This window comes from Stomoxys calcitrans, chromosome 1 (genome assembly GCF_963082655.1).
Source record: "Stomoxys calcitrans chromosome 1, idStoCalc2.1, whole genome shotgun sequence".
Taxonomy (NCBI): Eukaryota; Metazoa; Arthropoda; class Insecta; order Diptera; family Muscidae; genus Stomoxys; species Stomoxys calcitrans.
Genome location: NC_081552.1, coordinates 251,150,438 through 251,222,526, shown reverse-complemented (window position 1 = coordinate 251,222,526; position 72,089 = coordinate 251,150,438). Strand labels below are relative to the sequence as shown.

Below are 72,089 nucleotides of genomic sequence, written 5' to 3'. Positions count from 1 at the left end.
CCCGGACCTGATGGACTTTTTACGGCGCTACTACAGAAGGGGGCCGACTATCTGACGCCCCATCTGGTCACTATTTTCACAGCGTGCCTAGCACCTGCATATACTCCGAAAGCCTGGCAGGAGGCAAGGGTAGTATTTATTTATACCCAAGCCCGACACCAAAGGCCTACAGACCTATAAGTCTAAAGTCCTTTCTACTTAAAACCATGGAACATATCGTGGGTAGCTTGATAAAGAGTAGGACAACCAGAGAATTGCTCCATTACAAACAGCATGCCTATGTCAAGGGAATGTCGGTGGAGACTGCCCTGCACAAGGTTGTGCATAAATAGAAAAATCCTTCGATACCAAAGCGTACACATTGGCGTTATGCATTGACATCGAGGGGACTTTTCCAATTCATAGACCTGTATCAGGTGGACCGGGTCCTTAAAGAATTGACAAACCATATGCTAAGGAACAAGTGGATAAATTGTGTGTCCCATGACATAAATATAAGGGGAAAGGGGCACAAGGCACGCCACAGGGGGGAATTTTATTGTCACTCCTATGGGTAACCACCAAAAACGACCAATAACGGATGCTAATTTAGGAAAGTGAAACCGTCTGCTACGCAATCAATATTATAATAATTCTAAGAGGTAAGGATCCGAAATAGCTATGCAGAAAGAACGAGAGGGTCTTACAAATGGCATACGACTGGCCTAGGCCTGGGAGCCTCAATGTTAACCCAGAGAAGATTGGAATCTGCCTGTTCACGGGGAAGACGAAGGTGGGCCAATTTAACGCACCACTTTTCCTCAACAAGATGATTTCGATCACTGACAAGGTCAAATACTTAGGTGTGATCTTGGACAGGAATCTCAATTGGAAGTGTTACATGCAGGAGCGTTCTGAGAAGGCTCATAGGACGCATAGTTTAGGAGATACAGCCATTGCAAGGTTTCCAAGTGAAATTTAAATTATTAATGGACTTTCGATGAAATTCTGAATTTTTTGATGGAGTCATGATGTAAGGCCCATTTCCCTCTATGACGCACAGTTAAGAAGATACAGCCATTTCAAGTTTTCCAAGTGAAATTTAAAATTTTTAACGGATTTTCGATGGGGTCACGAATTAAGGCGCATTTCTCCCTAGGGCGCATAGTTTATGAGATACAGCCATTTAAATTTTTCCAAGTAAAATTTAAATTTTTATTAAATTTTCGTTGAAATTCTGAATTTTTGGATTGGGTCACGAATTTCCCTCTAGGACGTATAGTTTAGGAGATACAGCCATCTTAAATTATCCAAGTGAAATATCAATTTTTATTGGACTTTCGATGAAATTCCGTATTTTTTGATGGTTTCATGAATTAAGGTCCATTTCCCTCTAGGACGCATAGTTAAGGAGATACAGCCATTTTAAGTTTTCCAACTGAAATTTCGATTTCCAATGGATTTTCGATGAAATTCCGAATTTTTCGATGGGGTCACGAATTAAGGCCCATTTCCCTTTAGGACGCATAGTCCAGGAGATACAGCCATTTTAAGTTTTCCAGTGAATTTTCAATTTTTAATGGATTTTCGATAAAATTCCGAATTTTTCGATGGGGTCACGAATTAAGACCCATTTCCCTCTTGGACGCATAGTTAAGGAGATACAGCCATTTTAAGTTTTCCGAGAGTAATTTCTATTTTTAATGGATTTTAGATGAAATTCTGAATTTTTCGATGGGGTCACGAATTAAGGCCCATTTCCCTCTAGGATGCATAGTTTAGAAGATACAGCCATTTTAAGTTTTCCAAGTGAAATTTCAATTTTTATTGGATTTTCGATGAAATTCTGAATTTTTCGATGGGGTCACGAACTAAGGCCCATTTTCCTCTAGGACGCATAGTTTTGGAGATACAGCCATTTTAAGTTTCCCAAGTGAAATTTCAATTTTTAATGGATTTTCAATGAATTTCGGAATTATTCGATGGAGTCACGAATTAACGTGTGAGAACGGATAGAGATATCTCTTTGAAATTTGGAACGGTTAAAGTTAAAACAGCATTATCGGATAATAAATATGGCTTTTATCGGCCTTAGACCCTAAATCGGTGGATCGGTCTATATGGAGGCTATATCAAGATATAGTCCGACCTGCTCATGCACAACACCAGTTTATGGAGAAAAAAGGAATCTGTGCAAAGTTTCAGGTCAATATCTCCATTTTTAAAAATTGTAGCGTGATTTCAACAGACGGACGGAGGGACGTGGCTAGATCGTCTTAGATTTTTTCATACTTAATGGGGTCGGAAATGGATATTTCGATGTGTTGCAAACGGAATGACAAAATTAATATAACCCCATCCATCGGTGGTGGGTATAATTACAAAATTTTCAATCACGATTGTGAATGAAAACAAATTAAAATTTAATTAAAATAAGTAAAAGCATCTAAGTTCGGCCGGGCCGAATCTTATATACCCCCCACCATGGATCGCATTTGTCGAGTTCTTTCCCGGGATCTCATTTTGGATAAACCAAGAATAAAAGAAAAGAATTGCTTTGCTAATTGAATTTTGAAAACCACAGTGGAAGTGTGTGTGTAAAATTTCAACCAAATCGAATAAGAATTGGGCCCTTTAGGGGCTCAAGAAGTAAAATAGGGAGATCGGTTTATAGGCAAGCTGTATCAGGCTAAAAACCGATTCAGACCATATTTGACACGTATGTTGGATATCATAACAAAACACGCCGGGCAAAATTTCATTCCAATCGGATAAGAATTGCACACTCTAGAGGCTCAAGAAGTCAAGACCCAAGATCGGTTTATGTGGCAGCTATATCAGGTTATAGACCGATTTGATCCAGACTTGGCACAGTTGTTGGATATCATAACAAAACACCTCGTGCAAAATTTCATTCCAATCGGATAAGAATTGCGCACTCTAGAGGCTCAAGAAGTCAAGACCCAAGATCGGTTTATATGGTTGATATATCAGGTTTTAGACCGATTTGATCCAGACTTGGCGCAGTTGTTGAATATCATAACAAAACACGTCGTGCAAAATTTCATTCCAATCGGATACGAATTGCGCACACTAGAGGGTCAAGAAATCAAGACCCAAGATCGGTTTATATCGCAGCTATATCAAAACATGGACCGATATGGCCCATTTACAATACCAACCGACCTACACTAATGAGAAGTATTTGTGCAAAATTTCAAGCGGCTAGCTTTACTCCTACGGAAGTTAGCGTGCTTTCGACAGACAGACGGACGGACATGGCTAGATCGACATAAAATGTCACGACGATCAAGAATGTATTGGGTTGCCCAAAAAGTAATTGCGGATTTTTTAAAAGAAAGTAAATGCATTTTTAATAAAACTTAGAATGAACTTTATTTAAATATTCTTATTTTGCACTTTTTTTCTAAAGCAAGCTAAAAGTAACAGCTGATAACTGACAGAAGAAAGAATGCAATTACAGAGTCACAAGCTGTGAAAAAATTTGCCAACGCCGACTATATGAAAAATCCGCAATTACTTTTTGGGCAACCCAATATTTGGGAGTAGACCATGAATCTGACATCAACAGTCGGGACCAACTGTCTAGGGGACGTCCCACCACCATAACAACTTCCAAGTAGGATACATACATACTTTATGGGGTTCTGGATGCATATTTCGATCCCATCCTATGGTGGAGGGTATAAAAACAAAAATTGAAATAAGGCCCCAGCGGAATGAAAAAAAACTCCCCAAACTAAAATGAAATAAGACCCCATAATTTTGGGATATGATTTCATATGAAATAAGGCCCCAAAATAAAATAAATAAATAAAGCCCCAATAAATGGTAACCTTAAGCTAATCTTTTGCTCCCTGTATGAAAAAAGGGCGGTATGAAATAAGGCCCAAATGGAATAAAGCCCAAGACAGTAAGTGAAATAGATATAACAATAGTTGGGGCTTTATTTCATTTTTTGGGGCTTTATTTCATTTTGAAAATTGGGTCTTTATTTCATAGGAAACAAACCCCACAATTTGGAAATGTAACAAAGTCCTAAATCTAATTTTTTGATATTTGTTTCATTTTGCTAAAGTTGAGGAGTTTCTTCATGCAGGCATTTAAAGATTAATAGACTAGAATGGCGGCGTTAATTCATTTTAAAGTTGGGGCTTTATGTCATACGAAACAATGCCGTCCGTCCGTCTGTCCGCCCGTCTGTCCGTCCGCCTCTCCATCCGTCCGTCTGTAAGTCCGTCTGTCCGTCCGTCTGTCTGTCCGTCCGTCTGTCCGTCCGTCTGTCCGTCCGTCCGTCTGTCTGTCCGTCCGTCTGTCCGTCCGTCTGTCCGTCCGTCTGTCCGTCCGTCTGTCCGTCCGTCTGTCCGTCCGTCTGTCCGTCCGTCTGTCCGTCCGTCTGTCCGTCCGTCTGTCCGTCCGTCCGTCTGTCCGTCCGCCTGTCCGTCCGTCCCTCTGTTCGTCCCTCTGTTCGTCTTTCTGTCCGTCCGTCCGTTACTTTTTGGGCAACCCAATATATACTTTATGGGGTCTCAGACCAATATTTCGAGTAGTTAAAAACAGAATGACGAAATTAGTATACCCCCCATCCTATGGTGGAGGGTATAAAAATTGGGAATTGTATCCAAGAAGAACCTCAACTTCACAGCAGCTTCCAGGGACTTAGGATATCAAATCGGGAGATCAGTTTATATGGGAGCTATATCAGGTTAACTACCGATTTGGACCGCACTTGGCACGGCTATTAGAACTACATAAAGAACATACCTCCCACTTTGTACTTATAGGGTAGGTATAGGGTAGTATACAGTCGGCACCGCACGACTTTTGCCCTTCCTTATTGGTTTTCTAATTAAAAAGGATTTTAATTTCAATTCATTTTTTAGTTGAAATTTATTTACATGCGATTTCATTTCTGTGTGGCAACAGTTTTCTGGCGTAGTAGCTGATTCTGATTTCTGCGATTTTGTCATGAATATTCCGTTAAGAGACAGGGGCAAGCTTCTCACATATCAGTGAGTGCTGCCTGATTCAACTTTTAAGCTCAATGAGAAGAGGCCTCCTTTTTATAGCCGAGTTCGAACGCCGTTTGGTAGTACGAGAGAGAAGTTTTTCCATGTACCACAGAAATTTCGCCAGAAATAAAGGGTGATTTTTTTGAGGTTAGGATTTTCATGCATTAGTATTTGACAGATCACGTGGGATTTCAGACATGGTATCAAAGAGAAAGATGCTCAGTATGCTTTGACATTTCATCATGAATAGACTTACTAACGAGCAACGCTTGCAAATCATTGAATTTTATTACCAAAATCAGTGTTCGGTTCGAAATGTGTTCAAATTTTGACAAATTTTGTTCAGCGATGAGGCTCATTTCTGGTTGAATGGCTACGTAGGAGGAGATAACCACCACCTCTCGCCAGGTATCGATCCCAGGCTTTCAGCGTCATAGGCGGATATGTAAACCTCTGCACCACGGTGGGGAGTATATCGTCGTGAATTACACCATCATTATGGAAAGAGCTGACTTACCAGGAGCACATCTGTGGTGAAAATCATGGTCCTTTAAACGTCTAAGGATTCTGTAGAAATCATTTAAACTTTTCTTAGTTTTAAAGCCCATCTACGCTTTCATATCTTCAATGATCCAAATTCAAATCCAAAATCCACCCTTGTAAACTTTTCAAAAAAAAAAAAAAATTTTTTTCATTACAATAATGCATGCCGGTATGTAGTTTTCTTAAGGATTCTTTGGCTTTGGAATAAATTGTTTGGTAATTAACTTTAAAGGACATATCGTAATTTTAAACAAGAGTAGCAAACCAAAAAAAACAAAGGCTTCAAGGGGAACGAATATAAAGCAAATCACTATGAAAATAAAAACGACAACAGAGTCCGGTTGGGCCACTTAAGAATTGAATATTTGTAATAGTTCAATGTTCTTCTTGCAATGCCCCCCCCGGGCCGTTCGTCCTTCCCTCCTCCTGCTCAATGGATGTAATACAAATGGCTATAGGACTCCCTACACTCAAAGGGAAATGAAAACTGTTTCCGCCTGAAGAATGGCTTCCGAGGAAAACGTTAATGGGCAAAATGAAACAAAGCGGGGAAAAAAGCCAAGCCACAAATCCAAAAGCGAATGCATGACGAAACGGAATGTTAGCGGCTGTGGCTGGTATGAATGACCGAGCCATCGAATGAATGAGCGAAACATAGAAAACATTTGAAATTTGCATCACAACCTACCAGGGACAAATTGAAATTCGACCATGTACAGCTACGTCAGCTAAACGATGCCCAGAAAATATGCTACGAAGGGAAGGGAGAAGACATTGGTCACCCACCAACCGCCACCAAGCACCACCGACCAACGTCATTGTCCCAACACAAGGCAACAAATGAAAGCTTGCCCAGAAAGGAGAACCAAAAAAAAAAAACTCAAAACCATCGCAGAAACGGAGCACATCCGCGTTAGCAAAGCAAAGAGTTAGAACTCCACCACAGGGATGAGAGAAATCAAGACGAATCAAGAGAAAAAAAATCCTAAAATAATATGTAAAGGAAACTTACCAAGCAAATAAAGAAAAGAAAAAAAAAACAAACGACAGGAAGTGGACAACGCTTCACCTAAATGCCAAGGAAGGAAAACTTATTCTCATTTGTCCCATTCAATACCAAGACCATACATTGCTCCCTGCAAGCTGCATTTGGCCACTGGTGGTGGTGGTGGGGGTGTTGGTGTTGGCCTCAAGGAAAACCTCATCAAGACATCAACGATAATGGCGTGGTTTAGTCTGAGGTTTCATTGAAATTTCGCAGTATCCTTAGGATTTGTTCTTAAAATGGCTAACAAATCACCGGAAATCAAAAGCACTTTAAAGGTAGCTAGAAAAATCCTTGAAAAGGATATAAACACAGGATTATGGAAAATGCAACTACCGCGTAGATAAGAATTTAATTCGATTTTTAGAAATTCATTGTTATGAGGTTATCTTTTAACGTAACTCTTAATTCTATCAGGAGATGATTTCAATGAAATTTTCTAAAGAAAAAATCTCAGAACAAAATATTCCCTTAAAAATGTTTTCAAAGGTGTTTTATTACCGTCAGCATTATTCTGATTCTAAGAGCAAATTTTGCAGTTGTGTAGCGCAAAGGTTAGCATGTCCGCCTGTTACACGAAACACCTGGGTTCGAATCCTGGCGAGACCATCAGAAAAAATTTTCAACGGTGGTTTTCCCCTCCTAATACTGACAACATTTGTAAGGTATTGGGTTGCCCAAAAAGTAATTGCGTATTTTTTTAAAAGAAAGTAAATGCATTTTCAATAAATCTTTAAAGGCCTTTAAACTTTAATCAAACATACTTTTTTTACACTTTTTTTCTAAAGCAAGCTAACAGCAACATCTGATAACTGACAGAAGAAAGAATGCAATTACAGAGTCATAAGCTGTGAAAAAATTTCTCAACGCCGACTATATGAAAAATCCGCAATTACTTTTTGGGCAACCAAATGATATGCCATATGAAACTTCTCTCCAAAGAGGTGTCGCACTGCGACACGCCGTTCGGACTCGACTATAAAAAGAAGGCCCCTTATCGTTGAGCTTAAAAACTTGAATCGGACTGCACTCATTGATATGTAAGAAGTTTGCCCCTGTTCCTTGGTGGAAGGTTCATGAGCAAAATTTGCAATTTTTGTAAATTTTACTCAAAGTCTTCAGAATTGACCAGCAAGGAAAGGCAAAAGTCGAGCTGTGCCGACTGTATAATACCCCACACCTACCCTATAAGTACAAAGTGGGAGCAATATGATATTCTCAACCAATGTTGATGGACCTTGCCGGATGTTTTCAGATGTGTTATTAAACAATCCGTATCACATTTCGAACAAATATATTCAAAAATGACAACATTACTGCAAATTACCCAAAATCTGACGGACTTATATATGGGAGCTATGTTGAGATTCCATTGCAGGATATTGTCCCAAATTTCAGCAAAATCGGACAATAAATAGGCCTTTTATGGACTCAAAACCTTAAATCAAGAGATCGTCTATAAGGCTTTACTTTCCTTTAATTGGCTATGACAGAATATTTGTTCCGCTAGCCGAGCGTAGAATAGCGTTCCAAGCGCCTCGATCTTCTGCGTTCATTCTCAAAATCTCTGACACCAAGTTTCGAGGAGTCTCCCACCACTTCATCTTTTAATCGGGCTTTTGGTCTTCCCGGTTTGCGTGTACCAACGTGTTTGCCTTCAAAAGACTTCTTTGCTGGAGCTTCCTCATCCATTCTGACAACATGACCTAGCCAACGCAGCCGTTGTATTCTGAGGCGTGTAACGTCACACAGCTCATACAGCTTGTGGTTCATAAGTCGCCTATATTCTCCATTAACGCAAACTGGTTCATATATTCTACGAAGAATCTTTCTCTCAAATACTCCAAGCACTGCCTCATTTGCTTTCGCAAGTACCCATGCCTCAGAATCATATAACAGCACGGGTAGTATCAGTGTCTTGTATAGTGTAATCTTCGTCTGTCAAGAGGTGGCCTTGTTTCTAAACTGTTTACTTAGTCCAAAGTAGAACCTGTTTGCCAGTATTATTCTTCGCTATATTTCAGTTAACGGCGGTGCCGATGTAGATAAAGTTACTGACCATCTCAAAGTTGTGGTTCCCAACTTTTCTCCATTTTCTTTATCTGCTCGGTTGTGCAAGTCTTTTTGGGAGTTGGAACCATCCATTTCGTCTTATCTCCATTTACTACGTCTATTTGGCACCTATATCCAAATCTGAACCATTCTGGGCCAAATTGAAGAAGGATGTCGAAGATCCTAATGCAGCTCTCTGTCCCAAATTTCAGCAAAATTGGATAATAAATGTGGTTTTTATGGGCCTAAGACCCTAAATCGGTGGATCGGTCTAATAAAAATTGAAGAAAAATTTCCAAGGGTCTCACAGTGCCAAATTTCGGCAAAATCGAACAATAAATGAGCCTTTTATGGGCCCAAGACCTTAAATCGAGAGATCGGTCTGTATGGCAGCTATATCCAAATCTTAACCGATCTGAGTCAAATTGAAGAAAAATGTCGAAGAGCTCAACCCAACTCACTGTCCCAAATTTCGGCAAAATCGAACAATAAATGCGCCTTTTATGGGCTCAAAACCTTAAATCGAGAGATCGGTCTTTATGGCAGCTATATCCAAATCTTAACCGATCTGTGCCGTATTCCAGGAAGATGTCAAGGGTGAGCTAATTTAGCTCACTGTCCCAAATTTCGGCGACATCGGACAAAAAATGAGCCTTTTATGGGGCCAAGACCTTAAATCGAGAAATCGGTCTATATGGCAGCTATATCCAAATCTGGACCGATCTGGGCTAAATTGAAGAGGAATATCGAAGGGCCCAACAGAACTCACTGTCCCAAATTTCAGAAAAATCGGATAATAAATGCGCCTTTTGCAAATGCAAATTTTGTCCATGAATATTCCACTAAGGAATAGGGGCAAACTTCTCTCATATCAATGAGAGCAGTCCGATTCAAGTTTAAGCTCAATGATAAGGGGCCTCCTTTTTATAGCCGAGTTCGAACGGCGTGCCGCAGTGCGACACCTCTTTGGAGAGAAGTTTTACATGGCATAGTACCTCACAAATGTTGCCAACATTAGGAGGAGAAAACCACCGCTGGAAATTTTTTCTGGTGGCGAACATGCTAACCTCTGCGCTACAGTGGCCGGTGGACGCTTTTTATGGGCGCAAAACATTAAATCGAGAGATCGGTCTATATAGCAGCTATATCCAAATCTGGATCGATCTGAGCCAAGTAAAAGAAAAATGTTGGAAGGCCTTACACTACTCACAGTCCCAAATTTCGGCGAAATCGAACAATAAATGCGTCTTTTATGGCCCCAAAACCTAAAACCTAGATATCGGTCTATATGGTAGCTATATCCAAATCTGAACCGATCTGAACCAAATTGAAGAAATATGTCAAAGGGCCTAACACAACTCACTGTCCCAAATTTCAGCAAAATCGGATAATGAATGTGGCTTTTATGGGCCCAAAACCATAAATCAAGAAATCGGTCTATATGGCAGCTATATCCAAATCTGGACCGATCTGGACCAAATTGAAGAAATATGTCAAAGGGCCTAACACAATTCACTGTCCCGAATTTCAGCAAAATCGGATAATTAATGTGGCTTTTATGGGCCTTACATCATAAATCGGAGGATCGATCTATATGACAGCTATTTCCAAATCTGGACCGATCTGAGCCAAATTGACGGAGGATGTCGAGGGGCCTAACACAACTCACTGCCCCAAATTTCAACAATATCGGATAATAAATGTGGCTTTTGTGGGCCTAAGACCCTAAATCGGAGGATGGCATATGGTCTATACGGCAGATATATCCAAATCTAGACCGATCTGGGCGAATTTAACGAAGGAAGTAGAAGGGCCTAAGACAACTCACTGTCCCAAATTTCAGCGAAATCGGATAATAAATGTGGCTTTTATGGGCCTTAGACCCTAAATCGGAGGATCGGTCTATATAGCAGCTATATCCAAATCTTGACCGATCTGAGCCAAATTGACGAAGGATGTCGAAGGGCCTAACACAACTCACTGCCCAAAATTTCAACAAAATCGGATAATAAATGTGGCTTTTATGGGCCTAAGACCCTAAATCGGCGGATCGGTCTATATGGGGGCTATATCAAGATATAGTCCGATATAGCCCATCTTCGAACTTAACCTGCTTATGGACAAAAAAAAAAAGAATCTGTGCAAAGTTTCTGCTCAATATCTCCATTTTTAAAGACTGTAGCGTGATTTCAACAGACAGACGGACGGACATGGCTGGATCGTCTTAGATTTTTACGCTGATCAAGGGTCGGATATGGATATTTCCATGTGTTGCAAACGGAATGACAAAATGAATATACCCCCGTCCTTCGTTGGTGGGTATTATAAGTAAATGGCGGTAAGCTTCTGCTTTTGAAAGCATATGCGGTTTTATGTCAAAGTCATTGAAATGCACCTTTCTCCGCTGAAAGGTCATAAGAAAATTATTTTTTTATACCCACCACCATAGGATTGGAATATACTAATCTAGTCATTCCGTACGTAACACCTCGAAATATTGATCTAGGACCCCATAAAGTATATATTCTTGATCGTCTCGACATTCTGATTCGAACTAGCCATGTCCGTCCGTCTGTCGAAATCATGATAGCATAGAGCTAGTCGCTTGAAATTTTACACAGATACTTTATATTGATATGGGTCATTGGGGATTGCAAATGGGCCATATCGGTTCAGATTTAGATATAACTCCCATATAAACAAGTCTCTTGATTTGACTTCTTGAGCCCATGGAAGGGACAGTTTTAGTCCGATTTTGCACATAGTGTTATATTATGATTTCCAACAACTGTGCCAAGTAGGGTCCAAATCGGTCAAGAACCAGATATAGCTCCCATATAAACCGATCTCCCGATTAGACTTCTTCAGCCCATGGAAGCCACATTTTCCATCCGATTTGGATAAAATTTCGCACATTGTGTTCTGTTGTGATTTCCAACATCTGTGTTAAGTAGGTCCAAACCGGTCAAGAACCAGATATAGCTCCCATATAAACCGATCTCCCGATTAGACTTCTTGAGCCCATGGAAGCCCAAATTTTCATCCGATTTCACTGAAATTTTGTACATGGTGTTATGTTATGACTCTCAACAACTGTGCCAAGTATGGTTCAAATCGGTCAAGAACATGATATAGCTCCCATATAAACCGATCTCCCGATTTGACTCTTGAGCCCTTACAAAGCGCCATTTTTATCCGATTTAGCTGAAATTCTGCATATAGTGTTTAGTTATACCTCAACAACTGCGGCAAGTATGGTTCAATTCGGTCTATAACTAGATAAAGCTCCCCTATTTTAGCAGAATCCATAGTGGTGGGTTCCCAAAATTCGGCCCGGCCGAACTTAGTACGCTTTTACTTGTTTTTCATCAAAGCAAATTAGGTTAGGTTTTCAAATAATAGCAGACAATATATCTACTAAAATCATTATATATAGAAAATCATCATTTAAATATAGAAAATCCTTTAAAGATCGTTTAAAATTAAAAAAAAAAAATTAAGTATCTCCATTAAAGGTAAAAATTGTTTGATATCAAATCAGCAGACAATGTTTGCTGATATCAGCAAACTTTTTTTTCTGGGTGTAGGAAACGCCTTCACTATCGTTTAGACTATAGAAACATTTAGTTGTTTTACTCCCTCCACCATAGGATGGGGGTATACTAATTTCGTAATTCTGTTTGTAACACCTCGAAATATGCGTCTGAGACCACATGTCATTCTAAGTCGATCTAGCCATGTCCATCCGTCCGTCCGTCTGTATGTCGAAAGCATGCTAACTTGCGAAGGAGTAAAGCTAACCGCTTGAAATTTTGCGCAAATACTTTTAATTAGTGTAGGTCGGTTGGGATTATAAATGGGCCAAATCGGTCCATGTTTTAATATAAGTGCCATATAAACCGATCTTGGGTCTTGACTTTTTGAGCCTCCAGAGGCCCAAATCATCCGATTTGGCTGAAATTTTACACGTGGTGTTTTGGTATCACTTCCAACAACTACGTTAATTATGGTTCAAATCGGTTTATGTTTTGATATAGCTGCCATATAAACCGATCTTGGGTCTTGACTTCTTGAGCCTCTAGAGGGCGCAATTCTCATCCGATTTGACTGAAATTTTGCACGTAGTGTTTTGGTATCACTTCCAACAACTGTGTTACGTATGACTGAAATCGGTTCATAACTTGATATAGCTGACATATAAACCGATCTGGGGTCTTGACTTCTGGAGCCTCCAGAGGGCGCAATTGTCATCCGATTTGGCTGAAATTTTGTACGTGGTGTTTTGGTTTTACTTTCAACAACTGTGTTACGTATGACTCAAATCGGTTCATAACCTGATATAGCTGCCATATAAACCGATCTGGGGTCTTGACTTCTGGAGCCTCTAGAGGGCGCAATTTTTATCCGATTTGGCTGAAATTTTGCACGTTATGTTTTGGTATCACTTCCAACAACTGCGCTAAGTATAGTTCAAATCGGTCCATGTTTTGATATAGCTGCCATATACACCGATCTTGGGTCTTGACTTCTTGAGCCCCTGGAAGCCTCAATTTTCATCCGATTTGACTGAAATTTTGCACGTGGTGTTTTGCTACCACTTCCAACAACTGCGCTAAGTATGGTTCAAATTGGTCTATGTTTTGATATAGCTGCCATATAAACCGATCTTGGGTCTTGACTTCTTGAGCCTCTAGAGGACGAAATTTTAGTCCGATTTGACTGAAATTTTGCACGTGGTGTTTAGGTGTCACTTCCAACAACTACGTTAAGCATGGTTCAAATCGGTTTATGTTTTGATATAGCTGCCATATAAACCGATCTTGGGTCTTGATTTCTTGAGCCTCTAGAGGGAGCAATTCTCATCCGATTTGGCTGAAATTTTGCACGTGGTATTTTGGTGTCACTTTCAACAACTGTGCTCACTATAGTTCAAATCGGTCCATGTTTTGATATAGCTGCCATATAAACCAATCTTAGGTCTTGACTTCTTGAGCCTCTAGAGGGCGTAATTCTCGTCCTATGTGGCTGAAATTTTGCATGAGATGTTTTGTTATCACTTCCAACAACTGTACTAAGTATGGTTCAAATCGGTTCAAGTTTTGATATAGCTGCCATATACACAGATCTTGAGTCTTGACTTCTTGAGCCTCTAGAGGGCGCAATTGTCATCCGATTTAGCAGAAATTGTGTACAACGGCTTCTCTCATGACCCTCAACATACTAGTCTAATATGGTCCGAATCGATCAATAGCTTGATACAGCTCCCACATAAACCTATCTCCCGATTTTGCTTCTTGAACCCCTACAAGTCGTTATTCTTATCCGAATGAGCTGAAATATTACACGAAGGCTTCTACAGTGTTCGGCATTCATTTGTGGTCCGAATCGGACAATAACTTGATATAGCTCCAATAGCATAACAGTTCTTATTCATTATTCTTTGTTTGCCTAAAAAGAGATACCGCGCTTAGAACTCGACAAATGCGATCTATAGTGGAGGGTACATAAGAATCGGCCCGGCCGAACTTAGCTCGCTCTTACATGTTTAAATTTAATATCATCAGACAATGTTTGCTGATATCAACAAACTTTTTTTTCTGGGTGTATTTTAAAGAAAATCTGGAATATTTTTCGAAAATTTAAAGAAAGGGAAAATTCAACGAAATTTTGCCTCAAAATATTTACATGCAACTTAATGGCCTTTCAGCCAACGACATTTAAAAATCCTCACACTTGTCAGCCAAATCATTTCACTTGCATTAGCATCAGTCTTGCCAGATAGTAACTGCCAACTAAATTCCTAATGAGCCCAAATGGAAGTTGGAGCATCATCAACAAAAAGTCAAAACATTTTGTCATATAAAAAGGAAAAACACATCACTATTTAAAAGCAATACAAAAGAGCGCTAACATCACATTCGCAAATATAATATTTGTACCCCTTTTTGTTCTACTCCCCCAGGAAAGGACTGACTGAATGGTTATGTCTTCGTTTCCACTTATTTGCCATATTGCACAGATTGTCCTTTACAGGCAAGCGACGCGTGTGTGTGTGTGTGTGTGTGTGAGTGACCATAAAACCATTTGTCTGTCTAATGTCAGGGCAGACATCCTTTATTTTTCATTTTCATAACTTCAATCAAAATAAAAATTTCCTAATTTAGTTACACTTATAAAGAAAAATGAGAAAAAAACATGGAAACTGCCACAAGAATTGACAGAAAAGGAGCAGGAGAAAATGAACAAAAAATAGAAAAAATGATGAAAATTCAAAAACACTTTGAAAAAAAAAACTATTCAATCACTAGCAAACGAATATAATGGGGTTTGTATATTTGGTTTGTGGGGGAGATTGTTTAGATTGTATCACAATTGCTCTGTATTCTCATATGGAGATTGAATAACAACGAAATGATTTATTTTTATGCATCAGTTTTAGTTTTTTTTCGTCATAATTTCTCATCGTAATTGAAAAGGATAGTAAAATGTAATGATGAGAATGTATGATGTAAGCTCAAATAGATGTTTATTCAGTAGGAATTGAAAATCGTTGTAGTTTTTAGGGAAATGTTGGACTTAGTTTGGAGTGGCACTCTTTTTTCCTTTTTTTAGTCTATTATGATACTGCAGTAGTGACAAATCAAGCCTCTGGTGGGAATCGAACCCACGACCCACAATGGACTAGAATCGAAAAAGACTAATAAAAAATATGCCCTTTTTAGTACAGACAGAGGGAACTCTTTGAGATTTGATTTGGTGAGAGCTGAGGTGTTATCGAGAACATATGCAAAATTTCAAGGCCCTAGGTTATATGTGCTGCCCTTAGCTGCGCCCTAAAATTGGTAATCCACCTCTTTTTAGTAGCTATATCTAAAAATAAACCGATCTGAACCATATACGACACGGATAACGAAAAGCCTAACATAAGTCACTGTGTCAAATTTCAGTGAAATCGGATTATAAATGCGCCTTTTATGGGGCCAAGACTTTAAATCGAGATATCGGTCTATATGGCAGCTATATCCAAATCTGGACCGATTTGGGTCAAGTAACAGAAAAATGCCGAAGAGCCTAACACAACTCATTGTTCCAAATATCGGCGAAATCTTACAAAAAATGCGCCTTTAATGGGCCCAAAACCCTAAATCGAGAGATTGGTCTATATGGCAGATATATCCAAATCTGGACCGATCTGAGCCAAATTGAAGAAGGCGGTCAAATGGCCTAACACAACTCACTGTCCGAAATTTTGGCAAAATCTGACAATGAATGCGCCTGTTATGGGCCCAAAACCTTAAATCGAGAGATCGGTCTATATGGCAGCTATATTCAAATCTGAACCGATCTGAGCCATATTGCAGAAGTATTTCGAGGGGCTTAACACAACTCACTGTCCCAAATTTCGGCAAAATAGGACAGTAAATGCGCCTTTTATGGCCCCAAAACCTTAAATCGATAGATCGTTGTATATGGCAGCTATACCCAAATCTGGACCGATCTGAGCCAAATTAAAGAAGGATGTCGAGGTGTTTAACGCAACTCACTGTCTCAAATTTCGTCGAAATCGGACAATAAATGCACCTTTTATGGCCCCAAAACTTAAAATCGAGAGATCGGTCTATATGGCATCTATATTCAAATCTGAACCGATCTGAGCCATATTGCAGAAGGATGTCGAGAGGCTTAACACAACTCACTGTCCCAAATTTCGGCGACATTGGACTATAAATGCGCCTTTTATGGGCCCAAAACCTTAATTCGAGAGATCGGTCTATATGGCAGCTATATTCAAATCTGGACCGATCTGGGCCAAACTGAAGAAGAATATCGAAGGTCCTAACACAATTCACTGTCCCAAATTTTGGCAAAATCGGACAAAAAATGTGCCTCTTATTGGCCCAAGACTTAAAATCGAGAGATCGGTCTATATGGCAGCTATATCCAAATGTAGATCGATCTGGGCCAAATTGAACAAGAATGTCGAAGGGCCTAATATAACTCACTGTCCCAAATTTCAGCAAAATCTGACAATAAATGCGTCTTTTATGGGCCCAAAACCTTAAATCGAACTACACAAAAAAAATAACCATTCATTTAGTTAGAGTGACATCTGACAGATATGTCTAACAACGACACAATCAGCATGGACATGAACCTGTTGGAGATGTATTGCACAGAATGTTTTATTTTGATACCAATAGATGTCGCTATAGTAATTAGCTTCGTTATTTCGTAACACCACTATTGTGTATACTTATCGGTTTATAATTAGTCTGTATTCTTATAAACCTGGTACATGGCGCATTTGATGTCCTATTATCACAATATATTGCACTTGTCTCTTTCTAAAAGTGGAAATTTCTTATCTTAAGCTAATAACCATATCTCCTTCCTAACGAGAATATTATTTTGTTGTCATTAACCCCTTGTGGGTTATTTTCAGATTTCATGTGCGCCTATGACTTTTTGTGTATGGTTCAAAGCCCGCAAAGTAAATGTAAAATATTTTTCAGGCTTATTATGTCTTCAGAAGTTTCATTAAATGCTGGAATCTTGGGAACCCAATTAGAAGTCATAAGAGAACATCACATGCAAAATTTCAGCCAAATCGGACACAAATTACGGCTCATAAAGACTCAAGAAGACAAGCCGGGAGATCGGTTTATATGGGAGCTATATCAAGTTATAGACCGATGCAGACCGTACTAGGCACAATTATTAGAAGTCATAACAGAATACCGCATGCGAAATTTCAGCCAAATCGGACAGAAATTACGGCTTGTAACGACTCTAGAAACCTAATCGGGAGATCGGTTTATATGGGAGCTATATCAGGTTATAGACCGATTTGAATCGTAGTAGACACAGTTATTAGAAGTCATAAGAGAACATCACATGCAAGATTTCAGCCAAATCGTACAAAAATTGCGGTTTGTAAGGGCTCAAGAAGTCAAATTGGGAGATCGGTTTATATGGGAGCTATATCAGGTTATAGACACAGTTATTGGAAGTCGTAACGGAACGCCACATGCAAAATGTCAGCCATTTCGGACAAAAATTGCGGCTTGTAGGGGCTCAAGTAGTCGAATCGGCAAATCGGTTTATATAGAAGCTATTTCAGGTTATAGGACGATTTGGACCGTACTAGGTACAGTTGATGGAACTCGTAACAGAACACGGCATGCAAAATTTCAGCCAAATCGGACACAAATTACGGCTCGTAAAGACTCAAGAAGACAAGTCGGGAGATCGGTTTATATGGGAGTCGGGAACAAGTCGGGAGATCAGGTTATAGACCGATTCGGACCGTACTTGACACAGTTATTGGAAGTCGTAACGGAGCACCACATGCAAAATGTCAACCATTTAGGACAAAAATTGCGGCTTGTAAGGGCTCAAGAAATCAATTCGGGAGATCGGTTTATATGGGAGCTATATCAGGTTATAGGCCAATTTGAACCGTACTTGACAGAGCTATTGGAAGTCATAACGGAACACCACATTCAAAATTTCAGCCAAATCGGACAAAAATTGCAGCTTGCAAGGGCTCAAGAAATCAAATCGGGAGATTGGTTTATATGGGAGTTATATCAGGTTATGGACCGATTGGGGCCGTACTTGCTGAATGGCTGAATTGGCGAGAATTTTATACATTAACTACACTGCCGGGCTTTGCACATTTTTATTTGCTTTACTTTTTGGACTCCCTGCTTATGGGCGATTTTTCATACCCACCACTCCTGTCTGTTGAAATCACGCTACAGTCTTTAAAAATGGAGATATTGAGCTGAAACTTTGCACAGATTCTTTTTTTTTTGTCCATAAGCAAGTTAAGTTTGAAGATGAGCTATATCGGACTATATCTTGCTATAGACCCCATATAGACCGATCCGCCGATTTAGTGTCTTAGGCCCTAAAAGCCACATTTATTATCCGATTTTGCAAAAATTTGGGACAGTGAATTGTGTTAGACCCTTTGACATCCTTCTTCAATTTGGCTCAGATCAGTCCAGATTTGGATATAGCTGCCATATAGACCGATCTCTCGATTTAAGGTCTTGGGCCCATAAAAGGCGCATTTATTGTCCTATTTCGCCGAAATTTGGGACAGTGAGTTGTGTTAGGCTCTTCGACATTTTTCTGCAACTTGGCCCAAATTGGTCCAGATTTGGATATAGCTGCCATATAGACCGATCTCTCGATTTGAGGTTTTGGGTCCATAAAAGGCGCATTTATTGTCCGATTTCGCCAAAATTTTGAACAGTGAGTTGTGTTAAACTCTTTGACACTCGTCTTCAATTTGGCCCTGATCGGTCCAGATTTTGATATAACTGCCATATAGACCGATCTCTCGATTTAAGGTTTTGGGGCCATAAAAGCCACATTTATTATCCGATTTTGCTGAAATTTGACACAGTGAGTTGTGTTAGGCCTTTCGACATTCTTCTTCAATTTGGCACAGATTGGTCCAGCTTTTGATATATCCGCCGTATAGACCGATCTCTCGATTTAAGGTTTTGGGGCCATAAAAGGTGCATTTATTGTCTGATTTCGCCAAAATTTGGAACAGTGAGTTGTGTTGGACTCTTTGACATTCGTCTTCAATTTGGCTCAGATCAGTCCAGATTTTGATATTTCTGCCATATAGACCGATCTCTCGATTTAAGGTCTTGGGGCCATAAAAGGCGCATTTATAATCCGATTTCATTGAAATTTGACACAGTGACACAGATATTTCGGTATAGCTGTTATGGGGCACAAGGTATGCATTTGACAGGATTTTGACAAAAGGTAGTTTACATATATACCTGAGATGGTGGGTATCCAAAGTTCGGCCCGGCCGAACTTAACGCCTTTTTGAAATTTGAAATATAGGTGATGGGAAATTAACGATATTATCGATATTTATTATTAAAACTATCAAATGTTGCCATTATCGATAGTTTGTTAGCTCTATGGCTTGCATTTCAGTATAAGAACTTGTCCATGTAGTCTAAGTTCGATACATAAATAATATGTAAAAATAAATTATGAATGGAGTTATGAAAAAATTCCTTAATTTTTTTTTTTCTGTGTGTAAATCGATCTCCCGATTTGATTTCTTCAGATTTCTGGAAACCGCTATTATTATCCGATTTGGCTGAAATTTGACACGTTGTGTTCTGTAACGACTTCCAACACCAGTGGTAAGTGTGTTCTATACCGGTCTATAACCTGATATATTGGGTTGCCCAAAAAGTAATTGCGGATTTTTTAAAAGAAAGTAAATGCATTTTTAATGGAACTTAGAATGAACTTTAATGAAATATGCAATTACAGAGTCACAAGCTGTGAAAAAATTTGTCAACGCCGACTATATGAAAAATCCGCAATTACTTTTTGGGCAACCCAATATCTGCTATATTCAGGGATGTAAACTTAGTGCTTTTCGCTCAAGATTTGGTGCTTTTTAGATCCCAAGCCGAAAATCCGAAAAAGGTCACAGGTAGTGCCAAACGGAAAATTTTTTTTAAAAATTTTATTTTTTTATCAATATGACAAATTTGCTGTTTACTCTTTTTACGCAAAATTGTACTCTTTTTTACCCTTTTTACAATTTTTGTTACGCTGGCTATATTAACAGATCTCCCGATTAGTCTTTTACGACCCATGTCCATAGTGGCATGGTACGGATTAATATGCGCACCCTCTTTGAAACCTAACCAACGGCTCTAAGAATTTTAAATTTTTTTTTGCTAAATTGGCAAGAATTTTGTACTTTAAGTACACATGTGCCCTTCAACTAAGTTCGTTGGTGTACATACTTGGTACAATAGATGGTGTTGGATTTCCAAGATACGGCCCGGCTTAACTTAGTTGTTTTACTTTTTGGACTCCCTGCATATGGGCGATTTTTTTATTCTTTTACATCAAGAAAAATTTTCTTTTTAAACTCATGCCACTGTGCCATGTTCTATTTATTTTTGGTCTACCTTCAAACATTATTACAATTACAAGCTAAAAAAAAAACAGAAACAGAAACAGAACGAAAAAGAGAAACTTGTACAAACATTGACTATGAATAGCAGCCATGACAATGCAGCAAACAGCCGAATTTGAAGCATTGCTCAACACCACTTTTGTACATTCTAAGGGTCAACTGATAAGAGGCGACCAGCGACGAGTCATAAATGAATTTAATTCAGAGTTCGTTTTCCATAGGTGTACGACGACGACGACGACAACGACAACGAAATGTCTCATGCGATGTTCAACAGGTTTGTGGGGCTTATCGTTTTTGAGAAAGCAATGCAATCGACTCCCTGCCTGCCTTACGCTCTTATCACTAATTTTTTTCAAATTTCGGCATTAAAAACAAGCAGAGCACAGCGCTTGCCTTCATTACAAATAAGACTCTCTCTCTGTCGTGTTTATAGTTTGTCAGTCTATTAGCGATACTTTGGGAGTGTAGAACACCATTCGAATAATCCCTCGGCAATCGTGGCATCGTTATCTTGGTTTCATCAACGGAGAAAAAAAAACGCTAGCATAACGTGTGAAAATTGACTTTCCCTCTGTCCGTCCGCACATCAAACGAAACAGCATTGAAGGGCTTACGTTGTAGGCACAAAGAAAACAGCTGCTGGATTTTCAAGATCATTGATGCCCACTGGACTCGAACTCGGTGCGGAATTAGCCAGCAAGCAACTGACGTCAAAATCGACAACAATCAAATTGGAAAATAGCCTGTTTATAGCGCGCAGATAAAACTAACTAGACGTCATCTAGTTCGTTACCTATCGGAAGTGACCTTCAGGGGGACTCTTGTACTTAACCAAGTTATTGAACTATCACATTTCTTGTAAACTACTTCTTTTGTAAGTATTTTCATAGAAATTTCCAAATTCAATTTCAAGACAAGTTGCTCTTTACAGTCCACACACAGCCTGCATTATCTCGCAAAGTCATGATGTCACGCACCGTACGGTAAGTTCAAAAGTCTCAATTATATCTGCCTTAGAATCGGCATAGTTGCATGGAGTGCTTGAAATATCGAAGGAAATCGAAAATTCTTTGCCTATCAACTCGCATATGGTGTGGCTGGTCAGTTAACGCTTGGCGATGAGCTGTCACCAAACACATTTTGTTGCACAGTAACATTTGCCACAATTGTGACGCATCTCACTATTGATGAGAGGCCAAAGGTTTGTCCATTTGTCCCTTAGAAAACGTCATCTAAATGAAAGTTACTCATGTGATAAGAGTATCGAATTCAAGATTAGATAGTTAATGCTTGTCTAAAATGACCATGACTATCAAAGTGGAATTTGTGCTTTCCAAGAGGTAATAAAGTCAGTGGCATATGAGTATAGCAACAAATAATTTTTAAAGCACATTTAAAGTAAAAAGGCATTTAGTTTGCCCGGGCCGAACTTTGGATGCCCACCACTTCAGCGAAATCGGTTAATAAATAAAGCTTTTATGGGCTTCAGACCCTTAATCGGGAGATCGGTCTATATGGCAGCTATATCTAAATATAGTCCGATCAGAACCATATTTAGGTCGGATGTTGAGAGGTCTTAACCTACTCACCGTTTCAAATTTCAGCGAAATCGGGTAATAAATAAAGCTATCTATGGGCTTCAGACCCTTTATCGGCAGATCGGTCTACATGGCAGCTATATCTAAATATAGTCCGATCTGAACCTTATTAAAGTCAGATGTCGGGAGGCTTAAAATAACCCACTGTTGCAAATTTTAGCGAAATCGGGTATTAAATAAAGCTTTTATGGGCTTCAGTCTCTCAATCGGGAGATCGGTCTACATGACAGATATATCTAAATTTGGACCGATCTAATCCATATTAAGGTCAGGTGTCGGGGGGTTTAGAATAACCCATTGTTGCAAATTTCAGCGAAATCGGATACAAAATGAAGCTTTTATGGCCTTCAGACCCTTAATCGGTAGATCGGTCTATATGGCAGCTATATCCAAATATAGTTCGATCTGAACCATATTTAGGTCAGGTGTCGGGAGGCTTACAATAACCCATTGTTTGAAAATTCAGCGAAATCTGATAAAAACTAAAGCTTTTATGGCCTTCAGACCCTTTATCGGGAGATCGGTATATATGGCAGCTATATCTAAATTTAGACCGATCTAACCCATATTTACGTCAGATGTCGGGAGGCTTAAAACAAACCACTGTTTTAAATTTCAGCGAAATCGGATAACTAAAGTTTTTATGGCCTTCAGACCCTTAATCGGTAGATCGGTCTATATGGCAGCTATATCCAAATATAGTTCGATCTGAACCATATTTAGGTCAGGTGTCGGGAGGCTTACAATAACCCATTGTTTGAAAATTCAGCGAAATCTGATAAAAACTAAAGCTTTTATGGTCTTCAGACCCTTTATCGGGAAATCGGTCTATATGACAGCTATATCTTAATTTAAACCGATCTAACCCATATTTACGTCAGATGTCGGGAGGCTTAAAACAAACCACTGTTTTAAATTTCAGCGAAATCGGATAACTAAAGTTTTTATGGCCTTCAGACCCTTAATCGGGAGATCGGTCTATATGGCAGCTATATCCAAATATAGTCCGATCTGAACCATATTTAGGTCAGATGACGGGAGGCTTAAAATAACCCATTGTTTGAAAATTCAGCGAAATCGGATAAAAACTAAAGCTTTTATGGTCTTCGGACCCTTTATCGGGAAATCGGTCTATATGGCAGCTATATCTAAATTTAGACCGATCTATGTCGGGAGGCTTAAAACAAACCACTGTTTTAAATTTCTAAAAACTAAAGTTTTTATGGCCTTCAGACACTTTATCGGGAGATCGGTCTATATGGCAGCTATATCTTAATATAGTCCGATCTGAACCATATTTGGGTCAGTTGTCGGGAAGCCTTAAACTACTCACTGTTTGAGATTTCAGCAAAATCGGATGAAAAATAAAGTTTTTATGGCCTTCAGACCCTTTATCGGGAAATCGGTCTGTATGACAGCTATGTCTTAATTTAAACCGATCTAACCCATATTTACGTCAAATGTCGGGAGGCTTAAAATAACCCACTGTTGCAAATTACAGCGAAATCGGGTGATAAATAAAGCTTTTGTGGCCTTCAGACCCTTAATATGGCAGCTATATCTAAATATAGTCCGATCTAACCCATATTTACGTCAGATGTCGGGAGGCTTACAATTACCCATTGTTGCAAATTTCAGCGAAATCGGATGAAAACTAAAGCTTTTATGACCTTCAGACCCTTTATCGGGAGATCGGTCTATATGGCAGCAATATCTAAGTTTGGACGGATCTAATCCATATTTAGGTCAGATGTCGGGAGGCTTAAAATAACCCACTGCCGTAAATTTCAGCGAAATCGGGTAATAAATAAAGCTTTAAAGGTCTTCAGACCCTCTATATCTAAATTTGGACCGATCTAATCCAAATTTCAGCGAAATCGGGAGATAAATAAAGCTTTTATGGCCTTCAGACCCTTTATCGGAAGATCGGTCTATATGACAGCTATATCTAAATATAGTCCAATCTGAACCATATTTGGGGTTGTCGGGAAGCCTTTAACTACTCACTGTTTCAAATTTCAGCAAAATCGAATGAAAAATAAAGTTTTTATGGGCATTAGACCATATATTGGAAAATCAGTCTATATAGCAGCTATATCCAAATATGGTCCGATTTGGCCCGTTCAAGAACTTAACTAGCGTGCATCAAAAAAACGTATGCCAAAAACGTGTGCCAAACTTCAGCTCAATATCTCAATTTTTGAAAGCTGTAGAGTGATTACAACAGACGGACGGACAGACATACGGACATCGTTAAATCGTCTTAGAATTTTACGACGATCCGAAATATATATACATTGTAGGGTCGGAAATTGCCATTTCGATGTGTTGCCAATGGCAATGACAAAATGAATATACCCCCTATCCTACGGTGGTGGATATAAAAACGTGCCAAGTTTGGCCGAGCCGAATCTTGGAAACCCACCATCATGAAATCTACTACAAATTTACTTAAATGAACTTAGTTGAAGTTCACATGTATACTAAAGTACCAAATTTCTATCAAATTAGTAGTAAAAGGCTAATCAAGAGATCGGTTTATATGGAAGCTATATCAGGTTATAGACCGATTTGGACCATAGGCTAGGTGAGGTTTAGACTCACTTAGACGTTTTCGTCCATTGTGATACCACAGGAACAATAGAAGGAAGATGCCTTCTACCGTTGAACCATCCAGATCGCTTTAAAAAGCCCCACAACTTGCGAATGCTTACATCCGCTAAATCAGACAGGTTCTCAACGAAATGAGAACCTTAAGTGGAACTCCTTCTAACTGGGGTGGACTCGGTCCTTAGAGACTGGATAAACCCTATGCTAAGGAACAGGTGGATAAATTGTGTGTCCCATGGCATATATATAAGGGAGAAAGTAGCACAAGGCACGCCACAGGGGGGCATTTTATCGCCACTCCTATGGGTGAACCCGTCTGCTTAAGGGGTAAGGATCAGAACGAGCTATGCAGAAGAGCCGAAAGGGTCTTGCATATGACACATGTCTGGGCAAGACCCAGAGGTCTCAATGTTAACCCAGAGAAGACTGAAATATGCCTGTTCAGGAGGAAGGCGAAGATGGGCCAATTTAACGCACCACGTTTCCCTCAAAAAGACGATTTCGATATCTGACAAGGTCAAATACTTAGACGATTCTGATATCTGACAAGGTCAAATACTTAGGTGTGATCTTGGACAGGAAATTGAATAGGAAGTGTCACATTCCGGAGCGTACTGAGAAGGCTCACAGATGTTGGGCACTATATAGACGGGCCGTAGGCTCGAAATGGGGCCTGAATTCGAGGATAGTCCACTGGCTCTACAGGAGCGTGATTAGACCAATACTTACTTACGCCTCATTAGTTTGGTGTACTGCTATGGAGAAAAAGTGCAACATAAAGACCATACGAGAGGTTCAGAGAACATGTTGTCTTGGAATTGGCGTAGCGATGAGGACCACGCCTCGCTAGGGCACTGGAGACTATTCTAGATATCCGACCCATTGACATACAGATTAAGTGTGAGGCAGCCACTGCGGCTATGAGACTTAAGGCGAATGGATTGAGGACGGGTGCAGCTCACACCATCGCGGTATAATCGAGGCGACGATAGGGAAGAGGTTTCCGATCGGATACCTGAGATGAACCTTGAAGTCGAGTGCGAGGTATTGCTGCCATCGGCACAGTCTTGGATTGACGCAACCCTAGTATGGCCATCTGGAAAATCATGTTATACGGATGGATCAAAGCTAGAGTACAGAGTTGACCTGGGGGTCTGCATTGAGAACCCAGGGATTGAGATCTATTTTAGACTGCCTGACCATAATACGGTCCTGCAGGCAGAGATTCGGGTGATCACGGAATGCGTGAAGTGGTGTGTTGCTAACGCGAGGACGTCGAACATCTTTACCGATACTAAAATTACAAGTCATTGTTCAATTGTGTTCAACAAAATATTGGTCTTTTTGGCAGCTATATCTAAAAATAAACCGATCTGAACCATATACGACACGGATGTCAAAAAGCCTAACATAAGTCACTGTGTCAAATTTCAGTGAAATCGGATTATAAAGGCGGCTTTTTGGGGCCAAGACTTTAAATCGAGATATCGGTCTAAATGGCAGCTATATCCAAATCTGGACCGATTTAGGTCAAGTTTCAGAAAAATGTCGAAGAGCTTAACACAACTCACAGTCCCAAATTTCGGTGGTATCGGACAATGAATGCGCCTTTTATGGGTCCAAAACCTTATATCGAGAGATCGGTCTATATGGCAGCTATATACAAATCTGAACCGATCTGAGCCAAATTGAAGAAGGATGTCAAAGGGCCTAACATTACTCACAGTCCCAAATTTCAGCAAAATCGGATAATATATGCGCCTTTTATGGGCCCAAAACTTTAAATCGAGAGATCGCTCTATATGGCAGCTATATCCGAATCTGGACCGATCTGAGCCAAATTGACGAAGGATATCGAAGGGCCTAACACAACTTACTGTCCCAAATTTAGGCAAAATCGGTCAATAAATGCGCCTTTTTTGGGCCCAAAACCCTAAATCGGCGAATCGGTCTATATGGCAGCTATATCCAAATCTGAACAGATTAGGGTCAAATTGACGAAAGATATCGAAAGGCCTAACACAACACACTGCCCCAAATTTCAGCAAAACCGGATAATAAATGTGATTTTTTTGGGCCTAAGACCCTAAATCGGGGGATCGGTCTATATAGCTATATGCAAATGTGGACCGATCTGAGCCAAATTGACGAAGGATATCGAAGGGCCTAACACAACTCACTGTCCCAAATTTCAGCAAAATCGGATAATATATGTGGTTTTTATGGGCCTAAGACCCTTTCAGCAAAATCGGATGATAAATGTGGCTTTTATGGGCCTAAGACCCTAAATCGGGGGATCGGTCTATATAGCAGCTATATCCAACTCTGGACCGATCTGAGCCAAATTGAAGAAAGATATCGAAGGGCCTAACACAACTCACTGTCCCAAATTTCAGCAAAATCGGACAATAAATGCGCCTTCTATGGGCCCAAAACCTTAAATCGGCGCATCGGTCTATATAGCAGCTATATCCAAATCTGGACCGATCTGAGCCAAATTGGCGAAGGATGTCGAAGGATCTAACACAACTCACTGTCTCAAATTTCAGCAAAATCCGATAATAAATGTGGCTTTTATGGGCCTAAGACCCTAAATCGGCGGATCGGTCTATATGGGGGCTATATGGAGATAAAGTCCAAAATAGCCCATCTTCGAACTTAACGTGGTTATGAACAAAAAAAGAATCTGTGCAAAGTTTCAGCTCAATATCTCTATTTTAAAAGACTGTAGCGTGATTTCAACAGACAGACGGACAGAGGGACGGACATGTCTAGATCGTCTTAGATTTTTACGCTGATCAAGAATGTATAAACTTTATACGGTCGGAATATTCGGATATTTCGATGTGTTGCAAACGGAATGACATAATGAATATACCCCCATCCTTCGGTGGTGGGTATAAAAAGCCATTCAATCAACTTGTCACATGCATTCCCTGGTGGAACGTATTGGGTTGCCCAAAAAGTAATTGCGGATTTTTCATATAGTCGGCGTTGACAAATTTTTTCACAGCTTGTGACTCTGTAATTGCATTCTTTCTTCTGTCAGCTATCAGCTGTTACTTTTAGCTTGCTTTAGAAAAATAGTGTAAAAAAAGTATATTTGATTAAAGTTCATTCTAAGTCTTATTAAAAATGCATTTACTTTGTTTTAAAAAATCCGCAATTACTTTTTGGGCAACCCATATATAACATTCACCCTGGCCGAACTTAACGCGCTTTAACTTCTTTCTTTTATTTGTATCTCTTCAGGACATGATCCTCCTTCCTTCCATCTTCCTTGCATATGCTGTTTTTTTAATTCCTCCCTTTCCCTCTTTTCTAGATATTTCAAAATGTTCTACATTGTGGCGGGCATTCTCCTAAGCAATGAAGATATTTGCCACACCGTCGATGCCATGCACATTTCTCCACGTGTTGAGGTCATGGAAAAACTTCAAAAACAAACGGCGAGGAAAGTTCAACAACCTGCCATTGAAGATAAAGCAATGCCGGCCAAGAAAGTTAAGACATGGCTACCTCGTCTAAGCTTCTCAACGATGATGGATCGCATAAAAAATCGCATGCGCCCCCAGTGGCCAGCCATCAATTTGTGGGCATTTCCCAACTATGTCATCGAATATTCGACAAATCTGCTGTGTCGCAAATTCATAATAAACAGTGACTGTGATGTTATTTATAAATGAAAAAAAAAAACAGATTTACAACTACTTAAAATTAGGAATAATGACGTCATAGTTTTATGAAAATGCTTAGAGAAACTTAGATGGGGCGCTTATGAGCCTTGAGCTATACATTTTTTTTAAGAAACATTAAACAATTCTGAGAAAGGATTATCGAATATATTTTTAATTAAATTTAAGAAAAATAATTGAAAATTCACAAAAATATTCAAACTGTATTTTCTTTCATATTTTATATTAAATTACAAAAATAAAAATAACTGAAAAAATAAAATAAACATAAAAACTGGATTTTCTTAAACTTTTCTTTGGCAATGAATAACACTGTGGCACCATTTTAGGGTCATGATACTCGGTAATGAGGATAACATAGAATCAGTCTCTGAGGATGGTATAGAATGTATACAGCCTAAACTGTAGAACCACAAGAGCTGTAAAATTTCCAGCTGCTGAAGCATGTCTGCGCAGTCTGGCTAGATGAAGATAAGGTAAGAGCCACGAGGCAGTACTTGAAGTGTTCGAGCGAAATTTTTTTTTTTATGTTGTCAGAATGGATGAAGAAGCTCCAGCAAAGAAGTCTTTTGAAGGCAAACACGGTGGAACACGCAAACCGAAAAGACCAAAAGCCCGATGGAAAGATCAAGTGGCGGGAGACACCTTGAATATTGGTGTCAGAGATTTTGAGAATGAGCGCAGAAGATCGAGGCGCTTGGAACGCTATTCTACGTTCGGCTAGTAGAACAAATGTTCTGTCATAGCCAATTGAAGTAAGTAAGAGTAGAAGATCGAGGCGCTTGGAAAACTTTTTGGAGTAAGGTTTATGGGCGACCCGGTAGTCGAGTTGGTAGCGTGCTTGGATGACCAGTGCAGGGATCATGGATTCGATTCCCGCCAGAAGCCTTGATCTGTCGCTACTGTAGTATCACAATGGACTTGAAATGGTCTAAGTGAGCCTGTTAAGGACTGTGGCAGTCTTACCTAACCTAACCTAAGTTTGATGGGGAAAAAGTTCTGTAATAGCCAACTGACTGATTGCAGACTGTTAACACGAGTATAACTTACCTATTATTGTAAAATAGGATGCATATTTAAGGAGTTACAATCAGAGGAAGACAAAACCTTGTACATCAACTGATAATCACATTGAACGAACATTACATTGAGGAACAGGGGCAAAACCGATAATCACTTGGGCTCTATATATTCCGAACTTAATAAAGATATCTCCGTCCATTGAAATATGACAGACTTCTTATATATTGGTAATATTGTGTTCTATTTCATACCACTATACAACGGCCATATTCTTGCTGCTCGCAAAATGTATTGGGTTGCCCAGAAAGTAATTGCGGATTTTTTAAAAGAAAGTAAATGCATTTTAAATAAAACTTAGAATGAACTTTAATCAAATATACTTTTTTTACACTTTTAAAAGTAACAGCTGATAACTGACGGAAGAAAGAATGCAATTACAGAGTCACAAACTGTGAAAAAATATGTCAACGCCGACTATATGAAAAATCCGCATTTACTTTTTGGGCAACCCAATATATTTGGTCTGTTCTTCATAATCTTAGGTTGCGACACATTCTTAAACTTGACAGTATTATGTAGAAAGACTTCCAAAATGTTTTTTGCTTTGTATTCGATCAGTGTACAATGCTTAAAATGCCCCTGAACTAAATTTAAATACATTTCATTTCTATGCTATTTCAAACAGCATCCATGAAGTATTTATAATGCCACACAAGGCAACAAGGCAAGAATTAGTTTTATTGTTGATGCTTCAGCATTTTTTCCAACAATGGATAACATAGGAAATTTAATAAAATGTGTAACAATTAATTATATTTTTTTTGTATGCGTAGCACGTTTTGTAAAACAAAAGAAATAACAAGCGTGATAAGTTCGGCCGGGCCGAATCTTATATACCCTCCACCATGGATCGCATTTGTCGAGTTCTGTGCGCGATATCTCTTTTGAGGAAAACAAAGAATAATGAATAAGAACTGTTATGCTATTGCAGCTATATCAAGTTATAGTCCGTTTCGGATCATAAATGAATGCTGAACATTGTAGAAGTCATTGTGTAATATTTCAGTTCATTCAGATAAGAATTGCGCCTTGTAGGGGCTCAAGAAGCAAAATCGGGAGATAGGTTTATATGGGAGCTGTATCGAGCTATTGATCGATTCAGACCATATTAGACACGTATGTTGAAGGTCATGCGAGAAGCCGTTGTATAAAATTTCTGCCAAATCGGATGAAAATTGCGCCCTCTAGAGGCTTAAGAAGTCAAGATCCCAAATCGGTTTATATGGCAGCTATATCAGGTTATGTACCGATTTGCGCCATACTTAGCACAGTTGTTGGAAGTCATAACAAAACACCTATTGTAAAATTTCAGCCAAATCGGATGAGAATTGCGCGCTCTATTGGCTCAAGAAGTCAAGATCCAAGATCAGTTTATATGACAGCTATACCAGATAATGAACCGATTTAAATCATATTTAACACAGTTGTTAGATATCATAACAAAACACGTCATGCTAAATTTCATTCCAATCGGATAAGAATTGAGCACTCTAGAGGCTCAAGAAGTCAAGACCCAAGATCCGTCTATATGACAGCTATATCAGGTTATGGACCGATTTAAATCATACTTAACACAGCTGTTGGATATCATAACAAAACACGTCGTGCTAAATTTCATTCCAATCGGATAAGAATTGCGCCCTCTAGAGGCTCAAGAAGTCAAGACCCCAGTTCGGTTTATATGACAGCTATATCAGGTTATGAACCGATTTGAACCATACTTGGCACAGCTGTTGGATATCATAACAAAACACGTCGTGCTAAATTTCATTCAAATCGGATAAGAATTGCACCCTCTAGTGGCTCAAGAAGTCAAGACCCAAGATCCGTTTATATGACAGCTGTATCAGGTTATGGAACGATTTGAACCATACTTGGCACAGTTGTTAGATATCATAACATAACACGTCGTGCCAAAATTCATTTAAATCGGATAAGAATTGCGCCCTCTAGAGGCTCCAGAAGTCAAGACCCCAGATCGGTTTATATGACAGCTATATCAGGTTATGGACCGATTTGGACCATACCTAGCGCAGTTGTTGGAAGTGATACCAAAACACCACGTGCAAAATTTCAGTCAAATCGGACAAGAATTGCCTCCTATAGAGGCTCAAGAAGTCAAGACCCCAGATCGGTTTATATGACAGCTATATTAAAACATGGACCGATTTGAACCATACTTAGCGCAGTTGTTAGAAGTGATACGAAAATACCACGTGCAAAATTACAACCAAATCGGATAAGAATTTCGCCCTCTATAGGCACCACAGTAGTGGTGTAGGGTATAACCATCGAAAATATCGAATGTTGCGATTATCGATAGTTTGCCAGCTCTAGTCTATAATCGACAAGCCTTTATCTGAGATACTGGGCTGTAGTGATATTTGTTGTTTAGCAAGGACTGGACAATCACTTAGTTTCCACGACATCAAGGATATTTAGACCAGAGTTCAACCAGGGGGGCGGACCCTCCCCCTTACCCTAATTTTCAGAAACGCCAGATCTCGGAGATGGGTGGTGCGATTAAAGCGAAATTTTGTGTGCTCTCACATAAAAATTTGGTATCAAATTTCGGATGGGGTACCTAGGGGGACCGCCCCACCCTAAAACCTACCAATCACGACAATATGGGACTCAAATGAAAGGTATTTAGGATAAGAAAACTTATCTGATATCCAATTGTCGAACCAAGTGTTGGGGGGACCACCCCAAGCCCCAAAACACCCCTAAATCGGACATATTTACCGCCCATGGTAATATGGGACTCAAATGAAAGGTATTTACGAGTAGAATACGAATCTGATATTCAAAGGTGGGACCACGTTTCTGGGGGCCCACCCCTTCCCCAAAACACCCCCCAAACTGGACTTATTTACTGACCATGGGAATATGGGGCTTAAATAAAAGGTGTTTGAGTGTAGAATTCGAATCTGATATCCACGTATGGGATCAAGTGTTTAAGGGGCCGACTCTCCCCAATTACATCCCCCAAAGGCCCAAAGGGGACAAATTTACGACCATAGCAATATGGGGCTCAAATTAAAGGTCATTGGGAGTAAAGCACAAATCTGATATCAATATTCGGGAAAAGTGTCTATGGGGCCACCCCACCCCCACAACACCCAACCCCTAAAAACCCCCCGAAAACACCCCTAAATCGGACATATTTGCCGATCATGGTAATATGGGACTCAAATGAAAGGTTTTTGCGAGTAGAATACGAATCTGATATCCAAATATGTTTCTGGGGGGAGGACCCCATCCCCAACACCCCCCAAACAGGACTTATTTACTGACCATGGGAATATGGAGTTTAAATAAAAGGTATTTGAGTGTAGAATTAGAATCAGGTAACCAAATATGGGACCAAGTGTTTGGGGGGGAGCCTCTCCCCAAACCTTCCCCAAAAGGGGACAAATTTACGACCATAGCAATATGGGGCTCAAATTAAAGGTCATTGGGAGTAAAGCACGAATCTGGTGTCAGTATTCGGGAAAAGTGTCTATGGGGCCACCCCACAATACCACCCAAATAGTAAGTATTTGCTGACTTTTGCAATATGAGGCTCAAATAAGAGGGTTTTTAGAGTGGAACACGAATCCGATATATATTTTCAAGTCCAACTCACTAAGAGGCCGCCAATCCCAAAAAACACCCCCCCCCCCCCCAAGCCGACTATGGGGCTCAAATGAATGGTATTTGGGAGTAGACCACGTATCTGATGCTCACCAAGACAATTTGGGTCTTCAGGACAGTGGAACTAAATATTTGTAGTTTTTAGGGCCAATTCCCCAAACCGAACATATTTGCTGACTTTTGCAATAAGGAGTTTAAATGAGATTAGAAAACGAATTTCATATCCAATTTTGAGGTCAATGGCAATATGGGGTTCAAATAAATGATATATAGATATATGAGAATAGAACACGTTGCTGATATATTTTCAGGGCTTAGTGTAGGGGGGACCAACCCCAATCCCCAAAACACCCCTCTAAATCGGGCATATTTACCGACCATGTCAATGTGGAGCTTAAATGAAAGGTTTTGGGGGGTAGAGCAAGTATAGATAACCACTTTCGGGACCAATTTTCTAGGGGTCTTCCCCTTTCCCAAAATACCCCCCAAATACAGCAATTTTTTACTGACCGTCGCAATATGGGGCTCAAAGAAAGGTGTTTGGGAGTGGAATACGAATTTGATATCCAAATGTAGGACCATGTATTTAGGGCATCACCCTTTACCCAAAACACCCCCCAAAGGGTAAACATTTTTCGACCATGCCAATATGTGGCTCTAAGGAAAGGTAGTTGAGATTAGAAAACCAATTTGATAACCTATTTTGGGGGCCATGTGTTTGGGGGACGCCTCATCGTGAAAGGAAAGCTCTTTAATTGTCGAAAATAAATATTCCAAGGAAAATTTTCTTCCATATAAAGTAAAAGAAGGCACAGCGGAGCGGGCCCGGGTCCGCTGGTAAACAGTAAAATTCCCCAAAATTAGCATTTCATACATAGTTATTATTGCAATATTTTATGTAGCATTTACACATTTATATTTTTTAAGCCTTTTTTTCTACTTTAACATTAATAAGGTCATGGAGAGAATCAAATTTGGAAAAAACATTACACATTAAAAATACAACAATAATATGATGGTCCCTTTTTAATTAATTTTTTTTTTTTTTTTAGTTGAATCTTTGGCTGCTTTATAGTTGTCCTCTTTAGTCCATTTCACCCAATTCATCCGGTGTATGTACCACAATGGAATGTTGTGAGTTATCCGAATTATCGGGGCTTATAGCATTCTGAGGAGTACGATCGCCACGAACATTTAAACTGGTCTGCAACATATTGGCAATACTTTCGACGTCTAAAGTTTCATCAGTGGCGGAAATTTTACGCAATGCAGAGCAAACAATGCTTAGATCACCCTTGAGTTCACTGACAACAGCTGTAATTTTCTGAGCATTCGAAAGAACCTCAACACTTTGAGTGTAGGGATTATAACGTACACCAAAGGGACGTTGAATACTCTCGGCAAAGGATCTGGAAAGATGAAAGGAGTTAACAAAGGAAACAATAGCTGATACAAGGTTTTAAGTTTGTCCGTTTATGGGTTCAAAACGAGCTAATATTTGAACGAGTAAAGCTCTACTCAGAAGAATACTTGGGCAATAGAATTTAGATAGTCCAAGCATAGAAGACATTGAGGAAAATGTCCACAGGATTACGACTGCACTGGTGGGGTCCTTCGAAGATAGTTGTCCTCTTCGGGAAAGGTAATCAGCCCAAGAAAAACTCTGAATGACCGGGAAGATTAGCAATATTCGGAAAGAGATCCGCAGGCGGTTTAACAGAGCACATCGTAAAAAAGGGGAAATTTATTGGGATGTGTATTACACAAGGCTCAAGGAATACACTAAGATTACCAGAGCGGCAAAAAGTGCCTCCTGGAAGCTTTGCTGCGAACAGGTCGATAGCGTGAATGACGACGCCCACATAAACAAGTAAGAGTGTGCTAAGTTCGGCCGGGCCGAATCTTATATACCCTCCACCATGGATCGCATTTGTCGAGTTCTATGCGCGGTATCTCTTTTTAGGCAAACAAAGAATATTGAATAAGAACTATTGGAGCTATATCAAGTTATAGTCCCATTCGGACCATAAATGTATGCTGAACATTGTAGAAGTCATTGGGTAATATTTCAGTTCATTCTGATAAGAATTGCGCCTTGTAGGGGCTCATGAAGCAACATCGGGAGGTAGGTTTATATGGGAGCTGTATCAAGCTATTGATCGATTCAGACCATATGTTATAGATGTTAAAGATCATGAGAGAAGCAGTTGTACGATCATGAGAGAAGCAGTTCAAGATCCCAGATCGAATTATATGGCAGCTATATCAAAACATGGACCGACTTGAACCATACTTAGCGCAGTTGTTGAAAGTGACACCAATATACCACGTGCAAAATTTCAGTCAAATCGGGCGAAAATTGTGCCCTCTAGAGGCTCCAGAAGTCAAGACCCAAGATCGGATTATATGGCAGCTATATCAAAACATGGACCGATTTGAACCATACATAGCGTAGTTGTTGAAAGTGATATCAATACACCACGTGTAAAATTTCAGTCAAATCGGGCGAAAATTGCGCCCTGTAGAGGCTCAAGAAGTCAAGATCCAAAATCGGATTTTATGGCAGCTATATCAAAACATGGACCGATTTGAACCATACTTAGCGCAGTTGTTGGAAGTGATAACAAAACACCACGTCCAAAATTTTAGTCAAATCGGTCGAGAATTGCGCCCTCTAGAGGCTCAAGAAGTCAAGACCCAAGATCGGATTATATGGCAGCTATATCAGGTTATGTACCGATTTGAACCATACTTAGCGCAGTTGTTGGAAGTGATACCAAAACACCACGTGCAAAATTTCAGTAAAATCGGATGAGAATTGCGCCTTATAGAGGCTCAAGAAGTCAAGACCCAAGATCGATTTATATGGCAGCTATATGAAAACATAGACCGATTTGGCCCATAGAACAATACCAACCGACCTACACTAATAAAAAGTATTTGTGCAAAATTTCAAGCGGCTAGCTTTACTCTTTCGAAAGTTAGCGTGCTTTCGACTGACAGACGGACAGACGAACGGACGGACAGACGGACGGACATGGCTAGATCGACTTAGAATGACATGTGGTCTCAGACGCATATTTCGAGGTGTTACAAACAGAATGATGAAATTAGTACACCCCCATCCTATGGTGGAGGGTACAAAAAGTCTCTCTCAAAAACCCATGTCCAAACTGAAACTTTAGTAAACGACATGGGAGTGAGAGCGGAGACAACGGAGGATATGTTGCTGGACTCACGGAGACACCGGAATCTTGGAATAATAACGTTGATCGAAGGTTTATAATTACGGAATTTATGGTGAAAGAATCCTTGAGGAGCTTCAAGCCATTCAAGTCTCCCGGACCGGGTGGAATATTTCCGGCATTACTACAGAAAGAGGCAGACTATCTGGCACCTCATCTGGCCAATATTTTCACTGCGTGCCTAGAACTGGCATATACTCCGAAAGCCTGGCAGGAGGGTGGTGTCTATACTCAAGCCCGGCAAGGCAAGTCACAGGAAACCTGAAAGGAAGGGAAGAAGTTTCCAGGTAGGATACCTGAGATGAACCTTGAAGACGAGTGCGAAAAACTGCTGCCATCGCCACAGTCTTGGATTGACGGGACCCTAGTATTGCCCTCTGGAAGATCATGTTACACGGATGGATCAAAGCTAGAGGACAGAATGGACATGGGGTCTACATTGAGAACCCAGGACCTGCAGGCGGATATCCAGAGGCCACAGTAGCACAGAGGTTGGCATGTCCGTCTATCACGCTGAACGTCTGGGTTCGAATCCTGGCGAGACCATCAGAAAAAATGTTGAACGGTGGTTTTCCCCTCCTAATGCTGGCAATATTTGTGAGGCACTATGCCATGTAAAGCTTCTCTCCAAAGAGGTGTTGCACTGCGCCACGTCGTTCGGACTCTGCTATAAAAAGGAGGCCCCTTATCATTGAGCTTAAAACTTGAATCGGACTGCACTCATTGATATGTGAGAAGTTAGACCCTGTTCCTTAGTGGAATGTTTATGGGAAAAATTTGCATTTGGTCATGATTGTTTATAAATCCATAATCTTCGTTGATTTTTCAATTTTTCTCATTTACCTCATTTTCTCTTTGGCTTCTTCAAAGGACTCTGTGTAGTAATAGGCATTCTGATAGGATGTTATAATGCACTCCTCCTTACATGTTACCTCAGGATCGAACTTTTTGATTTTCTCCTTGCAGGTAAGGGCATGCTGTAACTCTGCCACTGAACTCAAAAGGCCAGCACCATAAACTTTAAAAGAATTGTCCGATTGATGACACAAACCAAACTCCACCGTAAAGAAATATAACTGTTAGGAAAAAATTAACATAAAAATTTAATGAATTCTTTAAGTGGAAAATTTACCGTAGCCAATTTTTCTATGTCTGCATCGGAGGCGCCCAATGAGGCCAAACCTATTTCTTGGGAAAATTGAGCGAAACTAGGATTGGCCAAAAGTGGCATATGGCCCAAAAGCTCATGGCAACAATCCCTAAGAAAATAAAGCATAAACAAGAAATATTAAAACCAAGTAAGAGCGTGCTAAGTTCGGCTGGGCCGAATCTTATATACCCTCCACCATGGATCGCATTTGTCGAGTTCTATGCGCGGTATCTCTTTTTAGGCAAACAAAGAATATTGAATCAGAACTGGTGAGCTATTGGAGCTATACCAAGATATAGTCCGATTCGGATCATAAATTAATGCCGAATATTGTAAAAGTCATTGTGTAATATTTCAGTTCATTTGGATAATAATTGCGCCTTGTAGGGGCTCAAGAAGCAAAATCGAGAGATCGGTTTATATGGGAGCTGTATCAAGCTATTGATCGATTCAGACCATATTAGACACGTATGTTGAAGGTCATGAGGAAAGCCGTTGTACAAAATTTCTGCCAAATCGGATGAGAATTGCGCCCTCTAGAGCCTCACGAAGTCAAGATCCCAGATCGATTTATATGGCAGCTATATCAGATTATAGACAGATTTGCACCATACTTTGCACAGTTATTGAAAGTTATAACAAAACACGTCGTGTCAAATTTCAGAGAAATCGGATAGGATTTGCGCCCTCTAAGGGCTAAAGAAGTCAAGACCCCAGATCAGTTTATATGACAGATATATCTGGTTATAGACCGATTTAAACCATACTGAGCACAGTTGTTGGAAGTCATGACAAAACGATTTTAACCTTAATTTACACAGTTGTTGAAAGTAAGAAAAAAACACGTCATGCAAAATTTCAGCCAAATCGGATGAGAATTGCGCGCTCTATGGGCTCAAGAAGTCAAGATCAAAGATCGGTTTATATGACAGCTATACCAGATTGTGAACCGATTTGTATCATACTTAACACAGATGTTGGAAGTAACACTGAAACACCACGTGCAAAATTTCAGTCGAATCGGATAGGAATTTCTCTTTCTAGAGGCTCCAGAAGTCAAGACCCAAGATCGGTTTAACGACCTACACCTCTAAGAAGTATTTGTGCAAAATTTCAAGCGGTTAGCTTTACTCCTTCGCAATTCTTGTCCGATTTGACTGAAGTTTAGCACGTGGTGTTTTGGTATCACTTCCAACAACTGCGCTAAGTATGGTCCAAATCGGTACATAACCTGATATAGCTGTCATATAAACCGATCTTGGGTCTTGACTTCTTGAGCCTCTAGAGCGCGCAATTCTTATCCAATTTGAATGACTTTTTGCACGACGTGTTACGTTATGATATCCAACAATTGTGCCAAATATGGTTCAAATCGGTTCATAACCTGATATAGCTGTCATATAAACCGATCTTGGGTCTTGACTTCTTGAGCCTCTAGAGTCCACAATTCGTATCCGATTGGAATGAATTTTTGCACGAAGTATTTTGTTATGATATCCAACAATTGTGCCAAATATGGTTCAAATCGGTTCATAACCTGATATAGCTGTCATATAAACCGATCTTGGGTCTTGACTTCTTGAGCCTCTAGAGTGCGCAATTCTTATCCGATTTGGCTGAAATTTTGCATGACGTATTTTATTCCTACTTTCAAAAACTGTGTCAAATAAGGTTCAAGTCGGTTCATAACCTGATATAGCTGCCATATAAACCGATCTGGGATCTTGACTTCTTGAACCTCTAGAGGTCGCAATTATTATCCGATTTGCCTGAAATTTTGTACGACAGATCCTTTCATGACCACCAACATGCGTGTTTATTATGGTCTGAATCGGTCTATAGTCTGATACAGCTCCCATATAAATCGATCTCTCTATTTTACTTCTTGAGCCCTCAAAGGACGCAATTCTTATTCGAATTGGCTGACATTTTACACCGGTCTTCAACATAGAATTTAATTGTGGTCCAAACCGGCCCATATCTTGATATCGCTCAAATAGCAGAGCAAATCTTTTCTTTTATCCTTTTTTGCCTAAGAAGAGATGCCGGGAAAAGAACTCGACAAATGCGATCCATGGTGGAGGGTATATAAGATTCGGCCCAGTCGAACTTAGCACGCTCTTACTTGTTAAAGTTCATGTTTTTGTACTTACGGTTCCGGTGTATAAAAGGGATCTGAAGAATGTCTTATATATTGAGTGCAATGGAATACCCGAAATGCCAGACCCGACAGAAAATCCCTAGGCGATAAATAGCCAGCAACAGGTCTCAGCTGGAATCCAGTTTTGCGTTTCAAGAAAGTGCTCACATCTTGCAGCTGAGGTATATTATCCTCACGATAGCCACAATACTTAACCAATTCCGGCCAATTTTCCATGTATTCAGGTACAGCATATTTGATGTACAAACGATGAAGTTCATTGAAGACCGTACCCCTAGTGAAGGGTGTTAAAAATCCCACAAAGTAATATTCAAATTATTTAAAAAAACTGTAAAACTTTGATTTGATTTGGCTACACTTACCAGGTTTTAATTTCTTCCGGTGTATACTGCACTCGAGGTATGGGATTTCCACTTTTGAAAATATGTCATTATTAGAAACCTTTTTAGGAAGTCTAATGTTTATAGAACTTACTGCTTAAAATTCATAGCAATCGAATAGAATTTCTCTCGTCTTTTACGATAGATGGGGTCCTTGAAACCTGGATGATCCGCATCCAGTTCCGAGCCATACATTAAAACATTTTGGGCTTTATCCAAGTCAGCAATCTTTCTAGGAAACCACATCATATCCCCAAAATCTAAGAGGCAACAAAGAATCAAAAATGTCCTTCTATTTTCATATGAGGCTTAATATTCACAAACCCACCAAAACTGGAGCAAGCCGACAATGAGGGAGCCCTCACCAAAGCATTCTTGTCCACCGAAGTGAAATTCACTGAATGAACTTCACGGTTCAACATCTGCAGAACTTGATCCAAACGTTTGGGGTCACATTCGACATCGACCACAACATCAGCCTGAAAATTAAAACAATTAAGAACTACAATGGTGGGAACAAATAGCAGGGACAACAGAAACTAAGATTAATCTTCATCATAAATAGAGATGGGCGATGGGCCCTTTTGGGTATTTACCCGGTAAATTGGGTAAATACCCGGGTATTTATCCATTTATACCCAAAATCTGGGTATTTATAATTTTGCAGATATCTTGGGTATAAACAATTTTTTCAAAAATTTTTTTGATGATTTCGTATTCTTTGTATATAAACCTGATTTTTTGATCTCATAAAATCTGATTTTAGTTATATATAGCCGCTATAGAGACCCATCTCCAGACTTAAAGTCTGGAGGCAATAAATTGGTAATTTTTCATCCGATTTCGATGAAATTTGGCACACTGAGTTCTGGTAGACCCCTAACCATTTCTGTGAAGTGCGGATCAGATCGGACTATATCTGGATATAACTGCCCTTAAACCGACCACCAGATCTCTCGATAAAGGGTATTGAGGCCATATTTATTACCCGAATTCCTCTACCTCTACCTATTACTGTCAAATATGGTACAGATCGGACTATATTTGGTTATAGTTGCCATATATACCGATCTTCTGATATTGTGTTATGAGCCTATGAAAGGAGCACTTTTCATCCTGATCTTTTGATCTCATAAAATCGAATTTTAGTTATATATAGCCGCTATAGAAACCGATCTCCAGACTTAAAATCTTGAAGCAATAAATTGGTAATTTTTCATCCGATTTCAATGAAATTTGGCACAGCGAGTTCCGGTACCCCTCCAAACATTTTTGTTGAATATCGTCCAGATCGGACTATATTTGGATATAGATGCCATATAGACCGCTCTCCCGAAATAGAGTATTGAGCCCATAAAGCGACCATTTTCATCCGATTTTGATGAAATTTGAAAAATTCTCTGACAGGGACCGAAAATAAAAAACAAGTAAAATGGCATAAAGTTCGGCAGGGCCGAACTTTGGATACCCACCACCTTGAGTATATATGTAAACCCCCTTTCGTTGCAATCTGGTAAAAATTGGATAACTTATGCACCCAAATTCGGCACGGACATTGAGTGGTTTACTAAATATAAGTCACGGTTGAATTTTGTATTTCAAATTTCAACAAAATCAGGTAGTAAATAAAGCTTTTATGAGCTTCAGATGCCTAATATGCATATCGGTCTATATGACAGCTATATCTAAATACAGTCCGATCCGAACCATATTTGGGCGGATACCAGGAGACCTAAAACTACCCACTGTTTCAAATTTCAGCGAAATCGGATAAAAAATAAAGCTTTTATGGCCTTCAGACCTTTAATCGGCATATCGGTCTATACAGCTATATCCAAATACAGTCCGATCTGAACCATATTTGGGTCCTATGTTAGGAGGCGTAAATCTCCGCAATTACTTTTTGGGCAACCCAATATATAAATTCATTGACCGATATGGACCTTGTCATGGCTGTTAGGCTAGGTTTAAGTGGCAGTCTGCCATCGGACTCACTTAGACGTTTTCATCCATTGTGATACCACAGGAACAGATAAAGGAAGATGCCTCCTAGTTGCTACCGTTGAACCATCTAGATCGCTTTAAAAAGCCCAATAACATGCGAATGTTCTTACTTACTTTACTTTAATTGGCTATGACAGAATATTTCTTCCACTAGCCGAACGTAGAATAGCGTTCCAAGCGCCTCGATCTTCTGCGCTCCATCTAAAATCTATGACACCAAGTTTCGAGGTGTCTCCCACAACTTGATCTTTCCATCGGGCTTTTGGTCTTCCCTGGTTTGCGTGTACCACCGTGTTTGCCTTCAAAAGACTTCTTTGCTGGAGCTTCTTCATCCATTCTGACAACATGACCTCGCCAACGCAGTCGTTGTATTTTGATGCGTGCGTTGCCTATATTCTCCATTAACACAAACTGGTCCATATATTTTACGAAGAATCTTTCTCTCAAATACTCCAAGCACTGCCTCATCTGCTTTCACAAGCACCCATGCTTCAGAACCATATAACAGCACGGGTAGTATCAGTGTCTTGTAAAGTGTAGTCTTCGTCTGTCGAGAGATGGCCTTGTTTCTAAACTGCTTACTTAGTCCAAAGTAGCATCTGTTTGCCAGTATTATTCTTCGCTTTATCTCAAAACTGGTGTCATTCGTTTCGGTTACGGCGGTGCCGAGGTAGATAAAGTTACTGACTATCTCAAAGTTGTGATTCCCAACTTTCTCCATGTTCTTTATCTGCTCTGTTGTACAAGGCTTTTTGGGAGTGGAGACCATCCATTTCGTCTTATCTCCATTTACTGCCAGACCCATTTTCACTGACTCTCTTTCGATTCTTTCAAAGGCTGCAGTTACTACTTCCGGTGACCGACCTATGATATCGATATCGTCGGCATAGGCAAGTAGCATGTGCTCTTCTCCAGCAGGATATTAAAGAGATCACACGATAGGCTGTCTCCTTGTCTGAAACCTCGTTTGGTATTAAATGGTTCGGAGAGATTCTTTCCTATTCTTACTGAGGAACGCGTATCAGCAAGTGTCATCCTGCAGAGTCTTATTAATTTTGCAGGGATACCAAACTCAGACATGGCTTGAAATACCTTTGAACGTAAAGGAGTATCGAAGGCGGCTTTGTAGTCAACAAAGAGGTGGTAGGTGTTGATTTGTCCTTCTCGGGTCTTTTCCAGGATTTGGCGCAGTGTGAATATCTGGTCTAGGGTGGATTTACCAGGTCTAAAACCTCATTGATAGGGCCCAATTATCTCATTGACTTTAGGTTTTAATCTTTCACACAGTACGCTCGAGAGCATGGGAGGAGACTTATTCCTCTGTAGTTGGCACATTCCGTCTTGTTCCAATCATCGGGTATGCGTTCTACTAGCCAGATTGCGCAGATAAGCTGATGCATACGCCTTATCAGCGTGTCGCCTCCGGTCTTAAATAGTTCAGCGGGTAACCCGTCGGCTCCTGCTGCGTTGTTTTTCTTTAGTCGGGTTACTGCTACTTGGACCTCATTCTGAACATGCGAATGTTCACATCCGCTAAATCAGACAGGTTCTCAAGGAGAACTTTAAGTGAAACCCCTTCTAGCTGCTAGTGCGGGACACACACACAGAAGGTGTTCTATATCTTTTCTTCTTTGATGTCCTCACAGCTTCTGCAAAAGTCGTTGCTGGCAAGCTCCAGTCCGTCAGCATGTTTTCCGATTAGACAGCAACCTGTCATGACGGACACAATGACTGACACGTCTGTTCTAGCCAATGACAGCAAAGCAGTAGACCTCTTCAAGTCTATATTAGGCCACACAGTTTTGGAATGCTCACAGCCCCCTCTTTGTGACCATCTATCATTCGTTGTCCTTCGGGCCTGGTTCTGAAAACTTAGCTTACATGTCGCTAGAGGCATACCCACAGCTTCCAGTATCCCTGGAATGTGTAGGGTAGTTCCTAGTCTCGTAAGCTCATCCGTTTTACAATTCCCTGGGATATCTCTGTGGCCCGGCGCCCAGAACAGGTGACTTTTGAACTTTTCAGCCGTCTCGTTGAGAGATCTGCGACAGTCGAGGGCGGTTTTTGTTTTCAGAAATACGTTCTCCAGAGATTTAATGGCTGTCTGAGAAGATATTTATGCCAATGGTCGTAATGACATTATATCTTAACCATTCCACCGCTTCCTTGATAGCAAGGATCTCTGCTTGATACACACTGCTAACCTTTTCGGTATGACCAGTTTTAGATCTTTAGAGTACATCCCAAAGCCCACCTGGTCGTTTAATTTGGAACCATCCGTATTGAAGTCTATCTAACTTCTGTTACCAGGGATATCGTAGTTACAATCGGTTCTATCAGGAATAGTGGTACAGTACCTTTTTTTGAAAAAACGGCTCAGGTAGGGTGTAATCCACACTGCCTGGAACATTGGATATTGTATCAGGGATAACACAGTGTCCGTAGCCACCACATGACCAATGAGAAAGCTCCCTTAACCTCATGACAGTGGTCGCAGCAATTTGTCTACCCTCAATGTCCAGAGGCATAAGATGCAGCATTAAATTCAGTGCATCAAATGGTATCGTCCTCAGTGCGGCTGTGCTGCACAAACAATTCATCCTTTGGATCCGGTTAAGTATTGAACAGTAGGTGGACTTTAGAAGCACAGTCCACCAGACCACAACACCATATAGCATAACATTGGGTTGCCCAAAAAGAAATTGTGGATTTTTCATATATTCGGCGTTGACAAATTTTTTCACAGCTTGTGACTCTTTAATTGCATTCTTTCTTCTGTCAGTTATCAGCTGTTACTTTTAGCTTGCTTTAGAAAAAATGTGTAAAAAGGAAATTTGAATAAAGTTCTTTCTAAGTTTTATTAAAAATGCATTTACTTTCTTTTAAAAAATCCGCAATTACTTTTTGGGCAACCCTATAGGTCTGACAACTGCATGACACGCGGTCTAAACCCCCAACTTTTGCCAATGGCTCCCTTGCAGGTGTATAGGGCAAGAGTGGACTTTCTTGCCCTTTCCAAAATGTTAGATCTGAAGTTCAATTTCCTGTCCAGCCAAACATCCAGGTATTTTGCGCTTTCTGTAAATAGAAAATGCTCTCCATCCAAGGAGACTGGTTCCATTGTAGGCAACTTGTATCTCCTGCTGAAAAAAACTACTTCCGTCTTGCACGGATTTATACCTAGACCACCTACGGTAGCTCACTTTGCTGATGCACGTAGATCTTCCCGAAGTATACCTCCACCAAAGGATGAGGGTATACTAATCTAGCCATTCCGTTTGTAACAACTCAAAATATTCGTCCTCGACGTTCTGAGTCGATCTAGCAATGTCCGTCCGTCCGTCCATCTGTCGAAATTACGATCGAACGCGTGAAGCTATGCATATGAAAATTTTGCCCATGAACATTCCACTAAGGAACAGGGGCATGCTTCTTACATATCAATGAGTGCAGTCCGATTCAAGCTTTAAGCTCAATGATAAGGGGCCTCCTTTTTATAGCCGAGTCCGAACGACGTGCCGCAGTGCGACATCTCTTTGGAGAGAAGTTTTACATGGCATAGTACCTCACAAATGTTGCCAGCATTAGGAGGGGAAAACCACCGTTGAAAATTTTTTCTGATGGTTTCGCCAGAATTCGAACCCAGGCGTTCAGCATCATAGGCGAACATGCTAACCTCTGCGCTACGGTGGCGTGAAGCTAGCCGCTTGAAATTTTCCACAGATACTTAATATTGATGTAGGTCATTGGGGACTGCAAATGCGCCATATTGGTTCAGATTCAGATATAGCTCCCATATAAATCGATCTCCCAATTTCTCCCGACTTCTTGAGCCCCTCGATTTGGCGATACCAGCCGCAATTTTTGTTCGATTTAGCTGATTTTTTGCATTAAGTATTCCGTTATGACTTTTGACAACGGTGTATAACTTTATATAGCTCCCATATAAACCGATCTCCCGATTTGACTTCTTGAGTCATTACAAACCACAATTTTAGTCCGATTTGGCTGAAATTTTTCATGCAGTGTTCTGTTACGACCTTCAACAACTGTGCCAAGTAAGGTCCAAATCGGTCTATAACCTCATATAGCTCCCATGTAAACCCGTCTCTTGATCATCCTTGTTCGGTTCGTAGAATCTTTAACTTTTGCTGATTTGACAGAAGTTTGGTATGTCGAATAACATTCGCACCTGCTGTGAAAAATGGAAGATTTGTGGGAAAGCTTTTTTGTTCGAATTTTTTAACTATAAGAAATTTTCCGACTCTCGACACGTCAACTTTCCCCCAAAACATGACCTTATATAAAAGAAAGAAAACAAGTAAAAGCGTGCTAAGTTCGGCCGGGCCGAATCTTATATACCCTTCACCATGGATCGCATTTGTCGAGTTCTCTTCCCGGCATCTCTTCTTAGGTAAAACAGGATATAAGAAAAGATTTGCTCTGCTATTAGAGCGATATCAAGATATGGTCCTGTTTGGACCACAATTAAATTATATGTTGGAGACCTGTGTAAAATGTCAGCCAATTCGAATAAGAATTGCCCTCTTTGTGAGCTCAAAAAGTAAAATAGAGAGATCGATTTATATGGGAGCTGTATCGGGCTATGGTCCGATTCAGATCATAATAAACACGTATGTTGATGGTCATGAAAGAATCCGTCGTACAAAATTTCAGGCAAATCGGATAATAATTGCGACCTCTAGAGGCTCAAGAAGTCAAGATCCCAGATCGGTTTATATGGCAGCTATATCAGGTTATGAACCGACTTGTACTTTATTTGACATAGTTGTTGAAAGTAACAATAAAAAACGTCTTGCGAAATTTCAGCCAAATCGGATAGGAATTGCGCCCTCTAGAAGCTCAAGAAGTCAAGTCTCCAGATCTGTTTATATGACAGCTATATCAGGTTATGAACCGATTTGAACCATATTTGGCACAGTTGTTGGATATCATAACAAAATACTACGTGCCAAAATTCATTCAAATCGGATAGGAATTGCGCCCTCTAGAGGCTCAAGAAGTCAAGACCCAAGATCGGTTTATGTGACAGCTATATAAGGTTATGGACCGATTTGAACCATACTTGGCACAGTTGTTGGATATCATAACAAAACACGTCGTGGAAAATTTCATTCCAATCGGATAAGAATTGCGCACTCTAGAGGCTCAAGAAGCCAAGACCCCAGATCGGTTTATATGGCAGCTATATCAGGTTATGGACCGATTTGAACCATACTTGGCACAGTTGTTGGATATAATAACAAAACACGTCGTACAAAATTTCATTCCAATCGGATAAGAATTGCGCCTTCTAGAGGCTCAAGAAGTCAAGACCCAAGATCGGTTTATATGGCAGCTATATCAGGTTATGGACCGATTTGAACCATACTTGACACAGTTGTTGGATATCATAACAAAACACGTCGTGCAAAATTTCATCCCAATCGGATAAGAATTGCGCACTCTAGAGGCTCAAGAAGTCAAGACCCAAGATCGGTTTATATGGCAGCTATATCAAAACATGGACCGATATGGCCCATTTACAGTACCAACCGACCTACACTAATAAGAAGTATTTGTGCAAAATTTCAAGCGGCTAGCTTTACTCCTTCGGAAGTTAGCGTGCTTTCGACAGACGGACGGACGCACGGAGGGACGGACAGATGGACGGACATGGCTAGATCGACATAAAATTTCACGACGATCAAGAATATATATACTTTATGGGGTCTCAGACGAATATTTCGATTAGTTACAATCAGAATGACGAAATTAGTATACCCCCCATCTTATGGTGGAGGGTATAAAAATTACTCAACTAGTTTCAATCGCCTACTTTACGCCAATGCAAACTGAATTGGGTTACCTCTATTCTAACTCAGTTAATCTAATTTTTTCAATAGAAAACTGGACTGGGGTTTTTCGGAATGAAATTTTTATTTAAAAATTTTATTTTAAATTAAATTTCCTTTGCATTGTCTCTCTGACGAAAATAACGCTTAAATGTTTCTTTCAAATTTTATTTCTTCAAAAATAAACCAAAATGTATATCCATGAAAGATTTAATTCAAAATTTCCAAGAAATGTACAGTAAAAGATTTTTGACTGATTTCTCTATTCGAAGCACTTGAGCTGATTCGTTCACTACTCACCTGATTTGTGGCATTCTCCAATGGTGATAATTCCAAATGCAGCACATTGATGCCCAACTCCTGGAAGACCTGCAAGGCCCTAGCCAAATTGCCCACCTGATTCTTCAGGGTGAATATAATCGATACTCTATCGCCAGGGGAACATGGAGCTTGACCAGCACCACCACCACCAACACCAACACCACCACCACAACCCAACATATCACTGGTCATCGAGTTGAGCTTATTGTTCACATTATTTAATCCAGGATTCTCCTGGGAAGGAGGCAACAAGACAACAATATTACTTCGATCTATGTCTCTGCTCGTTTTACAAACACTCTGTAAGTCCTTGTGTGCACTTACAATGCTGTCCGAGCCCCCAAGATCCTTTTTATTGCGGGGTCCATGCAAAGGACTGCCCTGTTTAACGGCCCACTCCTGTTCACCACTGCGATAGAGCCACAGACCCAATAAACTTTTACCCGAGGCACTCATGCTGAGAGAGTATTCCGAGGACCAATGACCGAGGCGAGACCGAGCTGCGACCGATTTCAAACCGTACGCGTCGATTTTTCAACAAGAACTGAAAGAGTCCTGTGTTGCCTTGGCGGCTTTTATATCCTCGCATTTGGTTGGGGAACAATCGCACACAGCCTCGTACACCCTCACACACACACGCACACACACACACATCGTTGGCATTTAAACTTATGCATACACATCGTTCACTACATACATCCATACATATTCATTGGCCGTATATATTACCAGCAGCCACTGGTGGATGTGTAAGGATGTTCTCAAATGCTTGTAGGTGTGTGTGTGTTCGTGCGTGTGTGGTTGCATGGATAATAGTCTATTCCTTGAAGATTTTTATCCAGTAACGTTTCCGTTCGTTCCACCACTTGTTGCAAGTTCAAGTCATGATTCATTCATTCATGAGCCTCATCCTGTCTCTTTTGTTATCTCAGCGACTTGATAATGTTTGCAAGTCTTCTTTGAGCAAGAACTTTGATTGCTTTCTTATTAACCCATGGGCTACTTCAAAAATTTGAATCGAAGCAAAAATACACGTAAATCGTTGTAACTATCTCCCAGATTTTTTTTAATTGTATCCTTTTCCAAAATTCTATTTCCGTTAAAATTTTTGCAAAAATTTAATGTCGTGTTGTTAACGGCCCAACTCCCAGCCTAGACCAATGAAGATAAAATATGACTTAAACCACGTAAGATTGGTATTGCCGACCGATGACGAAGAGTTAAGGAACATAGGCTGCCTGCGACTAGTGCTGATTAATCTGCATCACTCAAAGGCAGCCACCGACGAGCTGCCCAGATTTATGCGAAGAGATGATATTTGCATGGAGGCGACCGCCTATGACGCTGAACGCCCGTGTTCGAATCCTGGCGAAAACTTTAGAAACAAATTTTGTCTGCAGTGGTTATCCCCTACCAATGCTGGCAACATTTGTGAGGTAATTTGCATTTAAAAACCTTTCATCTATGACGTTGAACGCCTGGGTTCGAAACCTGGCGAAAACTTTAGAAAAAAATTTTGTCTGCTGTGGTTATCCCCTCCCAATGCTGGCGACATTTGTGAGGTACTTTGCCATGTAAAAATTTTTCCCCAAAGAGGTGTCGCTCTACGGCACGCCGTTTGGACTCGCCTATAAAAAGAAGGCCCCTCATCATTGAGCTTAAATTTGAATCGAACAGCGCTCCGTGAGCTTAAATTTGAATCGAACAGCACTCAGTGATATGTGAGAAGTTTGCCCCTGTTCCATAGTGGAATGTTCATGGGTAAATTTGCATTGATGGTGGTGATATGGCCCTGGTTCAGGAACCATGCATGGTTACGAGGTAACAAAGTTCGAGGACTCAGGTCACGCAATCCTTAACTCATCCCTAATACGATAGAAGGTAAGATTAGAAGCTGTATCGTAGCAAGTAGATATCTTGATCTAACCCTGATATCTCTTTACAGCAATGAGGATTTAGCGGTAGTGGCCCTAGAGATGTCAGGTAAATCACTACTGGTCATAGCATCCATGTACCTACCGTACGAAGAAGACAACCCCCCGTCACTAATGGTGGGGGCCTTGGTTGGATAGTGCGAGGCTAAGAGGCACGACCTATGGGGTAGCACGGATTACATTATAACCACGAACTCGGTTAACTGCAACAGGGGAAACATCCCAACTTTCTACAACCGGAACAGGTTATACAAATAACGACTCGGTTGAAGTCTTAGACTGTTAAGTATCCACCAAGCGCCCCTTTTCCGAACACTACAGGATACGTTTTCAGGTTGAACACGAGAGAGGAGGAAGGAAGCCGTATAGGAATCCAAGGAGGACAAACTGGTATAGTTTCAGAGAACAAATGCAGAGGCTTGGGCCTCCTGAAAGACCTAATATGGGCCGCAAGGGAACTAGAGTCCGCTGTGGATCTTGTTACGGAGAGGCTAAATAAGGCCTTTCGGTGGGCATATCCGCAACGGGTAACACCTCTTAAGAGGAACAAATCATGGTGGATACCGGAACTGAAGATACTAAAGAAGGAAAATAGGAGGCTCTTTAACAAGGCGAAGAGGGAGATCACGACAGAGGGCTGAGACGAATATCGTGAGACCCTAGACAGGTTCAAAAAGGAGACGGGGAGAGAGATGAGGAGTTCGTGTGCGAAATTCTACGGAGAATTAAAGAGCCCTAGTGAAGCATCTAGACTACGCAAAGCGCTCTCCAAGGATCCTGGCACGCCAAGCTCTCTGAGAAAAGAAGACGTGACTCACACCAAGGAGACAGTGGAACTACTGATGGAGAATCCTATTCCAGGCAGCCAAGAAGAGGAAGACGATCAGAACATTGTAATACCCACGAAGACTGAATACATGGAAGATCTCATCGGGACATCGGTACACATTGCAATACCCATGAGGACTGAATACATGGAAAATCTCATCGGTACGTCGTTCACGAGGAGAAGATGGATGAGCGATTCGTAACTTCCAGCCGTTTAAATCGGTCGGACTAAAAAAGATCGATCCGGTGCTGCTGCAGAAATCCCATTAGGGTCCCTCTGCCATGACTGGAACAGATTTTCATGGCGAGCCTGGCATTTTCCTACCAAGGGCATGAAGGGAGGTCAGGGTGATATTTCTCCCCAAGGCGGGAGAGATAAACCACAGTACTGCGAAAGATTATAGGCCAATCATTCTGTCATCGTGTTTACATAAAACAATGAAAATACTGGTTGGCCTGAAAGTAAGAGAGGGACTGACAACGGCAAATTTTAATGGCACACAACATGTATCCGTTAGGTGTAGGTCGTAGGAGACCGCCCTACATGAAGTGCTACGAGAGGTCGAGATGACTCTCCAACAGAAGGAGTACTCGATGACGACCTTCCTCGATATTGAGGGGGCATTTATTAACGTGAGGATAGGGACAATAGACGCCGCCCTGGACAGCACAGGAAAGGGACTGACATCGGGGAATTTCAATGGGACGAATTATGCATACCTTAGGCGGAGACGGCCCTACCTGAAGTGGTACGAGAGGTCGAGATGTCTCTCTTGCAGGCATTTAATAACGAGGAGAGAGGGTATATAGTCTCCGCGCTGTACCGCACGGGGGTTCACCCGAATGTCTCACGGTGGACGAATAATATGCTTCGCGGTACAAATATTAATGCGGACTTTGGAGATAATGTGGTCAGAAGAGGGATGACAAGGGGACGCCTCAAGAAGGCGTGTTCTCGGCGATTCTTTGGAACCTGGTGATAAACGAAATCCTATTGAATCTTAACGGAGATAGATATGAATATAATCGCATATGCAGACGACGCCGTCTAATTGATTCGAACCAGATTTTGTCGACTACATGACAGAAGTGCTACGACGGTCGAGATGTCTCTCCAACAGAAGGAGTACACGATGACTACCTTCCTCGATATTGAGGGGGCATTTAATAACGTGAAGATAGGGACGATAGACGCCGCCCTGGACCGCACGGGGAATGGACTGACACCGGGGAATTTCAATGGGACACAACATGCATACATGAAGTGGTATGAGAGATCGAGAAGAAATATTAATATGGACTTTGGAGACAGTGTGGTCAGAAGACGGATAACATGGGGACGCCTCAAGAAGGGGTGTCCTCGCCGATTCTCTGGAACCTAGTGATAAACGAAATCCTATTGAATCTAAACGAAGATAACATGAAAATAATCGCATATGCGGACGACGCCGTCCTATTGATTCGAGCCAGATATAGGATCACGGGAGCGTTAAGATCCACACCGCAGACCGGTTTCGAGGCGATACTGATTTAACAATCTGTTGAACATATATTCGGGACTGTGCCGATAAGGTAGTGCTTAGGCTGAGGGAACTTGGCATGCTTAAAAGAGGCGGACACGACCACTGCTTCATTCTGAAGGCCAGCGATGCAGGAAGGACGCTAAGGAGAGTCTCAGACAACCTGTCTCCAATACCAGTTCGGTAAATGTTGTTCCAAATTCCCTTTCCCGGAAGGGAGGAGTTGGAGGCGGCTGCTGCGTTTGAGTTGGATAAGAGCTCGTTCTTTACTGACGGCTTCAGGATGGAGTCAGGGGCGAGACTGGGGGTTTACTCGGTGACACTCAAAATCGACACGTCGGTTAGATTACCGGCCGAGTGTATGGTCTTTCAGGCACAAGTCGGTGACGTTGGCTGCAAAAGAAAATCTGGAGGATGAACTTGCTACCATCAAAACACAGGATATATGTGGACAGTATTGCGGTCCTCAAGGCATTGAATATAAGGACGTTGAGGTCGAAGTGAGTGGCGGAGTGTTTGGGATCCCTAAAAGGGCTCCTGGTTCATGACGATGTGTTGGTTTGGGTTCAGGAACACATTGGTGTACTGGAGAATGATTGGGCGGACGATTATGACAGGAGAGAATCCTCCAAGGCAGGCAGACTTGTACGCACACGCGCCTTCTTTTCTCGAACCACTGAACGTAGTAGAGCAAATGGCCAGTGCGGAGGCGGTAATGATGTGGGACTCTGTCGATGGTTGTCGGATTGCCAGAACATTCTGGCTAGAAGTCACACACCTAAATACCCATATCCCGTACTTAGGGGGGCCTATATCACCATATTGACCGGTTCGGATAAAACTTGGCACTGATATTGTGAGTTATAAGATAGATGAAAATTTAAGCTTCTAAGGATTGAAGAAGTCAAATCCGGGGATCAGTTTATATGGGGGCTATATCTGTTTATCAACCGATTCGGATTATACTTGGCATGCATGTTGGAAACCATAATTCAAGTCTTTCTTTCAATTTTCAAATTACTAAGGACTCAAGAAGTCAAATCCGGGGATCAGTTAATATAGGGACTGTATCTAATTTAGAGCGATTCAGATTATTCTTGGCATGGATGTTGAAAGTCACAACTCAGGTCTCTGTTCTAAATTTTAGACATATCGGTTGAAAATTGAGGCTTCTAGTGGCTCAATAAGTCAAATCCGGGGATCGGTTTATATAGGGGCTATATCGAAATCTGAACAGATATGGCCCATTTGCAATCCCCAATGACCTACATCAATATGAAGTATTTGTGCAAAAATTGCAAGTGGTTAGCTTTACGCGTTCGACCGCTATTGTGATTTCTACAGACGGACCGATGGACGGACATGGCTCGATAGACTCAGAATCCAGAATTGATATACTGTACGGGGTCGCAGATCAATATTTCGAGGTGTTACAAACGGAATGACTAGATTAGTATACCCCCATCATATGGTGGTGGGTATAAAAAGGGTTTTTGTTATACCCACCACCGAAGGATGGAGGTATATTCATTTGTCATTCCGTTTGTAACACATCGAAATATAAATTTCCGACCCTATAAAGTATATATATTCTCGATCAGTGTAAAAATCTAAGACGGTCTAGCCATGTCCATACTTCTGTCTGTTGAAATCACGCTACAGTCTTTAAAAATAGAGATATTGAGCTGAAACTTTGCAGAAATTCTTTTTTGTTTTGTCCATAAGCAGGTTAAGTTCGAAGATGGGCTATATCGGACTTTATCTTAATGTAGCCCCTATATAGACCGATCGGCCGATTTAGGGTCTTAGGCCCATAAAAGCCACATTTATTATCCGATTTTGCTGAAATTTGGGACTGTGAGTTGTGTTAGGCCCTTCGACATCCTTTGCCAATTTGGCTCAGATCGGTCCAGACTTGGATATAGCTGCCATATATTGTAGATCGATTCTCCGATTTAGGGTCTTAGGCCCATAAAAGATGCATTTATTGTTTGATTTTGCTGAAATTTGGGACTGTGAGTTGTGTTAGGCCCTTCCACATCCTTCGTCAGATCGGTCCAGTTTGGATATAGCTGCCATATAGACCGATCCTTAGATTTAGGGTCTTAGGCCCATAAAAGTCACATTTATTATCCAATTTTGCTGAAATTTGGGACAGTGTGTTGTCTTAGGTCCTTCGACATCTTACTTCAATTTGGCCCTGATCGGTTCAGATTTGGATATAGCTGCCATATAGACCGATCTCTCGATTTTAGGTTTTGGGCCCATAAAAGGCGCATTTATTGTCTGATGTCGCCAAAATTCGGGACAGTGACTAAAGTTAAGCCCCATGACATACTTTTGCAATATGGCACAGATCTGTCCAGATTTGGATATAGCTGCCATATAGACCGATCTCTCGGTTTTAGATTTTGGGGCCATAAAAGGCGCATTTATTGTCCGATTTCGCCGTAATTTGGTACAGTGCGTACACCGTAGCGCAGAGGTTAGCATGTCCGCCTATGACGCTGAACGCCTGGGTTCGAATCCTGGCGAGACCATCAGAAAAACTTTTCAACGGTGGTTTTCCCCTCCTAATGCTGGCAACATTTGTGAGGTACTATGCCATGTAAAACTTCTCTCGAAAGAGGTGTCGCACTGCGGCACGCCGTTTCGGACTCGGCTATAAAAAGGAGGCCCCATATCATTGAGCTTAAAAGTTGAATCGGACTGAGAAGTTTGCCCCTGTTCCTTAGTGGAATGTTCATGGGCAAAATTTGCATTTTTGCCTTGTGTTAGGTTCGTCGACATTTTTCTGCAACTTCGCCTAAATCGGCCCAGATCGGTCCAGACATGGATATAGCTGTCATATAGACCGATCTCTCGATTTAAGGTTTTGAGGCCATAAAGGGCACATTTATAATCCGTTTATACTCCGATTTCACTGAAATTTGACGCAGTGACTTATGTTCGGCTTTTCGGCATCCGTGTCGTATATGGTTCAGATCGGTGTATTTTTAGATATAGCTACTAAAAAGACCAATATTTTGTTATTTAGATTTTTTAATTTCCTTTTAATTATATTTGAAATTTTAGTATTTTGTATATAATATTTAAATTTTGAAAAATTTGCTGCCATTTTACAACATTTTCGTTAAATCAAAATGCTTTTGCCACTTATTTTATCTCAATTCCCATATACATCTCTGCCCACAATGGGTTAATATCTTAATGTGCTACTGTGCAAATAGGCAAACGTTTAAAACCGTGTGCCCTCAAGAAGTAACACTTGTTGGTTGTGGCTTCCCTAACTCTCTGCAACCCACTCCAGCAGCAACCATAGCCACCTCAGCCGACATCATTTATCCTTGTCTCAATGTCCAAAGTGTGTGGGTCGTCTATGCTTTGGGATGAAGTCGGCAAAATCCTTGTTTTGATTGGCTAAATCGTTAGGAAAACAGGCTCTCCTCAATAACTTTCCTTGAATAGTCACTTCGTATTCTTTGGAATAGAAGCACTTGTTGTTGTTGTTACTGCTGTTGTATTTCAACAACTCCAAAGTGACGTCAGAAGTTTGGATGTATCCATGAGCTCTTGTCTCCGTTAAGGATCATTTCCCTTTTTTGCATATGTAATTGTATGGAGGCTGGAAGTATTGCTGATGCTAGTTTTAGAAGTTTTTTTTTTTTTTTTTTTTGGGAGGAGGGGTAGCTGGTCTTCCCTCATCACAATGCGAGCACCCCAACTAGAGAATGAAGGGCATGAAAGTGACTTTTTCAATTTGACACAATTAAATATACGGGTTAGAAAGTTTCACCTACTCGCTTGGCTTTCCTCACCCTCTCGGGTTATATGTGTGTGGTTCGTTTTGTTGGTTTGATAAAACAGAATTTTGTGATGTCAATCGAATGACTCAAAAGATTTGCTGTAACTTTTTAACACCCGCATATGGAAATATGCAGCAGGCTAGAGATAAAAGACTGAATTCAGTCATTGTTTTTTAGATACTAAAAGAGTTAAAGGCAAAAGTTTTTTATATTTAAAAAAATTAGTTTAAATATAACAAGTTAAAGCGTGCTTAGTTCGGCCGGGCCGAGTCTTATATACCCTTCCCCATGGATCGCATTTGACGAATTCGTTTCTTGGTATCTCTTTTTAGGCCAACAAAGGATAAAAGAAAATAATTGCTATGCAGTTATGGTCCGGTTCGGACCATAACTGAATCGGTCTTGGTAAAAGTATGGTAAAAATAGGACTATATCTAAATACAGTCCTATTTTTACCATATTTGGGCCGGATGGCGGGAGGCCTTAAACTACTCACTGTTTAAAATGTCAGTGAAATTGGATAAAAAATAATGTTTTTATGGGCTTCAGACCCTTTATTTGGAGATAGGTCTATATGGCAGCTATATCTAAATATAGTCCGATCCAAACCATGTTTGGGGGGGATGTCGGGTGACCTAAAATTGCCCACTGTTTAAAATTTTAGCGAAATCGGTTAAAAAATAAAGCTTTTATGGGCTTCAGACCCTTCTTCGGGAGATCGGTCTATATGGTCTGATCAGAACCATATTTGGGTCCTATGTTAGGAGGCCCAAAACTACTCACTGCTTCAAATTTTAGCGAAATCGGTTAAAAATTAAAGCTTTAATGGGCTTAAGACCCTTTATCGAGAGATCGGTCTGTATGGCAGCTATATCTAAATATAGTCCGATCTGAACCATACTTAGGTCAGATGTCGGTAGGCTTCAAATAACCCACTGTTGCAAATTTCAGCGAAATTGTGCAATAAATAAAGATTTTATGGCCTTCATGCCTTTTATCGGGAGATCGGTCTATATGGCAGCCATATCTAAATAAAGTCCGATCTGTATCATATTTAGGTCAGATGTCGGGAGACTTAAAATAGCCCACTGTTGCAAATTTCAGCGAAATCGGGTAATAAGTAAAGCTTTTATGGGCTTCAGACCCTTTATCGGCAGATCGGTCTATAAGACATCTGTATCTAAATATAGTCCTATCTGAATCATTTTGGGTCAAATGTCGGGAGGCATAAAACTACTTACTGTTCAAAATTTCAGCATAATCGAATGAAAAATTAAGTTTTTATGGGCATTAGGTGGATATAAAAAGAAAATAATTACTGTTAGCCTATGTCGGTAGCTGGACATAAGCCAGCCCCACAATATTTTCCGTAGAATTTTTTGAGAAAAACCCCGAAGGTGTGACCATGGACCCAAACATAATCCTCAAATTCATGTTCCGGGAGTTTCACATACATAGGAGTTTTACATGCACAAAAATTGTAATACAACATTTGCATATAAGATTTTTGATTGACCCAATTAAAAAATTAATTGGATATTTCGGAAATTTCAATCAAATTTAATTTGGATCAATTAAAAAATTTATTGAAATTTTCAATAATTTTTTTTAATTGAATATGCAATTTTTTTAATTGATTTTTTTTTTCATTTTCGTAATTGAAGCAGTTTCAATTAAAAAATAATTTGCATTTAAGATTTTTAATTGACCCAATTAAAAATTTAATTGGATATTTCGGAAATTTCAATCATATTTTTATTGGATCAATTAAAAAATTTATTGAAAATTTCAATAATTTTTTTTTAATTGAATATGCAATTTTTTTAATTGATTTTTTTTTTCATTTTCGTGACTGAAGCAGTTTCAATTAAAAAATAATTGGATCAATTAACCAATTTTAATTTTTTTCCTGTAACTATTACCACAAAAAACACATTTACCCAATCGCTTCCCTAGAAGATATATTCAATTTAAAACAATTAAAAGCGATCTAAGTTCGGCCGGTCGAAATCACACCACCATAGATTCTGCTAAAAATTTATACAAACTGAATTTAGATGAAGGGCATAATTTTATTCTACATATCATACTTCTGTCAAACCAGCAAAAATAAAAGCTTCTAGGAACCGAACAAGGATGGGTTTATAAGGGAGCTATATCAGGTTATAGACTGATTTGGACCCTACTTGAGACAATTGTTGGAAGTCGTCGCAGAACACCGCATGCAAAATTTCACGCAAATCGGACCAAAATTGCGGCTAGTAAGGGCTCAAGAAGTCAAATCGGGAGATCGGTTTATATGGGAGCTATATCAGAATATAGACCGATTTGAACCGTACTTGGCGCAGTTGTTGGAAGTCATAACAAAACACTATTTGCAAAATTGTAGCTAAATTGGACAAAAATTGCGGGTTGTAAATGCTCAAGAAGTCAAATCGGAAAAACGGTTCAAATGAGAGCTATATCAGGTTATAGACCGATTTGGAACGTACCAGTCAGAGTTGTCGGAAATCATAACAAAACACTACATGCGCAAAATTTCAGCCAAATCGTATGAAAATTGCGGTTTGTAAGGACTCAAGAAGTCCATTCGGGATATCGGTTTATATGGAAGCTATGTCAGGTTACAGACCGATTTGAACCGTACTTGACACAGTAACAGAACATCATCTGCAAAATTTTAGACAAATCGGACAAAAATTGTGGCTTCCGGTGTCACAAGAAGTCAAATTGGGAGATCGGTTTATATGGAGGCTTTATCAGGTTTTAGACCGATTTAGACCGGTTTGGACCGTACTTCAAAATTTTAAGCGGATAGCTTTACTCCTTCGAAAGTTAGCGTGCTTTCGACAGACAGACAGATCGACATAAAATGTCATGACGATCAAGAATATATATACTTTATGGGGTCTGAGACGAACATTTCGAGGAGTTACAAACAGAATGACGAAATTAGTATACTCCCATCCTATGATGGAGGGTATAAAAAGACACATTTAAAAGTAACTTTTATAATCCGATTTTGCTCAAATTTGACAAAGTAACTTATGTTAGACTTTTCGGCATCCGTGTCGTATATGGTTCATATCGGTCTACATTTGGATATGGCTACCAAAAAGACCAATATTTTGTTCGGCAACACTGAATAATGACTTGTACTTATTAGACCACTCAATATGCGTGTCGAATTTGGTCCAAATCGGGTCTTATTTCAATAAAGCTGCTATAGGGGAATAAATAATGCATTTTTCACCGGATTATGACGAAAGGTGGTTTACATATATACCCGAGGTGGTGGGTATCCAAAGTTCGGCCCGGCCAAACTAAACGCCTTTTTACTTATTATGCATTATTTTTATATTACCGTTACACCACAAGCAGCGAATTGAAAGTTGCCACACTAACAATAAGAAATGATTCGCACCATTCGCTCAGTATTCGTTGACATTTTGGTATAGTGCGAAACACGGAGTTAGAAAGTTAGAAGGTTGGGGTGCTTGCTGATGATTCGCACCATTCGCTCAGTATTCGTTGACATTTTGGTATGGTACGTAACATGGAGTTAGAAGCTTGGCCAAACTAAACGCCTTTTTACTTATTATGCATTCTTTTTATATTGCCGTTACACCACAAGCAGCCAATTGAAAGTTGCCACACTAACAATAAGAAATGATTCGCACCATTCGCTCAGTATTCGTTGACATTTTGGTATAGTGCGAAACACGGAGTTAGAAAGATAGAAGGTTGGGGTGATTGCTGATGATTCGCACCATTCGCTCAGTAGTCGTTGACATTTTTGTATGGTGCGAAACATGGAGTTAGAAGGTTGGCCAAACTAAACACCTTTTTACTTATTATGCATTCTTTTTATATTGCCGTTACACCACAAGCAGCGAATTGAAAGCTACCACACTAAAAATAATCGAGGATTCGCACCATTCGCTCAGTATTCGTTGACATTTTGGTATAGTGCGAAACACAGAGTTAGAAAGTTAGAAGGTTGGGGTGCTTGCTGATGATTCGCAACATTCGCTCAGTATTCGTTGGGATTTTGGTATGGTGCGAAACATGGAGTTAGAAGGTTGGCCAAACTAAACGCCTTTTTACTTATTATGCATTATTTTTATATTACCGTTACACCACAAGCAGCGAATTGAAAGTTGCCACACTAACAATAAGAAATGATTCGCACCATTCGCTCAGTATTCGTTGACATTTTGGTATAGTGCGAAACACGGAGTTAGAAGGTTGGGGTGCTTGCTGATGATTCGCACCATTCACTCAGTAGTCGTTGACATTTTTGTATGGTGCCAAACATGGAGTTAGAAGGTTGGGGTTCTTGCTGGTGCAAGGCGGTACCCCAGACACTTGGGTCTAAAATTCTTTCCACATTCTCATTCCCAATACGTTTCCCCATTCTATGGTGGTGGGTAAAACAGAAACTAACGAAGTATTTAAAAATATTCCCCTTGAAACCTATAAGGTTTCGAATAGGTTTCGCTGCACATTCGTTGCTTTTGAAAGTGAAACCGTTCTCTGGCACCAACAATATTTCGCTTAACTCTATGCAAACCATTCCTCGATCTAGTATTTTTAAAATTAAGAAAAGAATTGTACATGCCCTTTGTTCTTCGTCCAATTAGTAGGCTTTTGTTTAAAATTGATAAGGTATCACAAATTTACCACAAGATCTCATTAATCGAACTGAGGAAAACTATTTCCATTACCCCCAGAAACTCATTAGTGTGTTTATACATTCAAATTAATTGTGTCTTGTCCCAATGAAGTTGGCAATCCTAGACAACGTCTATGGAGCTTTCCCCAACGACAAGTAGTCGATGAAGAGGGAGGGGGGGGGAAGAAAGGATTCTTGCATGCATTTAAGGAGCACAAAATACAATAGACAAACTACTTGTCTTTCTTCTAGGTTCGACCGTCAATCCGCCCATTTTCTTCATCGCCATCACCCATCTAAGTAGTTGGTTGTAGGGAAGTCAGTCAGTTTGGTAGCCACTTTTCACATTTTAAGTGATTGAATGCGAATGAAGCAAAACGTTTATTTGTACAACAACCACAGCAACAACAGCAACAACAATCACAGCAACAAAGACAACAAACAAACCATTTATGTTCGCACTCCAGAGGATTTATTTGATTTAACAATGAATGAACGATAAAGACCATCATGGCTGGGGTAGGGGTTTAGAGTGGGAGTCTTTGACACTGACAATGACAATGAGAATGAGAATGGGTATTCCAATGCGTTTCCCAAGGAAGTTGAACTGGGGAGGCTCAGGAAGCAACAGCTTATAAGTAGCAAGTGATGTTTGTTTAGACGAATGGCAACATTTAACTTTGGCATCTTTTTCGCCCTCTTCCTTTCTCATGGGGTTAGGTGTGTGTATGTGTGTGTGTCCGTGTGTAGTAGTAGTACCAGTTATATCTCTAAGTCTGGGGGTAGTTTCCTCGAATAAATTTAATTGAATTGATTGATTTTTTTTTTGTACTCTTACTCAATGCTAGACTTTTTTATATGCGAATAAATTTATGGATGTCTTCAAGACGCATATTGTGACCATTTGCTGGAATTAATATAATTTAAGTAAAGTCATTATTTATAATTTAATGTTGAAACTAAAAATTTTCATTTTATTTCTCTTTCGAGGCAAGCTTAATGGTCGATTTTTTATACCCTCCGGGAATGGGATGGGGGTATACTAATGTCGTCATTCTGTTTGTAACTCCTTGAAATATTCGTCTAAGACCCCATAAAGTGTATATATTCTGGATCGTCGTGACATTTTATACCGATCTAGCCATGTCCGTCCGCCCGTCTGTACACTTAAAATTTTGTACAAATACTTTTTATTTGTGTCGGTCGGTTGGGATTGTAAATGGGCCAGATCGGTCCATGTTTTTATATAGCTGCCATATAAACCGATCTTGTGTCTTGACTTCTTGAGGCTCTAGAGGGCTCAATTCCTATCGGATTTGGCTGAAATTCTGCATGAGATGTTTTGTTATGACTTCCAACAACCGTGCTAAGTATGGTTCAAATCGGTTTATGTTTTGACATAGCTGCCATATAAACCGATCTTGGGTCTTGACTTCTTGAGCCTCTAGAGGGCGCAATTCTCGTCCGGTTTGACTTAAATTTTGCACGTAGTGTTTTGGTACAACTTCCAATCACTGTGTTAAGTACGATTCAAATCGGTTCATAATCTGGTATAGCTGTCATATAAACCGATCTTGGATCTTGACTTCTTAAGCCTCTAGAGGGCGCAATTCTCGCCCGATTGGAATGAAATTTTGCAAGACATGGTTTGTTATGATATCCAACAACCGTGCCAAGTATGGGTGAAATCGGTTCATAACCTGATATAGCTGTCATATAAACCGATCTTGGATCTTGACTTCTTGAGACCCTAGAGGGCGCAATTCTCGTCCGATTTGACTGAAATTTTGCATGACGTGTTTCGTTATGACTTCCAACAACACTGCTGAGTATGGTTGAAATCGGTTAATAATCTGATATAGCTGCCATATAAACCGATCTGGGGTCTTGAGTTCTTAAGCCTCTAGAGGGCGCAATTACTATCGGATTTGGCTGAAATTTTGCATGACGTGTTTCGTTATGACTTCCAATATCTGTGCTTAGTATGGTTGAAATCTGTGCATAACCTGATATAGCTGCCATATAAACCGATCTGGGGTCTTGACTTCTTGAGCCTCTAGAGGGCGCAATTACTATCCGATTTGGCTGAAATTTTGCATGACGTGTTTCGTTATGACTTCCAACATATGTGCTAAGTATGGTTCAAATCGGTTAATAACCTGATATAGCTGCCATATAAACCGATCTGGGATCTTGACTTCTTGAGCCTCTAGAGGGCGCAATTATTATCGGATTTGTACAACGGCTTCTCTTATGACCTTCAACATTCGAGTATTCATATAAACCTTATCCCTATTTAACTTCTTGAACCCCTAAAGGACGCTATTCTTATTCGAATTGTAAAATTTAAATTTTACTCAATGACTTCTACTATGGTCTCCAACATTTAGTTAAATTATGGTCCGAATCGGACCATGACATGATATAACCCCAAAAGCACAGCAATGGTTTTCTTTAATCCTTTTTATACCTAGCACCATGGGATACGGGGTATATTCATTAAGTCATTCCGTTTGCAACACATCGAAATATCAATTTCCGATCCTACAAAGTATATGTATTTCGAATCGTCGTAAAATTCTAAGACGATTTAACGATGTCAGTGTATCTGTCCATCTATCCGTCTGTCCGTCCGTCTGTTGTAATCACTCTAGAGCCTTTAAAAAATTGAGATATTGAGCTGAAATTTGGCAGAGACACGGTTTTGTTGATGCACGCTGGTTAAGTTCTTGAATGGGCCAAATGGGACCATATTTGGATATAGCTGCTATATAGACCGATCTGCCGATAAAGGGTCTAATGCCCATAAATGCCTTTTTTTTATCCGAATTCACTGAAATTTAAAACAGGGAGTAGTTTAAGTCTTCTCGACAACTGACCTAAATATGGTTCAGATCGGACTATATTTAGATATAGCTGCCATATAGACCGATCTCCCGATAAAGGGTCTGAAGACTATAAAAGCTTTATATATTACCCGACTTCACTGTAATTTAAAACAGTGGGTTATTTTCAGCCTCCCGACATCTGGCCTAAATATGGTTTAGATCGGACTATATGTAGATATAGCTGCCATATAGACCGATCTCCTGATAAAGGGTTTGAAGGCCATAAAGGCTTTATATTTTATTCGATTTCGCGGAAATTTGGAGCAGTGCTTAGTTTTAAGCCTCCCAACATCCAACCCAAATATGATACAAATCTGACTATATTTAGATATATCTCTCATATAGACCGATCTGCCGATAAGGGGACTGAAGCCAATAAAAGCTTTATTTATTACCCGATTTCGCTGAAATTTTAAACAGTGAGTAGGTTAAAGCCTCCCAACATCCAACCTTAATATGGTTCTAATCGGACTATATTTAGATATAGCTGTCATATAGACCGATCTCGTGATAAAGGGTCTGAATCCTATAAAAGCTTTATTTATTACCAGATTTCGCTGAAACTTGAAACAGTGAGTAGATTAAAGCCTCCAAACATCCGACCTTCATATGGTTCTATTCGGACTATATTTAGATATAGCTGCCATATAGACCGATCTGCCGATAAGGGGACTGAAAACCCATAAGGGCTTTATTTATTACCCAATTTCGCTGAAATTTAAAATAGTGAGTTTTTCTGAGCCTTCCGATATCCGACCTTAATATGGTTCAGATCGGTTTATAATTGGATACATCTGCCAAAAAGACCAATATTTTGTTTTACAAAGTTAAATAGTGACTTATATATTAAACCACTCAATGTCCGTATCAAATTTGGGTGCTTAAGTTATCCAATTTTCACCGGATTGTGATGAAAGGGGGTTTACATATATACCCGAAGTGGTGGGTATCCAAAGTTCGGCCCGGCCGAACTTAATGCATTTTTACTGCAAATTGTAAATTTTGCCCATGAACATTTCACTAGGGAACAGGGGCAAACTTCTCACATATCAATGAGTGCAGTCCGATTCAAGTTTAAGCTCAATGATAAGGGGCCTCCTTTTTATAGCCGAGTCCGAACGGCGTGCCGCAGTGCGACACCTCTTTGGAAAGAAGTTTTACATGGCAAAGTACCTCACATATGTTGCAAGCATTAGGAGGGGAAAACCACCGCTGAACATTTTTTCTGATAGTCTCGCCAAGATTCGAACCCAGGCGTTCAGCGTCATAGGCGGACATGCTAACCTCTGCGCTACGGTGGCCGCCTTTTTACTAATTTTGTTTAAAAGGAGATACCTGAAAAAGAACTCGACAAATACGATCCATGGTGGAGGGTATATAAGATTCGGCCCGGCCGTACTTACCTCGAAAAGCCGTTGTACAAAATTTCAACCACATCGGGTGAGAATTGCGCCCTCTAGAGGCTCAATAAGTCAAGATCCCAGAACGGTTTATATGACAGCTACACCAGATTATGAACCGATTTGGACCATACTTGTTGGAAGTGATACCAAAACACCACGTGCAAAATTCCAGTCAATTCGGATGAGAATTGCGCCCTCTAGAGGCTCAAGAAGTCAAGAACCAAGATCGGTTTATATGGCAGCCATATCAAAACATGGACCGATTTGGTCCATTAACAATCCCAACTGACCTACACTAATAAAAAAGAATTTGTGCAAAATTTCAAGCGGCTAGCTTCACTCCTTCGATAGTTAGAGTGCTTTCGACAGACAGACGGACGGACATGGCTAGATCGACTTAAAATCACATGATGATCAAGAATATATATACAATACTTTATGGGGTTTCAGACGCATATTTCGAGGTGTTACAAACAGAATGACGAAATTAATATACCCCCATCCTATGGTGGAGGGTATAAAAATAATCAGAGTCTGGTATCAAACTGCTACTATTACCTTATCTTAAATTTCATTGTATTTGTTGTAACCAACTTTTACTTACGGCCATCATTTTATAGCAATGTAAAGTACATCAAAAAATCCAACAACGCCATTCAAATAGCCTTCAAAGTTTTCCTCAACACAAAATTTGGCATTGGCTTCATCTTTGCAACTCATAATTCATACAAAGGAGGCAATCACGATTGTGAAAATGATTTTAATTCAATTCATTAGGGCCTTCATTTGTTTTGATTTTGCGCGGATTTCAATTTGTCCTTAGACAAAGTTCAATGTTAACCGTTGTATAGCGAAACTTTAATAAGGCAGCATTTAAAATGCCAATAAGTATTTGTTCAGTAAAAGTAAGGCTTAATGTACCAACATAGGAATATGCATTTAAAACAACTGTTCATTACTTACTAACTAACTAATCTAGAAAACAGATGAAAACGTTTTAAGAGCTGCCTGGCCGAATCTAGAGAGCCTACCACCATGGGTTCTGCTAAAAATTGAAACAAATGAACTTTGTTGAAGGCAGTTTGTGTGTACTTTACTTACCAAATTTCTTCCAAATCAGACAAAGATTTAAATTTCTAGGGACCGTAGAAAAGTAATCGGGAGCTATATTAGATTATAGACCGACAACAACTATTGCGGCTCCCAGGCGCTCAAAATGCCATATTGGGAGATCGGATTATAAGCGAGCCATATCAGGTTGTAGACCTGTTTGAATCGTATTTGGGAGAGTTGTTGGAAGTAATAACAGAACACCACATGCAAAATTTCAGACAAATCGAATAACAATTGCAGCTTCTAGGAGCTCAAGAAATCAAATCGAATGGCCATATTATATGGGAGCTTAATCCAATTATAATTCGATTTGGTACATTTGTGATCTTTAAAATTAGTAACTCGTTTTTTATACCCACCACTGAAGGATGGGGGTATATTTATTTTGTCATTCCGTTTGGAACACATCGAAATATTCATTTCTAGTCCTATAAAGTATTTATATTCTTGATCGTCGTAAAATTCTAGGACGATTTAACCATGTCAGTCCGTCTGTCCATCCATCTATCCGTCTATCTGTTGAAACCACTCTAGTCTTTAAAAATAGAGATACTGAGCTGAAACTTTGCATAGATTATTTTTTTGTCCATAGACAGGTTAAGTTCGAAGATGGGCTATATCGGACTATATCTTGATATAGCCCCCATATAGGCCGATCCGCCAATTTAGGGTCTTAGGCCCATAAAAGCCACATTTATTAACCCATTTTGCTGAAATTTGAGACATTGAGTTGTGTTAGGCCCTTCGACATCCTTCTTCAATTTGGCCCCGATCGGTCCAGAGTTGGATATAGCTGTCATAGAGACCGATCTCTTGATTTAAGGTCTTGGGCCCTTAAAAGACGCATTTGTTGTCCGATTTCGACGAAAATTGGGACAGTGAGTTGTGTTAGGCCCATCGACATCGTTCTGCAAATTGGCATAGATCGTTCCAGATTTGGATATAGTTTTCATATAAACCGATCTCTCGATATAAGGTTTTGGGCCCATAAAAGGCGCATTAATTGTCCGATTTCGCCTAAATTTGGGACAGTGAGTTGTGTTAGGCCACCCGACATCCCTTTTCAATTTGGCCCAGATCGGTTCAGATTTGGACATAGCTGCCATATAGACCAATCTCTCGATTTAAAACCTTAGGCCCATAAAAGGTGCATTTATTGTCCGATGTCGCCAAAATTTGAGACAGTGAATTTTGTTAGGCCCCTCGACATCCTATTTCTAATTGGCCTGGATCGGTTTAAATTTGGATATAGCTGTCTTATAGATGGATCTCTCGATTTAAGGTCTTGGGTCCATAAAAGACGCATTTACTGTCCGATTTCGCCGAAATTTGGGACAGTGAGTTATGTTAGGCCCCTCAATATCCTTCTTCTTCTTGGCCCAGAACGATCCAGATTTGGAAATCTAGATTTAAAGTCTTGGCCCCATTAAAAGGCGCATTTATAATCCGATTTCACTGAAATTTGACACAGTGACTTATGTTAGACTTTTCAACATCCGTGTCGTATATGGTTCATATCGGTTTTTATTTGGAGATAGCTACAAAAAAGACCAATATTTTGTTCCACAAAATTGAAGAATTACTTAGACTTATTAGAACACTCATTGTCTGTGCCGAATTCGGTCCAAATCTGACCATATTTCGATATAGCTGCTATGGGGCATAAATTATGCATTTTTCACCGAATTATGACGAAAGGTGGTTTACATTACGCCCGAGGTGGTGGGTATCAAAAGTTTGGCCTATCGTTTTACTTGTTTATCTTTAAGTTGGCCATGGAGTGCATAAAAATATCTTTTATCACAATATTAGGGACTCATATTTCGTTAGGAAAGTTTTAAGTGCAGAGGTGCACAAAATAAAAATGAGATTGTATGTGTGATTTACTCTCTGGAAATTTTGTATACCCACCACCATAGGATGAGGGTATACTAATCTAGTCATGCCGCTTGTAACATGCCCGAAATATTGATCTGCGACCCTTTAAAGTATATATTCTTGATCGTCTGGACATTTTGAGTCGATCTAACCATGTCCGCCCGTCTGTCGAAATCACGATAGCGGTCGAACGCATTAAAGCAGCCGCACAGATAACTCCCATATAAACCGATCTCCCGATATGCTATATTTAGCCCCTAGAAGCCGTAAATGTTATCCGATTGGGCTGAAATTTTTCATGCGGTGTTCTGTGACGACTTCCAACAACTGTGCCAAGTACGGTGGAAATCGGTCTATAACTTGACATAGCTCCTATATAACCCGATCTCCAGACTTGTCATCTTGAGCTGCTGCAGTCCGATTTGGCTAAATTTTTGCATGTAGTGTACCTTTACGACCGCTGAAAATTTTTTCTGATGGTCTCGCCAGGATTCGAACCCAGGCGTTCAGCGTCATAGGCGGACATGCTAACCTCTGCGCTACAGTGGTCTCCCTGATATAGCTACCATATCAACCGATATCACATCTGGATCCCTTCGAAGCCACAATTTTTGTCCGTTTTGGCTAAAATTTTGCATGTGGTTTTCTGTTACGACTTCCAACAACTGTGCCAAGTACGGTGGAAATAGGTCTATAACCTGACATAGCTCCTATATAACCTGATCTCCTGATTTGTCATCTTAAGCCGCTGCAGTCCGATTTGGCTAAATTTTTCCATGTAGTGTTCCGTAACGACTTCCAACAACATTGCCAAATACGGTTGAAATCGGTCTATAACTCACATATAAACCGATATCCCGATATCACATCTGGATCCCTTGGAAGCCACAATTTTTGTCAGTTTTGGCTAAAATTTTCTGTTCTGTTACGACTTCCAACAACTGTGCCAAGCACGGTGGAAATCGGTTTATAGCTTGACATAGCTCCTATATAACCCGATCTCCCGATTTGACACCTTGAGCCCATGCGATTCGATTTGGCTAAATTTTTTCATATAGTGCTCTGTTACGACTTCCAACTACTAGCCAAGTACAGTGGAAATCAGTCTATATCCTGATATAGCACTTATATAAACCGATATCTCGATTTCACACCTGGATATCTAGGAAGCCACAATTTTTGTCCGATTTGGTTAAATTGTACTGTTACGATTTCCAACAACTGTGCCAGGTACGGTCCAAATCGGTATTTAACCCGATGTAGCTCCCATATAAACTGGTCTCCCGATTATCCTTGTTTGGTTCCTAGAAGCATTCACTTTTGCCTGGTTTGGCAAGCATTTGGTACGTAGAGTAAAATTATGCCTTTCAACTAATTTTTATACCCACCACCGAAGGATGGGGGTATATTCATATTGTCATTCCGTTTGCAACACATCGAAATATCAATTTCCGACCCTATAAAGTATTTATATTCTTGATCAGCGTAAAAATCTAAGACGATCTAGACATGTCTGTCCGTCTGTCTGTTGAAATCACGCTACAGTCTTTAAAAATAGAGATATTGAGCTTCAACTTTGCACAGATTCTTTTCTTGTCCATAAGTTCGAATATGGGCTAAATCGGACTATATCTTGATATAGCCCCCATATAGACCGATCCGCCGATTTAGGGTCTTAGGCCCATAAAACCCACATTTATTATCCGATTTTGCTGAAATTTGGTGCAGTCAGTTGTCTTAGGTCCTTCGATATATTTCTTCAATCGGTTCAGATTTGGATATAGCTGCCATATAGACCGATCTCTTGACTTAAGGTTTTGGACCCAAAAAAGGCGCATTTATTGTCCGATGTCGCCGAAATTTGGGACGTTGAGTTATGTTAAGTCCCTTGACATACTTCTGCAATATGGCACAGATCGGTACAGATTTTGATATAGCTGCCATATAGACCGATCTGCCGATTTAGGGTCTTAGGCCCATAAAAGCTACATTTATTATCCGATTTTGCTGAAATTCGGGACATTGAGTTGTGTTACGACCTTCGACATTCTTCTTCAATTTGGCTCAGATCGCTCAAGATTTGGATATAGCTGCCATATAGACCGATTTCTCGATTTTAGGTTTTGGGCCCATAAAAGACGTATTTATTGTCCGATGTCGCCGAAATTTGGGACAGTAAGTTGCGTTAGGCCCCCCGATATCCTTCTTCAGTTTGGCGCAGATCGGTCAAGATATGAATATAGCTGCCATATAGACCGATCCTCCGATTTAGGGTCATAGACCCATAAAAGCCGCATTTACTATACGATTTTTCTGAAAATTGGTACAGTAAGTTGTCTTAGGCCCCTCAATATCTTTCTTCAATTTGGCCCTGATCGGTTCAGATTTGGATAAACCTGCCATGTTGACCGTTATCTCGATTTAAAGTCTTGGCCCCATAGTAGGCGCATTTATAATCCGATTGCACTGAAATTTGACACAGTGTCTTATGTTAGGCTTCTCGACATCCGTGTCGTATATGGTTCAGATCGGTTTATTTTTAGACATAGCTACTAAAACGACTAATATTTTGTTATACACAATTGAACATTGACTTATACTTATTGGTGTTTTGCCCAAATCGGAACATATTTCGATATAACTGCTATGGGACATAAGGTATGCAATTTTCACCGGATTTTGATGAAAGGTCAGTAGCAGTAGCAACTCCGTGTTCTGCATCGCTGGATGCAAGCCAAGGGAGTCCTGCCAGTACTTCCGCTCCTAGTATCACCTGACATAGTTTGCGCTCTACGCCTTCCATGTCTCTTGGCGTGAAGCATATCCATCCAGAAAGGTTCCGTTGAACATTTTTGTGTGCAGTATTCTATCATAACTGGCATATCAAAGATCCGCTCAAAGTATGAACCCTTGCGCCAGTGTGACTAAGAGGACAATCGGCGTAGATTAGTGCCTAGCAACTTCTACTATCTTAAAAACATCTCTGAGAGCTCCGATCGTGGATATTCCTGCCCGGAAGCCATGTTGTCTCATTGAGAGTCCACCTGCCTCAATAATGGCGTGGCTTTATAAATCGCTTCAAAAGTTTGCCCCATCCTATGTTGGAGGGTATAACAAGATACATTATTGGAAAAATTTTAGTAATGACCAGATGGTTTCATAAAAATGTCATATTTTTCAACTTCATTTGCTATAAAGCTTTTGAAAATTTCCAATTTCGTAACGGTCTTTCTGTGACATTTGACAGCTGTATAGTATGACGTGGAACGTAAATCAGTTAACCAAAAATAAAGCTCAACGAACAAAGTTCAACCATCAATGGTGAATGCTGGCCTAACGAAACTCTACATGGCCAGTGCAGCGCTTGCGCCTGGAGCATTGGAGCGGTCATATGATGACAGTTGCTGCTATTGCTGGTGGTCTTGTAAACAAAACAAGAACTTTCCACCCTCTTGTCAAATGCGAATCCAGCAACAATAGCACATACACACACAGAGTTGCTGCTGCCAGCTCTACTTAAGGGCTGAACCACTTTTTTTCGCACCCGAAGTCAGGCAGCAGGAAATTATCGATTTTCGCATGAGCGAGTCTACAGCCTAAGAAGAACAATTCAAGAGAAGAGTTTTAAGAAGAAAAAAAAAACCAAGAAAACGAATAAAAAAAAAAAGAAA

The 72,089-nt window shown here is 40.2% G+C and overlaps 3 protein-coding genes across 4 annotated transcripts in view; 2 read left to right on the top strand and 1 right to left on the bottom strand.

Annotated features, from left to right (window-relative positions):
- Positions 1 to 21,025: 21,025 nt before the first annotated feature.
- Positions 21,026 to 28,817, top strand: LOC106092592 (uncharacterized). Its single transcript, XM_013259479.2, has 3 exons — positions 21,026 to 21,509; positions 21,567 to 21,618; positions 28,169 to 28,817. Exons 2-3 carry the CDS (start codon positions 21,599 to 21,601, stop codon positions 28,527 to 28,529), a joined length of 381 nt encoding a protein of 126 aa, XP_013114933.1. The 5' UTR covers positions 21,026 to 21,509; positions 21,567 to 21,598; the 3' UTR covers positions 28,530 to 28,817.
- Positions 28,818 to 34,148: 5,331 nt separating this feature from the next.
- LOC106092589 (tryptophan 5-hydroxylase 1) lies at positions 34,149 to 48,903 on the bottom strand. Its single transcript, XM_013259476.2, has 9 exons — positions 48,698 to 48,903; positions 48,353 to 48,607; positions 40,522 to 40,672; positions 40,288 to 40,453; positions 40,176 to 40,226; positions 39,806 to 40,087; positions 37,635 to 37,761; positions 37,346 to 37,578; positions 34,149 to 34,666 (listed from the first exon to the last, which is right to left on the bottom strand). The coding sequence occupies exons 1-9, from the start codon at positions 48,827 to 48,829 to the stop codon at positions 34,342 to 34,344; spliced, it is 1,722 nt and encodes a 573-aa protein (XP_013114930.2). The 5' UTR covers positions 48,830 to 48,903; the 3' UTR covers positions 34,149 to 34,341.
- A 22,952-nt stretch (positions 48,904 to 71,855) lies between these two features.
- The window catches only part of LOC106092596 (JNK-interacting protein 1), a 10,850-nt gene continuing 10,616 nt past the window's right edge, over positions 71,856 to 72,089 (top strand). For both annotated transcript variants that reach the window (XM_013259487.2, XM_013259486.2), the window contains exon 1: positions 71,856 to 72,089. This exon is cut by the window's right edge and continues 360 nt beyond it. The gene's annotated coding sequence lies outside the window, so the exon portion shown is untranslated.

What these genes read in the sequence shown, in the direction of transcription:
- LOC106092592 (XM_013259479.2), top strand. Translation starts at nt 21,599, where the DNA reads ATGATGTCACGCACCGTACG. An exon ending in ATGATGTCACGCACCGTACG is followed by an intron (nt 21,619 to 28,168) that starts GTAAGTTCAAAA and finishes CCTCTTTTCTAG; the next exon opens with ATATTTCAAAATGTTCTACA.
- LOC106092589 (XM_013259476.2), bottom strand. Translation starts at nt 48,829, where the DNA reads ATGAGTGCCTCGGGTAAAAGTTTATTGGGTCTGTGGCTCTATCGCAGT. An exon ending in GTCGGCTTGCTCCAGTTTTG is followed by an intron (nt 40,454 to 40,521) that starts GTGGGTTTGTGA and finishes GTTGCCTCTTAG; the next exon opens with ATTTTGGGGATATGATGTGG. An exon ending in CCGGAAGAAATTAAAACCTG is followed by an intron (nt 40,088 to 40,175) that starts GTAAGTGTAGCC and finishes ACCCTTCACTAG; the next exon opens with GGGTACGGTCTTCAATGAAC.